Below are 72,089 nucleotides of genomic sequence, written 5' to 3'. Positions count from 1 at the left end.
TGTTGTGTGATGTCCTTAGGTTAGTTAGGTTTAAGTAGTTCTAGGGGACTGATGACCATAGATGTTAAGTCCCATAGTGCTCAGAGCCATTTGAACCATTTAACTGTTGTTGTTGTTGTTGTTGTGGTCTTCAGTCCTGAGACTGGTTTGATGCAGCTCTCCATGCTACTCTATCCTGTGCAAGCTTTTTCATCTCCCAGTACCTACTGCAACCTACATCCTTCTGAATCTGCTTGGTGTATTCATCTCTTGGTCTCCCTCTACGATTTTTACCCTCCACGCTGCCCTCCAATACTAAATTGGTGATCCCTTGATGCCTCAGAACATGTCCTACCAACCGATCCCTTCTTCTGGTCAAGTTGTGCCACAAACTTCTCTTCTCCCCAATCCTATTCAATACTTCCTCATTAGTTATGTGATCTACCCATCTAATCTTCAGCATTCTTCTATAGCACCACATTTCGAAAGCTTCTATTCTCTTCTTGTCCAAACTATTTATCGTCCATGTTTCACTTCCATACATGGCTACACTCCATACGAATACTTTCAGAAATGACTTCCTGACACTTAAATCAATACTGGATGTTAACAAATTTCTCTTCTTCAGGAACGCTTTCCTTGCCATTGCCAGCCTACATTTTATATCCTCTCTACTTCGACCATCATCAGTTATTTTGCTCCCCAAATAGCAAAACTCCTTAACTACTTTAAGTGCCTCATTTCCTAATCTAATTCCCTCAGCATCACCCGACTTAATTACACTACATTCCATTATCCTTGTTTTGCTTTTGTTGACGTTCATCTTATATCCTCCTTTCAAGACACTGTCCATTCCATTCAACTGCTCTTCCAAGTCCTTTGCTGTCTCTGACAGAATTACAAGGTCATCGGCGAACCTCAAAGTTTTTATTTCTTCTCCATGAATTTTAATACCTACTCCGAATTTTTCTTTTGTTTCCTTTACTGCTTGCTCAATATACAGATTGAACAACATCGGGGAGTGGCTACAACCCTGTCTTACTCCCTTCCCAACCACTGCTTCCCTTTCATGTCCCTCGACTCTTATAACTGCCATCTGGTTTCTGTACAAATTGTAAATAGCCTTTCGCTCCCTGTATTTTACCCCTGCCACCTTTAGAATTTGAAAGAGAGTATTCCAGTCAACATTGTCAAAAGCTTTCTCTAAGTCTACAAATGCTAGAAACGTAGGTTTGCCTTTCCTTAATCTTTCTTCTAAGATAAGTCGTAAGGTCAGTATTGCCTCACGTGTTCCAGTGTTTCTACGGAATCCAAACTGATCTTCCCCGAGGTTGGCTTCTACTAGTTTTTCCATTCGTCTGTAGAGAATTCGTGTTAGTATTTTGCAGCTGTGACTTATTAAGCTGATAGTTCGGTAATTTTCACATCTGTCAACACCTGCTTTCTTTGGGATTGGAATTATTATATTCTTCTTGAAGTCTGAGGGTATTTCGCCTGTTTCATACATCTTGCTCACCAGCTGGTAGAGTTTTGTCAGGACTGGCTCTCCCACGGCCGTCAGTAGTTCCAATGGAATATTGTCTACTCCGGGGGCCTTGTTTCGACTCAGGTCTTTCAGTGCTCTGTCAAACTCTTCACGCAGTATCGTATCTCCCATTTCATCTTCATCTACATCCTCTTCCATTTCCATAATATTGTCCTCAAGTACATCGCCCTTGTATAGACCCTCTATATACTCCTTCCACCTTTCTGCTTTCCCTTCTTTGCTTAGAACTGGGTTTCCATCCGAGCTCTTGATATTCATACAAGTCGTTCTCTTATCTCCAAAGGTCTCTTTAATTTTCCTGTAGGCAGTATCTATCTTACCCCTAGTGAAACAAGCCTCTACATCCTTACATTTGTCCTCTAGCCATCCCTGCTTAGCCATTTTGCACTTCCTGTCGATCTCATTTTTGAGACGTTTGTATTCCTTTTTGCCTGTTTCACTTACTGCATTTTTATATTTTCTCCTTTCATCAATTAAATTCAATATTTCTTCTGTTACCCAAGGATTTCTACTAGCCCTCGTCTTTTTACCTACTTGATCCTCTGCTGCCTTCACTACTTCATCCCTCAAAGCTACCCATTCTTCTTCTACTGTATTTATTTCCCCCATTCCTGTCAATTGCTCCCTTATGCTCTCCCTGAATCTCTGTACAACCTCTGGTTCTTTTAGTTTATCCAGGTCCCATCTCCTTAAATTCCCACCTTTTTGCAGTTTCTTCAGTTTTAATCTACAGGTCATAACCAATAGATTGTGGTCAGAGTCCACATCTGCCCCTGGAAATGTCTTACAATTTAAAACCTGGTTCCTAAATCTCTGTCTTACCATTATATAATCTATCTGATACCTTTTAGTATCTCCAGGGTTCTTCCATGTATACAACCTTCTTTCATGATTCTTAAACCAAGTGTTAGTTATGATTATGTTGTGCTCTGTGCAAAATTCTACCAGCCGGCTTCCTCTTTCATTTCTGTCCCCCAATCCATATTCACCTACTATGTTTCCTTCTCTCCCTTTTCCTACACTCGAATTCCAGTCACCCATGACTATTAAATTTTCGTCTCCCTTCACAATCTGAATAATTTCTTTTATTTCATCATACATTTCTTCAATTTCTTCGTCATCTGCAGAGCTAGTTGGCATATAAACTTGTACTACTGTAGTAGGTGTGGGCTTCGTATCTATCTTGGCCACAATAATGCGTTCACTATGCTGTTTGTAGTAGCTTACCCGCATTCCTATTTTCCTATTCATTATTAAACCTACTCCTGCATTACCCCTATTTGATTTTGTGTTTATAACCCTGTAGTCACCTGACCAGAGGTCTTGTTCCTCCTGCCACCGAACTTCACTAATTCCCACTATATCTAACTTCAACCTATCCATTTCCCTTTTTAAATTTTCTAACCTACCTGCCCGATTAAGGGATCTGACATTCCACGCTCCGATCCGTAGAACGCCAGTTTTCTTTCTCCTGATAACGACATCCTCTTGAGTAGTCCCCGCCCGGAGATCCGAATGGGGGACTATTTTACCTCCGGAATATTTTACCCAAGAGGACACCATCATCATGTAATCATACAGTAAAGCTGCATGCCCTCGGGAAAAATTACGGCTGTAGTTTCCCCTTGCTTTCAGCCGTTCGCAGTACCAGCACAGCAAGGCCGTTTTGGTTATTGTTACAAGGCCAGATCAGTCAATCATCCAGACTGTTGCCCTTGCAACTACTGAAAAGGCTGCTGCCCCTCTTCAGGAACCACACGTTTGTCTGGCCTCTCAACAGATACCCCTCCGTTGTGGTTGCACCTACGGTACGGCTATCTGTATTGCTGAGGCACGCAAGCCTCCCCACCAACGGCAAGGTCCATGGTTCATGGGGGGGGACCATTTAACTAGACAAGCAAAATGGAGCTTAATAGCGTCGCACAACAATAGCTAAATCTCTCCAACATAAAACACGTCCGATCTCTGTAATCGCTTCACACCGTGTCCTCAAATATACATCTTTGGTTACTTATTCCAGAGAGATGCGTCCGTAGCACGGAACGCCCAATTCTCGCAGGCAGTTTATACTACTGTCGGCATCAATCATTCGCCGCACCTACAATTCGTGGAATGAAGAACTGATAATTACTTTTCATTCAAAAATTTGTGAATAATGTAACCTATAGGTGGTATGGTATTTCGGCTGCGTACACTATTAATGAAGTTTACTGGCGACGGAAACGTATTATTACCACATGCCTCGTATTCTATAACGAACGTGTAGTTGGGCAGCACGATTGTTTTTCCCGATTCGACTCCTGCCATTCGATCTCACATTGCGAGTCGATTCCTACGATTCATTCTAGTCTGCGATGGCACGTTTCTTATGGAATGCGGTATGGTATCGCGGCTGCTTCCACTATTAATGAAGTTTACTTGCGACGGTAACGTATTATTACCACATGACTCGTATTCTATAACGAACGTATAGTTGAGCAACACGATTGTTTTTCCCGATTCGATTCCTACGATTCGATCTCACATTGCGAGTCGATTCCTACGATTCATTCTAGTCTGCGATGGCACGATTCTTATGGAATGCAAAAAGTTCTACATCTTATTCACAGATGGCAGAACATGCCTGAAATTGTCAACGGGGTTAGAATCGAACTGTGTCATGATAAGATATGCCAAAAATAGTTTATTTTTGAGTAAACATGCATATGGCGTTACAAGTGTGATTCTCGATTTATACGTGTAATGCCTTAATTGATGAAGGCTGACGTCAGCGCGGTGGCTGATGGTAGCGATAGTAAATGGGAAATGCCTTCACGCTCGTTCCCGTCAGCCACTGCCAAGTGTCAGCTTGGTTTTCACGAGTAATATTACGACCCACGAACTTCGTTTGTTCGTTCCGAGCTTCCACTTGACTGCCATCTGGCGGTCGTAATCATTTGGCATGATTCGGATGTTGTCTTCGAAGCATAGCGAACTAAGAATCGTTGGAACTTGGAATCGTCACGACTCGGAAACATGCAATCGTTCTTGCGATTCTTTTGAACGACGATTCGTCCGTATCACGATTCGATTCTTACGATTCTTTATTTAGAGTCGTTCAAATGAACAACTCATTCACGAATCGCCACAACTCGAGTATGAAAACTGCCAAGACTACAGAAAGAAAACAAACATTTCAATAGCCGGACGGACAGTTCATAATGATGGGAAAAATAATAATGGCATAACTGAATTTTGAAAATGGCTCGCCCGCATGGCAATTCAACACCATGACCACTAATCCACGACGTTGTTAATGCCTCCTTCGACTCTTTATCGGACTTCGTGTTCTTGAACCGTTCACTGTTTCTATTTTGCTTCTTTTTTTTCACAGTTCAGTACACCTTCTTCCTGTTTTCATGCTTGATCTGTGTTCAGTTTCTTACGAGCTTACTACTAAATCTGAGGGTGGTGCTATGCGTAGTTTCCCTTTTGAGTGTTGCGCGGAAGACGCAATGCCTCGTAGCCGAAGCGAGGCGTGGAGGATGGCTGGCAGGTGCTGCGTCATTGGCTCACGATGTGTGGCGTGGCGTGGCGCGGCGCCCCCATTCGGCCAAGAGCAGTCGGCCAAGGCCGTGGCACGCCCTGCTGCGCAGTCTTCCTGTTCTCAGCCACCTCTCTCCTGCCCATCGAAGACTATAGCCCGTAAACTGTCGTCTTTGACACTCTAACTGCTAAACTCACAAGTCAAAATTTTAATTCGTGTGCTCGACGTTGGTTCCCCAGAATCTTATATCCTGCCAACAGTATGTAGCCAGCCGGTGTGGCCGAGCGGTTCTAGGCGCTTCAGTCTGGAACCGCGCGACTGCTACGGTCGGAGGTTCGAATCCTGCCTCGGGCATGGATGTGTGTGATGTCCTTGGGTTAGTTAGGTTTAAGTAATTCTAAGTTCTAGGGGACTGATGACCTCAGCTGTTAAGTCTCATACTGCTCAGAGTCATTTGAACCATTTTGTGAACAGTATGTAATGATCAAAACATAAAGGTCACAACGGAGGGACGTAGTTTCCAAGTATCAGTATTGGGTCCATTAGTTTTCTCATTATATGTTAATGCTGTCTCGACTATTCTTTCCCCGTTCAGGTGTCACTTTCCAAGGTGCTACTCCAGGCGGGCGTAAAATGAATGTGCTCAACAGAGAATAATAAACGCCAGAATGAAGATTTGGTCCTGTCTGACTACCCCCTACAGAGTCTTCCGAACGCCGAGCAACCATATTTTAGTCTTTTGTCGTCCAGCGCGGAAAGTTTGAGAGGAAAAACATACAGTCGTGCTATGGTACACTTCTGAGAAAAAATCCTTGGAAATAACCCAGCCTGTGTGGTTTCCGAGGCGACGCTTCCTCGTTACTCTCAGCTGCGTCCAAGATTTTCGTAGTTTCCGAAGTATAATCCTTCCCGTCCGGCTACAACATCAGCCGGTCGCGACTCTATTGTATCCCAGCGCTCAGCTGTCCCAACGTCCGTCTTGCTACTTCCTGTGTCTAAGCAGGACCAACACACCTGTGGGGGCCGTCCACCCAGGGCCTGAGTTCCGCTTGCCGTTTCATTTCCACTGTCGTTCCAACCTCTACTAGTATGATAATAAAGACACACCGTCACCTTTCACGCAATAAGCGATACAATTATTTACAAGGCGTACGTGACAATATCAGTCTCCTTTATACAGGGTGTAAACGGTATAAGGCGCCAAAATTATACAGATGGTACATCTCGATGTGCTTGACAAAAAAGTCTAATGACATTTTCTTATATCACGTACTTTATTTTTGTATTATTAAAACCTAATGTTCGTAGGATAGATAGTATACGCATTTCTGTTTACGTAGTCAACCGACAGTACACGGCGTACCGAGCTTATTGCCTACAATGACGGGCGGCCAGAGAAAGGCAACGAGCCGACCAGAGGTTTGAAATCATTAGACGTGTACAACGACGTGGTGTAATAATCAGGTGGTATCGAAAAAAGGAATGTAAACGGTTTTTGGGTTGTCAAGAATGTGTAATTCGTTTTACGTGAATTGAATACAACCAGTCTGTTTCTCAACAAGTCGATAACGAATGTCGTAGTAGTAATGACAAGCTAATATCAAACACAATGTATTTCCATTAGTACAAATTCAGTCAATCACCAAGTAGATAGTTGTGCATTAATTACAATCAACTATTTCACCCTTTTACGGCAATGCCATAACGAATACTGAATTCACATTATTTTCCTTCTGTACAACATCGTAACGAATAGAAAACCCATTACTTCGTTTCCTCCTACACCAATACTACAATAAATGTTCGAAATGACCACCATTCGCGTCTACACATGCATCATTACGGCGAACCCAGTTTCGTCGCACTCGTTCATACGCGTGCACATTGGCCTTTATGGTATTGGCAGCATCTAAAATGTTCTGCGTCAATTCGTCCACATTATTTACTGGCTCTGCATAAACAAGTTCCTTCATATGGCCCCAAAAGTAAAAATCCAGTGGATTTAAATCAGGGCTGCGTGCTGGCCATCGACGTGGACCCGAACGCCCGATCCATCGTCCTGGAAATCGACTATCCAAAAATCTGCGTACTCTGTGACCAATGAGGGGTGGAGCACCATCGTGGAGGAACCACATGTTATGACGTATGCCTAACGGAATGTCTTCAAAAATGGTTCAAATGGCTCTGAGCACTATGGGACTCAACTGCTGAGGTCATTAGTCCCCTAGAACTTAGAACTAATTAAACATAACTAACCTAAGGACATCACAAACATCCATGCCTGAGGCAGGATTCGAACCTGCGACCGTAGCGGTCTTGCGGTTCCAGACTGCAGCGCCTTTAACCGCACGGCCATTTCGGCCGGCTGGAATGTCTTCTAACAACGTTGGTAACAATGTTTCCTCTAGAAACGTTCGGTAATAGTTACCAGACAAACGTGCAGGTAAAACATAGGGCCCAATAATGTAATTATCTAACATGCGCGCCCACACATTTACGGAAAATCGTCGCTGAAAATGTGTTGCCACTACGTGATGAGGATTGTGTACACTCCACGTGTGCATGTTGTGGAAATTAGTTATTCCGTCGCGAGTGAAACACGCTTCATCTGTGACGAGTATTTTGTTGACAAAATCATGCTGCGCACTGTGTAACAAAAACCACTCTGAGAATTCACGTCGTGGAGGGAAATCTTGTTCTTCCAATGCTTGTACGCGTTGAATGTGGTAAGGCCGCAGACGCTCCTCTTGCAAAGTGCGATGAACGACAGTGTGCGATATAGCCACGTGGCGGGCGATGCTTCTAGTACTCTGAGAAGGATCCTCCTGGATGCGGTCCAGAATTCTTTCCTCAGCTTCCAATGTACGATCGGCGCGTTGTGGGCCTCTGCCTTCTGCGCGGGGCAGTAAAGAGCCAGTATCTCTCAATCTAAGGAAATTAAATACGTACTCGTCAGTTGTATTCCATCATGATGTAACAAAAACGGAAAGCATATCAGAACACAAGATACGTTTCGCATACGGACGAAAATTTACAAAGGTGCAGATAACTACTGTACTTTATTAAGATGTAAATGCATAATAATCGCATACAAGTAGAGAATTACAATGACACAAACAGCAGCAAACGTCTTTCGTGCAGGAAGTCGTCGTTGTGGGAAGTGTTCTCGATAAATTCGTACAGCTGCCCTCGCAACACCTTTTGCCTCGCCATAAATGAAATGTATATCGCATAGTTCAGCTATAGTAAATCTCCTTTCCATCCTAACAGTTAACAGAGTTGCAGTAACATCTGCACAGATTACTCGCCTACTGTCGTCGCTCGGTGTACTAACAATGACGCAGCCGCTCAGGCCGCAGTTGCCTGTGTGTTTACGATTTACGCTCGCGATGTCAATACGCGCAGCGGGCAGTAACAGGAACTGATTGCTTACGTACGTGCACGGCCAAGTATCTACTTTTCCAAAACCATTATCTAGAGACGAACTGTTTTTTTTTCTGGGACAACCGTAGGAAATACGCAAACATGTTACTAGACTTTTTCGTCAAGCATTGCGAGATGTGCCATCTGTATAATTTTGGTGCCTTATACCGTTTACACCCTGTATATTCGTATCCGATGTACAATCTATCACATGATACCTAATTGTGTTTGTAGGTCACGGCAAAGTATGTGGATGGGTGCTTGTAAGGTGCGAAATTATAGCCGCCATACAACTTATTTTCTGATGAGCTTCGGTTATCCCTAAACGCAAATCCAACAAATCTGTGCACAGCCATCTAGCATGTAAATGCTGACTTCCATGTCTTATCAGTTGGGTGCAGAACATAAGTCTTAAATTTAACCCATCTAAAACGTAACCGGTACTAGTCGCTCACAAAAGACTTATCATCTTATTATCTCTCACCACTGTACGTTATAACGTCGCTGTACACAGTCGTGTGACCACGTTAGTTCACTCTACGGCCGGTTCTACGATGCGCTTTGTCGAGTAAGTTTTGTTGTCATTTTCAGTCCAAAGTATGGTCTAATACAGTTCTCCACGCTAATCTAGCCTGTGCAGGCTTCTTCATCTCCCAATAACTACTGCAGTCCACATCCATTTGAGACTCCTTACTGTATTTTGGTCTCGCTCTGCAGTTTTTACCATCCACTCTTCCCTCCAGTATTAAATTAACGATTCCTTTATGTGTCAGAATATGTCCTATCAACGAATCCCTTCCTTTAGTCAAGTTGTGCCATAAACTTATTTCAGCCACAATTCTGTTCACTAACCTCCCGTTAGTTACATTATCTAGCCATCTAAGTTTCACCATTTTTCTGTAGCTCCACATTCGAAATCTTCTTGTCCCAACCGTTTGTTGTCCACGTGTCACTTCCATACAAGGTTACACTTCAGACAAATACCTTCAGAAGAGACTTCATAAAACTTAAATCTGTATTCGATATCAACAAATTTCTCTTCCTCACGAATGCTTTTCTTGCCACTGCCAGTCTACAGTTTATATCCTGTCTAATTCTGCCGCCATCGGTTATTTTTCTGCCCAAATACGAAAATTCATCTGCTATTTTTAGTGTATCATTTCCTAATCTAACTCCTTCACCATCACCTGATTTAAATCGACTACGTTACATTACCCTTCTTTTACTTTTTTCATGTTAATCTTACAATATTTTACTAAAGACACTATTCATTCCATCCTCACGAAGACTGCAGTGCCAATGATGAATCATCGGGAATGTATGAAATTTGATCCGTACGTTATCTGCAGCAATGCTGACATCCGATGAAATGTACAGGAAATTGCACTATCAAAAATCGGTATTTGATTAAGGATTGGTCTGACTGCAAGTTCAATTCAGAAGATTGCTTGGTGAGTGTAACGAGGACATTGCCACACGAATGACCTGGTGGACAGGTTCTGCAGCTCAACGAGGTTGTTCACAGTCGGCGCAGTAGTGTGCATGTTGAATACTTGACATCGCTAGAAACGTGTTACGTAAGAAAAAGAGATTGGCCGATAATCAGCTCCTTACCCAAAGATTCTAAGCTAACTCCAAACATAAACAAAAGTTAACTGAATTCTTCGTCGATGCCTCACAGAATGTGACAACAATCCATATCCATACTTCCATACCAGTATTATAAATGTGAAAGTAGCTCTGACTGTTAGGCTTTCACGACTAAACCGCTGAACCGATTTTGATAAGGTGTGTTATACGAGGTGCATTCAAGTTCTAAGGCCTCCGATTTTTTTTCTAATTAACTACTCACGCGAAATCGATGAAACTGGCGTTACTTCTCGACGTAATCGCCCTGCAGACGTACACATTTTTCACAACGCTGATGCCATGATTCCATGGCAGCGGCGAAGGCTTCTTTAGGAGTCTGTTTTGACCACTGGAAAATCGCTGAGGCAATAGCAGCACGGCTGGTGAATGTGCGGCCACGGAGAGTGTCTTTCATTGTTGGAAAAAGCCAAAAGTCACTAGGAGTCAGGTCAGGTGAGTAGGGAGCATGAGGAATCACTTCAAAGTTGTTATCACGAAGGAACTGTTGCGTAACGTTAGCTCGATGTGCGGGTGCGTTGTCTTGGTGAAACAGCACACGTGCAGCCCATCCTGGACGTTTTTGTTGCAGTGCAGGAAGGAATTTGTTCTTTAAAACATTTTCGTAGGATGCACCTGTTACCGTAGTGCCCTTTGGAATGCAATGGGTAAGGATTACGACCTCGCTGTCCCAGAACATGGACACCATCATTTTTTCAGCACTGGCGGTTACCCGAAATTTTTTTGGTGGCGGTGAATCTGTGAGCTTCCATTGAGCTGACTGGCACTTTGTTTCAGGATTGAAAAATGGCATCCACGTCTCATCCATTGTCACAACCGACGAAAAGAAAGTCCCATTCATGCTGTCGTTGCGCGTCAACATTGCTAGGCAACATGCCACACGGGCAGCCATGTGGTCATCAGTCAGCATTCGTGGCACCCACCTGGATGACACTTTTCGCATTTTCAGGTCATCATGCAGGATTGTGTGCACAGAACCCACAGAAATGCCAACTCTGGAGGCGATCTGTTCAACAGTCATTCGGCGATCCCCCATAACAATTCTCTCCACTTTCTCGATCATGTCATCAGACCGGCTTGTGCGAGCCCGAGGTTGTTTCGGTTTGTTGTCACACAATGTTCTGCCTTCATTAAACTGCTGCACCCACGAACGCACTTTCGACACATCCATAACTCCATCACGACGTGTCTCCTTCAACTGTCGATGAATTTCAATTGGTTTCACACCACGCAAATTCAGAAAACAAATGATTGCACGCTGTTCAAGTAAGGAAAACGTCGCCATTTTAAGTATTTAAAACAGTTCTCATTCTCGTCGCTGGCGGTAAAAGTCCATCTGCCGTACGGTACTGCCATCTCTGGGACGTATTGACAAAGAATACGGCCTCATTTTAAAACAATGTGCATGTTTCTATTTCCAGTCAGGAGAACAAAAATCGGAGGCCTTAGAACTTGAATGCACCTCGTAAGGAGAGCTTGAACACTGAGGAATAACATAGGCCACTTTGGAAAGCATGTAGTACAGCACATTTATTGATTCGAAGGATATAACGCGAAATATGGAACGATACTCTCTCTTTGAAAATGCTGTTTACTCTTTGAATTTCCAATTTTATCATATTAATGCTTTCATTGTCTGGTATGTTCTACATAATATGATTCAACGTAATAAATACAACGTTTATATAATCGTCTACGAGTTTAATCTATATTTCCGTACTTATATCAGCTACAAACCCGTTATATTTTAGCCACTGAGCGTCATACCTCCCTTATAATTTCTCTGATTCCTTCAAAAGTGCGTTAACTGCACGTGGGCATGCAGTTAGCTCTGATGTTACGCGATCATGGGTTCTCGGGTTCAACTCCTGGCCGGCCGCTGGTGGCCGAGCGGTTCTGACGCTACAGTTTGGAACCGCGGGACCGCACCGGTCGCAGGTTCGAATCCTGCCTCGGGCATGGATGTGTGTGTTGTCCTTAGGTTAGTTAGGTTTAAGTAGTTCTAAGTTCTAGGGGACTTATGACCTCAGCAGTTGAGTCCCATAGTGCTCAGAGCCATTTGAACCATTTGCTCAACTCCTGCCCGAGTTCGTTTTTTTTCTGCTTTGCAAGTTACCGACGTGGTGTCAAACAAAAAGACTTGCTCCGAGCTTCCGAACATCCCAACCGAGGTCTCCCGGCCAATAAAGTCATTTGTACACTTCATTTAATTTTACTGCTACGCGAGCGCAGCCGTTGGTAATAGCTAGAAAACAATGCTTATAGAACCCTCAATGTATTTAATCTACGCCATACTTCTATACTAATATTACAAATGCGAAAGTAACTCTGGCGGCCGGAGTGGCCGAGCGGTTCTAGGCGCTACAGTCTGGAACTGCGCGACCGTTACGGTCGCAGGTTCGAATCTTGCCTCGGGCATGGATGTGTGTGATGTCCTTAGGTTGGTTAGGTTTAAGTAGTTCTAAGTTCTAGGGGACTGATGACCTCAGAAGTTAAGTCCCATAGTGCTCAGAGCCATTCGAAAGTAACTCTGTTACGTTTCCACGACTAATATTCTCAACCGATCGATACCCATGTAATTTGACGTGTTGTAGTTTGGACCCTGGTGAAGAAGATAGGCTACTTTGCAGAGTGTGTAATACAAGATATTTACTGAAATGAAGAATATTACGCACAACAAGGAAAAATATTTAATCTTTGGAAAACCTCTTTACTCTTTCACTATTGAACTTATACCCTATTTGTTAAATGCTTTTATTTGCCTGTTCTGCTCAATATGATCAACATAATCAGTATAATGCTTATTCAGTCCTCAATCTGTTTAATCCATCATAATAATATCATTATTTTTAATTGCGAAAGTAACTCACACTGTTAAGTTTTCACGACTCTACCGCTGAGCTGATTCATATGGTATTTGGTATGGATCTAGCTGGAACACCGAGGAAGAGCATAGGCTACTTTAGAAAGTAGTATGATTTTGAGTATTATTAACATTTTTAAATATAGTGAGGGGCGTGCAGACGGCACTGGCGCTATAGTCGGCGACTCTTAGTGTCGTAGATTATTCAGTGACAGTGCAAATCCAAAGTTAATGCGCGCGTGCTTTATGATACTGAGTTTCCACACCACCTGGGGTAGTTGGAGAGAAAAAATGGTTCTGAGCACTATGGTTCAAATGGCTCTGAGCACTATGCGATTCAACTTCTGAGGTCATCAGTCCCCTAGAACTTACAACTACTCAAACCTAACTAACCTAAGGACATCACACACAACCATGCCCGAGGCAGCATTCGAACCTGCGACCGTAGCGGTCGCGCTGTTCCGGACTGTATCGCCTAGAACCGCTCGGTCACCCCGACCGGCGTAGCTGGAGTGTTTCGGTGGAGATACAACAATAAAATCGGTCGCTAAGCTCGAGAACCATATTTAAAACTATTACTACAAGTCTTGCAAACGCAAGTCTGATTTCACGCGTATTTCTAAGGGAACTCAAGCTGCGAGAGTTACTCGAATCTAACAAAGTTCAAAGCAATCTCCTGTCCGCCGGCTATTGGATGCAGAACGTCTTGCGGCGTTAAGAGCTACGGAGACACTAGAACAGTTACAAGCCCGTCGCATTTTAGACGCTGAACGTCATGCGTCTCTTACAGCTTCCAAGACGTTTGAAGACTCACAGTGACGGCGTCCTTTAAAGGCTGTACAACAAACAGAGAATCGTACCTCTACTTGTGAAATGTTGGAGCCTTTTGGTGAGGCTGCATTTGATTATGATGTATTAACTGACTGTGTTCATCATAAATTAGTCATCGTAGGGGAATGAATCAAAAATGTAGGCACCATAAGGTATTAAAATTGAAGGGAGAAACGTTTGGCATGTCTTGCTCTGGTGTCAGAGCCTTACATGCAGAACTAGGTGAGCCAGAGAAACCTCTAAAAACTCTACTTCAGCACGAATGTAATGATCGTAGTATTTTTGAAATATTGTTATAAAATATAATGCATGCTTTCAGATTCGACATACCGCAAAATAATAGAAACAATTTACCACATACCTACGCACCGGCACTACGTAAATTTTTATACATACGTTTCTGCAGCACTATATAACATGTATCTCGTAAAATTAGTAGCTTACTTATGAACCATCACTCATCATATCAAAACAATTGATATGCATGTGGATAACATCTAGTACTAAACAGAAAACACTTTCATGATGCTCTGCGAGAGTTATTTATTTTATCACGAACCGTCTTTCGATTTCTTAGGAAATCGTCAGATGACAGCTGAAAGCTGAAACCAGAGATAAAACGATGTGTCATTCACACAGATGTCTCAACGAAGGAAAGAAGTACTTTCTCGTGTTGTATAGAAACTGTAGTGTAAGGTTTAACAAAAAAAAAAATAAAAAAATTATACTGTCAAGAAATTCATAACATTTAAAACAAGACAAAAAATTAAATTGAATTAACTGTTGGTTCTGAGCACTATGTGACTTAACATCTGAGGTCATCAGTCCCCTAGACTTAGAACTACTTAGACCTAACTAACCTAAGGACATCACATACATCCATGCCCGAGGCAGGATTCGAGCCTGCGACCGTAGCGGTGGCGCGGTTGCGGACTGAAGATCCTAGAACCGCTCGGCCACAACGTAATTAACTGTTGTACACTAACATTTGTAAGAGTGAAACAATTTAAGAGAGGGGAATAAAAAGACTGTGTTTGGTCATTTGAAACTGTGTCATATATTTATGTTAAATGCGTGTACTGGACATACTTGTCACTGGAGGTTAACGGAGATCCTTGTTGGTAAATAATAGACTTAGTCTCCGTCTTTCGATCGCCGTTTTTAATATTTTATTACTTTAGACTGACCGGTTTAGAGCTGTGTCGCCCACGTTCAGATCATTTCCCGTTGTTAAGGCAAACCAGTTTTAACTAAATTAACAGTAAATAGCAGCAAATTGATAGCTACATTAAGACTGGTTTCTCTGTAACTGCGAAAAATGATGTGAATTTGGGCGACTCTTCCCGAAGCCGATGAGTTTGAAATAACAAAAACGGCTATCGAGAGAATGAATCTGTTTTATATGTGATATGTTTATTCATTTCAAGTAATTCCAGTAGTGACAAAAAGAAATGGTTCAAAGGGCTCTGAGCACTATGGGCTTTAACTTCTGAGGTCATCAGTCCCCTAGAACTTAGAACTACTTAAACCTAACGAACCTAAGGACATCACACACACATCCATGACCGAGGCAGGATTCGAACTTGTGACCGTAGCAGTCGCGCAGCTCCAGACTGTAGCGCCTAGAACCGCTCGGCCACCACGGCTGGCCTAGTAGTGACATCTTTCGTCTTTTTTCTAGAATATGTAAAACGTCACAACCTGCATCATGTGGGTGGCTTTTTATTAAAAGATGTTCTACAAACGTTGAATCTGCCTTAGGCAGTGTGTTTGCAGGTGACTTTTATACACATCAGTCTATGTCATTACGTTATACACTTAAGGGAAAAATCGCAGCGCCAAGGAAGGGTTGTGCGACATAAACGAAGGTTGGCAGGCGTGTTTCTGCATCTGAAGTTTGTTTTAAATACAGCTGTAACAGTCGTGAGCGTTAGTTACCTTCGAGATTGGACGTGGTGAGTGGATGTTAGCTGAGAATGCCTTTAAGACGAGAAAGACGCTATTATCTACACCTCTGCCTGATTATCAACGAGATCGTGTATTAGGGCTACGAGAAGCTGGATGTTCCTTCTGTGATATTGCAGAAATGCTTGCCAGGTTGGCAGCGGTGGTCACGAGAGGGTACGGGCGCAAAAAGACCGGGCTCCAGACGATCTCGTGGCACTACCGAGAGAGAAGACCATCGTGTTTGGCGTACGTCTCTGGCGCATCGTACTGCATCTGCAGCAGCAGTTCGAGCAGTAGTTGGCACCACAGTGACATAACTAACTCTCACAAATCGGTTACTTAAAGGACAGCTCCAAGCTAGACGCCCCGTAATGTGCATTCCACCGACCCTAAACCATTTGTGACTTCAGTGGTGACAAGCGAGAGCTCATTGGAGGGCAGGGTGGAAGTCTGTTGTGTCTTCTGATGAAAGCAGGTTCTGCTTCCGTGTAGTGATGGCCGTGTGTCGGTTCGAAGAAAGCCAGTTGAGTGCCTGCAACGACCCTGTCTACGTGATAAGACACACCGGACCTTTGCCTGGAGTTATGGCCTGGGCTGCGATTTAGTATGATAGCAGAAACACGGACCCTGACTGCAGAATTGTACGTCAACAAGGTGATTCGATCTGCTGTGCTGCCATTCATGAACATCATTCCAGTGGGTCTTTTCCAAAAGGATAACGCTCCCCCAAATAGCGCTGTTGTAACGCAACAGGCTCTGCAGAGTGTCGTCATGTTACGTTGGCCTGCTCGATCACCACTCTGTCTCCATCTGAGCACATACGGGACATCATCGGACAACTCCAGAGCCACCCATAAACAGCCCTGTATCGAAAATTTTGGAAATTTGTGGTAAGATTTTATGGGACCAAACATCTGAGGTCATCGGTCCCTAAGTTTACGCACTACTTAATCTAACTTACGCTAAGGACAACACACACACACACACACACACACACACACACACACACACACACACACACACACACCCATGCCCGAGGGAGAACTCGAATCTCCGACTGAGGGAGTCGCGCGGACCGTGACAAGGCGCCTAAAACCGCGCGGCCCCTGTACTTACCGACAAAGTGCAACAGGCATTGTACTCCATCCAACAAACTGATATCCGACACCAGTTAAACACAATACATGCACGTTTGCACTGAACATTCTCACAGTTACACCGGTTTTTAATGTATAAGCTTTTCACATTTGCAATGGCGTATCTCGCGTTTACGTAATCTTGCCAGGTTATTAACTTGGATGTATTCCCTAGTCAAATATTAGGTCTACAACTTTGCTTCTGCCGTTTTGAAATAGACGGCAGTAGCGGCAAGTGAGGTCCAGGTGGTTGGTCGTAGGTGTAATACAATAAGCTTAGGCATCTGTAAACACAATGTCATAAAATTTTACTCGATTTGTGATTGCATCATAAGGCTATTCTCGATTAAGTACGTCAACTTGCGTACCCATTTCTTGCCATTTGCGGGAAGTTTTAATTTTCTGCTTTAACATGAAGAAATTTGCGGCTGTTGTCCAGCTTTTTAGCTGGGTAACACCAATGGTGAGGGAATTATTAGTGGAAGAACGTGCAGAGAATGTTTTCAAAGCCTTAAGAACGGTGATTTTGATGTCGAAGACCGGCATGGCGGGGGAAGACAGAACGCTTTCGTAGCTACTGAAACAGACGAAGACAGTCACAGGACATCATTATCGAAAGCAATTAATGCGTTCGAGCCCAGCACTGAAACACAAGCGGCCACAATACAGCGATAGACACGTAAAGGTATTTTTGCAGCAGGTCAGTGCTCGACCACATGTCGCAAAACCCGCCAAAATTTACACAGTAACGTTGAAATGAGAAGTCCTATCCCTCCCGCCGTATTCTCCATTCGTTGCTCTCTCTGACTACCACCTTTTTCGATCAGTCGCAGACAGTCTGGCTGACCAGCACTTCCGATCATATGAACAAGTGCAAAACTGAATCGATTCATGGATCCCTACAAAAGACGCCAAGTTCTTCCGCCACGGGATTCGTATGCTATCCAAAAGGTGGGAGAATGTAGTGGCCAGCGATGAGCAGTACTATGAATCATAATTTTTTTGTAAGTTTTTCACAATAAAGCCCCGAACTTGGAGAAAAAAACGGTGGAAGCAAAGTTGTAGACCTAGTATATTCCAAAAATTTCATTACTCCAAAGTAATTATTTTTTGGTGTTGCGATTTCATAGAATCAGTTACAACCATCGAGTATCTAACTATTTTTGCTCAAAGCGGTTTACGCCGAAGTATCAGACCGATTTAGTAATGGGGAAGGCTGATGCCAGAATTATATTTATTTTAGGAAGAATCCTGTTCTTGTTGTAGGCTCAAAATATCAAACGTCAGATCAGGGACGGTGATGAAGCTTTGAGATTTGGTGTATGAAAAAAGTATTATTGAGGGTTATTGTTGTTTTGCTTCTTCAGTCCGAAGGCTGGTTTGATACAGTCCCCTACGCTAGTCTCTCCTTTAAAGGTGTCTTTTGAAACAACATCCGCTTGAACCTGCTTACTGAAGTCAAGTCTTGGTCTGCAGATACAGATATCTCTCAGTTTTGCTAGGTCTGGATACAATTTAAACACTCGAATAACAACTGTCGCTTACAGAAATGTACGAGTAAATGTATCTAAAAATTACATTAAATTTTAACATTGTGATATCACGAATTAATGTACAGATTAGTCGTTCGTGATTGTCTTCATTGAAAAATGTTGTTCCTGTAAATAGGTCGATGCCATTTTAGTTTTTTGGATTTATTATTTTTCATTGCTTCACGAACTGCCACACAAGCTGTTCATGAAATAAATCCTTACTCATTGATGTGTGCTACGTCACGTCCTGTTACCTAGATAGCAAAGCTGACCCGATTTTCAGACACTGGTGACTGTCATAGTTTTTCATATTTTGCTTCAAAGCATATTGTTACATTGCTTTGCTTCATATCAGTGCAGTGTTTCTTCCTTGAAACTTGTATAGTTTCTAGCCACTGCGAATGCGGTTAAGTGTGTGTACCGAGAGAAGCGTTTCTTTGCTTGCGCACGGGACGGACATGCCTATGAGACCTTCAGGGTTACGACGAAGCAGCCCTGATCGGCATATCTGAGGAATGAGACGTTAGCACAGTTTCGGCCTTCTGTTACGTCGTCATTGATTTTGTATGTATGAGAGTCTCGTGAATTTAATACAAGCACACCAAGTACACCTGTTGAGTAAGAGGCGGTTCAGGGAAGTGATCACTGCTGCCAACGCCCGAGTTTCTTTCCTGGGCGTCAACCATGGCTATTAGCTGTCAGCTTCACTAAATCCCAGAACCAATGTGTCAACCAAAACGCCGCCATTAAAACAGAGTAAGCAGATGAAATGAAAATGAAGTGGTGGAAACAGGTTTCTAGGGACAAGGTCCACATCAATACATCAAACTCAGTAGGCACAAACAGAACAGTCATCGAATGAATTTAGCTCCGCGTTGCAGAAACTGGTGTGTTCTGTTCTTTAAACTCACTTCGACAACATGCTTCTCATCAAAGTAAAAGTTAAATTAGACAGGAAAATATTTTGCGTAATTGACGGTGGGAATGTATAAATTTGCGGAGATGTTACCGAGATGGACGAACTTTCTTCTGTCTGAATTAATGAATCGTTCAGGCAGCTAACGCTGTGTAGCACCACCAGTCTATCCCACTACGTCTGCTCGTATAAACGTAAGGCGAAGCATCCTCCCACCAACCTGAACTAACACGTACCAATTCGTGTTCGAAACATCAATCGACCCGAACAATACACCCCACTTCCACCATCGGAGATACCATAATACATTTTGTCTTCCAAATATCAATAACTTTGAGATGCCCGATATCCCTCATCAAATGACACTTGCTGGCAATTCTGCATCGCATCTTAATATCATATTCTACCAGAAACACACTTGTATCGCTTTCTTTCGTCTGTAGTCGATACAGCGCAGGAAGATTCCTGACAGCTCGTAGCGCTCTTGCCAGCTTTCAACTGCGGTTCTAGGCGCTACAGTCTGGAACCGAGCGACCGCTACGGTCACAGGTTCGAATCCTGCCTCGGGCACGGATGTACGTGATGTCCTTAGGTTAGTTAGGTTTAAGTAGTTCTAAGTTCTAGGGGACTGATGACCTGAGAAGTTAAGTCCCATAGTGCTCAGAGCCATTTGAACCTTTCAACTGCGTAGCGCTAACGGTTGCAGGCAAATACAGTACCCGTCTACAGAGCTGTGACAACACAAAGGCGTTGCCCTTAGAGCCGTTTAGAAAATCGCGGCACGTTACAGATTGCAGTAGGGTCGCGAAGCTGCGGCGCCCGCTGCAACTGTCAGGGATCAACTTACGCCTGCTCAACTACAGCTACTCTTGCCTAATCTGAGCTACATTCTGCTCTGCGAAACATCTGTCTTCCTTGATACCTTTGCCATATCCCAATCCCAATCAGTCCTGCATTGACTCTCCACCATAAACACAACCAAATTTTAGACGTAAAGCCGAGCCGCGTAAAAATATCTTAAAATTTCGCTTCTACAACCAACAATTTCACACGAGTTCCCATAAACCTATCTCACGTCCTTTTTTTCCTTTCCACAGTCCCAATCCATCCACATTTTACCCAGAGCTGGTCGTCAAGTATACGTGACATATCAGGTAGATGCACAATTCCGTGGGCCGGCCGGTGTGGGCGGTTCAAGGCGCTTCAGCCTGGAACCGCGCAACCGCTATGATCTCAGGTTCGAATCCTGCCACGGGCATGAATGTGAGTGACGTCCTTAGGTTAGTTAGGTTTGATTAGTTCTAAGTTCTAGGGGACTGATTACCTCAGATGTTGAGTGCCATAGTGCTCAGAGCCATTTGAGCCATAATTTCGTAGCGTTATTGTTTTGGATGCTCATATTCCAGTTACTACGGGTTTATACACTACTGGCCATTAAAATTGCTACAGAATGAAGATGACGTGCTACAGACGCGAAATTTAACCGACAGGAAGAAGCTGCTGTGATATGCAAATGATTAGCTTTTCAAAGAATTCACACAAGGTTGGCGCCGGTGGCGACACCTACAACGTGCTGACATGAGGAAATTTTCCAACCGATTTCTCATACACAAACAGCAGTCGACCGGCGTTGCCTGGTGAAACGGTGTTGTGATGCCTCGTGCAAGGAGGAGAAATTGGTACCATCACGTTTCCGACTTTGATAAAGGTCGGATTGTAGCCCATCGTGAAGGCGGTTTATCGTACCGCGACATTGCTGTACGCGTTGGTCGCGATCCAATGACTGTTACCAGAATATGGAATCGGTGGGTCCAGGAGGGTAATACGGAACTCCGTGCTGGATCCCACCGGCAGTCGAGAAGACAGGCATCTTATCCGCATGGCTGTAACGGATCGTGCAGCCACGTCTCGATCCCTGAGTCAACGAATGGAAACGTTTGCAAGACAACAACCATCTGCACGAACAGTTGGACGACGTTTGCAGCAGCATGGGCTATCAGCTCGGACACCATGGCTGCGGTTACCCTTGACGCTGCATCACAGACAGGACCGCCTGCGATGGTATACCCAACGACGAACCTGAGTGCACGAATGGCAAAATATCATTTTTTCGGATGAATACAGGTTCTGTTTACAGCATCATGATGGTCGCATCCGTGTTTGGCGACATCGCGGTGAACGCAAATTGGAAGCGTGTATTCGTCATCGCCATACTGGCGTATCACCCGGCGTGATGGTATGGGGTGCCATTGGTTACACGTCTCGGTCACCTCTTGTTCGCACTGACGGCACTTTGAACAGTGGACGTTACAGTTCAGATGTGTTACGACCCGTGGCTCTATCCTTCATCCGATCCCTGCGAAAACTTTCGTTTCAGCAGGACAGTACACGACCACATGTTGCAATTCCTGTACGGGCCTTTCTGGATACAGAAAATGTTCGACTGCTGCCCTGGCCGGCCCATGCTCCTGATCTCTCACCAATTGAAAACGTCTGGTCAGTGGTGGCCGAGGAAATGGCTCCTCACAATACGCCAGTCACTACTCTTAATGAACTGTGGTATCGTGTAGAAGCTGCATGGGCAGCTGTACCTGTACACGCCATCCGAGCTCTGTATGACTCAATGTCCAGGCGTATCAAGGCCGTTATTACGGCCAGAGGTGGTTGTTCTGGGTACTGATTTCTGATGATCTATGCACCCAAATTGCGTGAAAATGTAATCACATGTCAGTTCAAGTATAATATATTTGTCCAATGAATACCCGCTTATCATCTGCATTTCTTCTTGGTGGAGCAATTTTAATGGGCAGTAGTGTATATCGATTGTCATTTTTTATTTGAAGTTCACTATTGCTGTTTTTACATAATGTCATCTTATCGTTTTGAGGTAGTGATTGGAGCTGTGAACGCTAGAAAATGGAGTACCAAGTGGAGAAATCGGAACCAACGACTTCTTTTATTTGAGTGCAGTAGAGGGGCGACAGCAGCGTCATGTACTGCAAAAACAGGGTTAATCTTCTTCGTCCTCCTACTGAGGAGCAGCAGTAACATTACAGTGTCATCCTTCCCCTCTTCCCTGCATCCCGTTGCCGATGCCCTCTGTGGCTGTAGCTGTGGCCGCGCTTTGGGAAACGGAGGCGGCTGCGGCCAGTCTCCCGTCCGCCCATTCATATCTAGATTTTGTTTAGTTTCCCTAAATCTCTCCTGGAAAATAGTGAGAGAGTTCCTTCGAAAAGAGCACGGCCGATTTCCTTCCCCGTCCTTCATAATCTGACTTTCTGCTCCATCTCTAATAACCCCGTTCTAGACGGGACGTTCAACTCTTAGTCTTCCACCGTTTGTAGTCGAGGCAGTGTCCAGCTCAGTGACTATGGCTGCCGCAGTAAAGATTCTGCCGTCGGCACGGTTCGTCGCTCGTGCGTTCGACAAGCAACAGAAAAACAAAGACATTTACGAATTATGTGTTTCACGTAATATTGTAATACATAGGTAAAATCATTTGGGTTCATATAAGATCACTTTAACGTGTATTTCATTATCATCATGTCTCCTCACCTGTAATCTGTTAGACGAGGTGTACAGAAATGCAAAGTTACAATATCTTGTCACATTACAACAGGGACAAAATATTCATCGGACAGAAACATGCTCTAAGGGTAACACCTGGTGTCTATCCTCGAACTTCACGTAGGTAACTGTTTAGAAAATCAGGCGTATCAACAATAGCTTCACAGTTCATTTGTTCTCTTATGAAGTCTGTTGTGAAGATTAAGGTACAATTTATAATACTAGGAACCAAAATATCCCCACTGTCTACAACTTAACCGTACTCTTAAGTCGAAACATGTTATGTGGTCTTAAAAATATTTGACCTCCTCCTTTGTAGATTAATGAAAGTTGTGAAAGCAGAGTGAAGTCTTTCCTATTTGACAACCCTTCTACCCGACATATGATTTAACTTGTTTTAGACTAAGATTTTAAAACATCTATTTGTAAGCCTACTAACAAGCGTCACGTGATGGTGAGTTACTACCAATGTGATCCTTAAAACATGAAAAAATTAAACTATGAGTATGAGAAGGCCAAAGAAAGTTGTTTATAGTAGATGTGGTAGACAGAGAAGATAGAACACAACGCCAAAAGTAAATAAAAACGTTGTTGCAACAGAACACAAAGCCAAAAGTAAATAAAAACGTTGTTGCAACTGTAGAAAGAGAGAAAACACGGTTGAATTGACTAAATATTTCTTCACGCCTCGCTCTTTCTCTCTCTCTCTCTCTCTCTCCGTTCTATGTGTTTTGAATTAAAGTTAGAGGAGTTAGAATTCTTCAACATCTCACAAACAGCTGTTGCATTTTGATTTGGACACACTACCTACTGAAGCATTGAATTTTGTTTATTTCATTCGTCACCCATTCTCGTTTATAAGCGTAACAACTTAGTCAATAGCGCTACGTCCACTGGCAGCTTCTGAACTGATAATGTAAAAACTTAAATGCAGCACTCCATACTGCACACGTACAGAGGACACTTGCAAAATTCTTATGATATACCGCCAAGAACTTTTTTTTTTTAAGAAGCCTTGCGTCATAAGGCTGTGGCTTATGCGAAGACGAATAAGGACGACCTCGTTCCGTCGACGTGGCTGGAAGGAGGTACGCCACGGCCATGTCCTGGGCTTTACTGAACGGAGCTTGCTGTCGGCCACTTCCAGCGACTCATCCTCCCACCGACGCAAGACTCTGTATCTCAACAGTGAGGCTGCAGCATGGAGGTAGATGATATACTGAAATAGCTGAGGATCACGACACGCCTTCTTCGCTGGTAGATCCGGCCCTCCGTTCTCTGCAATACCCGTGTGCCCTGGTACCCAGCAGAAAAACACATCCTTTCCCAGTCACTGTAGTAGGAGGAGGGCGTCCTGGATATTCTGGACTACTTTACCTGCTGGATACAAACGTTGTAGAAAGTGAAGGGCACTCTGAGAATCGGAACAGACAAGAAATTTAGCACTAGAAGAACATCTCATCCGCTCCATTGCCCATAAGATGGCATATAATTCTACGTCGAAGACAGTAAAGTATTCAGGCAGTCGGCTCTTGAGGACACGATACAGGAAAACAACAGAGCAACCGACTGCGGCCCACCTGTTTACATACATTTGTAATGATAGCTACATAGTTGAGGTGCTCATATAAAATGTCAAAATATCGCATTAAAAACAGAAACAGGAGTACAATCTCTCCTGTACTGCACCAGATCCAGAATTACTCTGGGCCTCTGCAGATGGTTAAAACCTTTGATTTGAGGTTGTACTTGTACCACAATGAGTAATTCTAGCACACTCTGCATGCGGATCCCAAATGGCATTGTGGATCATGAACGATTGGAGAATAGGCGTTCCAGAGGCAGACGAGCAACAGTGCGGTACGTGGGTGAAGTCGGAGGTGCGAGGGTCTTACATACATGATGCACCACAAGGAGCTGCCGCCGGATGATGAGTGTGGTTCCCTGGCCTCAGCACAGAGACTGGGTGTGGACCTGGTCCTATAAACACCGGTGGCTAGCCGAATCCGCTCCTGGTGGGCAGCGTTAATGATCTTCAAATAACAATGCCTACTTATCCATACGCTGTGCAATCATTGTCTAGCCGCAAACACACGGAAGTCGGGTAAAATTGGAGCAGATGCACCACGTCTGCTCCCCAAAACCCGTGTCAAAGGCTCTTTATGAGGTTCAGTGTCCTGAGGTTGTGGCTTTCAGGGCTCTCAGGCGTGGCAAACATGACAATTTGAAGTCAGAAATGTGGCCCAGAAATCTCAATGAGTCTCTAAAACGTAGAATGGTGTCCCGTCTATGCAAGTCAGGTAAATTAGAAATTCGACGAAAACGATTAAACTGAACGCAAACACACTTATCTGCCGAAAACTGAAAACCCAAATTTGCAGCCCACTCCTCTAACCGCCGCAAAAGTTGCAGCTGATGGCTCACTGTTGCTACACTGGAAGAGGAACAGAAAACAGCAAAATCGTCCACAAATTTGGAGTACTGCACAGGTCTCCTTCCAGTAGACATGATACTGTTAATAGCTATGGCAAAGAGGGTAACACATAAAACACTGGCCTGAGGGACACCGTTCTCCTGCTGAAAATGATCAGACAGCGTGTCACCAACTCGGGTTCCGAAAAACCGCTGTAACAGGAAACACTGTAAGAAGTTGGGTAGGTCGCCACGATAGCCCCACTGATGCAGTTGTGTGAGAATACTGTGTCTACAAGTAATATCGCACATCTTACTAATACTGAAGAATATGCCAAGACAGTGATGTTTATGCAGGAAAGCCTGCTGAATAGCCGTCTCTAGTAGGGTCAGGTTGTCTACAGTGGACCGAAATCTCCGGAGTCCACACTGAGAGCAACTAAGGAGATGCCCAGTCTCTAACAGCAACCCAGACGTCTGTTAACCATTCACTCCAGAGTCATCCTACACGGCTCGTTAAGGTAGTACTCCTGTAACTACTGGTACACATGCAGTCCTTTCCTGGTTTGAGGAATCAGAATTGCCTGCCTTCCCGAGTTGAGGAAGTTGTCTGTCTACCATGTAAGATTAAAACATTTGAGGAGGATTTCCTCTGACGCCGTTGGCAAATGTCGAAGCATGCAGTATCGGATTTGGTCGTGACTGGTACAGTGTCATGAGACTCAGACAGTGCGATTCCAGCTCCCATATGGAGTAGGGAGAGTTGTAGGCGTCAGAAATGTTGGATCTGAAGCCGAACTTGCCCCCTCTACAGACTCACGGTAGCGATGAAACGCCGGATCCTGGCTTGCATTGGAAGTAGTTTTTGCAAAATGCTAACCGGCATTTAATCAATGTCTCCAGGAGTTATTATGGGACACCACTGTTTCAGCATTGCTGCTATTGCTAAACTGGAAATCCTCTGGATGGCTTCCCATCCTTTAGTAGAGCGACTGGAACAGTTGATAGATCCCAGGAACGCTTGTCGTGACCGTTTCTTATTCTCCTTAATGAAGCGTTGAGCCTTGGCCCTCGTGACTCGAAAGGCTCTGAGGTTGTCTGCTGGCGATTGGCATTTGAACTGTCGAAGTGCAGCACGCTTGTCCTGGGTTGCCTAGAATGAAGGTTATCAGTTGCTTCCCACTGTGCTTAGTCCGCAAGGGCTGGAGAGCAGAAAGTGAAGTCGATAGCTGAGGATGATCCATCTGAGAAATGCATGCTATTGCCTGTGCTGAGGATGCACATGTCATGAGGTTCTCCAAGGCTCAACTCTTGGGCCAAGTATAGTTTGAGCCCCATAATACATTACAAGCACTGAAATCACCAAGTAGGAGAATGGATGGGGGAGTTGTTCAATAAGGTCTGTGAGAGCTGCAGAGTCTATTACATCCTGCGGAGGTAAGTACAGGGGGCACATAGTGATATTCTGATCCACATGGGCCGACCGAAGTGGCCGTGCGGTTAAAGGCGCTGCAGTCTGGAACCGCAAGACCGCTACGGTCGCAGGTTCGAACCCTGCCTCGGGAATGGATGTTTGTGATGTCCTTACGTTAGTTAGGTTTAACTAGTTCTAAGTTCTAGGGGACTAATGACCTCAGCAGTTGAGTCCCATAGTGCTCAGAGCCATTTGAATTTTGATCCACATGGAATGCAATGGCTACGGCTTGTAGGTCAGTAAACAAGGAGAGAGCAGAGGAGCGATGTGTGTTACTGGCAGACGCAGCAACACCCCCTTGTCTCTGTGTCCACATACAAGTAATCCTTTCCATGGAGGGCATGTCCCACTAGCACAGGTGCATCAGTGGATTTGAGATGTGTTCCCTGTAAACAGAAGCACAGGGGCCATACCTGTGCCAGGAGTTTCAGTAGCTCCACATGAGTCCTGAACCCATTCATGTTCCCCTCTAGTATGTCCTACTGGTTGCACTTTCATCTACATCTACATCATACTCCGCAAGCCACCTACTGGTGTGTCGCGGAGGTTACTTTAGGTACCACTATCTGATCCCTCCAACCCTGTTCCACTCGCGAATAGTGCGTGGGAAGAATGATTGTCGGTAATCCTCTGTATTGGCTCTAATTTCTCGAATTTTCTTCTCGTGGTTAACACGCGAGATATATGTGTGGGAAAATAATATGTTGTCTGACTCCTCCTGAAAAGTGCTGTCCCGAAATTTCAATAATAAATCTCTCCGTGATGCACAACGTCTCTCTTGTAACGTCTACTAGTGGAGTTTGTTTGGCATCTCCTCAACCCTCTCTCGCCAGTTAAACGATCCCGTGACGAAACGCGCCGCTCTTCGTTGGATCTTCTCTATCTCCTCTATCAGTCCTACTTAGCAGGGATCCCAGATAGACGAGCAATACTCAAAAATCGGGCGAACAAGCGTCTTATAAGTCACTTCTTTCATGGATAAGTTACATTTCCTTAGGATTCTTCTGTTGAATCTGAGTTTGGTGTCTGCTTTTCCCACTATCTGTTTTATACAGTCATTCCACTTAAGGTCGCTCTGGATAGTTACGCCTAGATATTTTACGGCAGACGCTGTCTCCAGGTGTTTGCCATCAACAGTGTAGCTGTACAGTAGTGGATTTCTTTCTTCCAGGGTAGGGAGCCCACGATGGGAGGGGTTTCAGCCTTGGGGCAAGATGATCGCCCCACGCAGACTTCACAGTTCACTAGCTCTGAAGCAGAAACAGCAGAGCCATCAAATCGAACGACATCGACATTATCTGATGATTCACGACATGTTTTTGCTTTTGGTGAAAGCTTCCCATTTTTTGACTGGAAGGGCTTTGGAGGAGCTACCGCGGCAGCAGCGGTGGAGGCAGTGCCTGATTTTTTCACCTAGCTCAGCCTGTGGACATACTGGAAGGTCTGCAGTGGTGGCAACTTTATCTGACGTTCCTGGGAGGACTATGGGCTCTGAAACAACTGCAGCTTGACATGTGCACTGACAAACACCGGTACTAGTGCGGACACTAGCAGCTTCCTTTTGTGAAGAAGTGTTGGCTGTCGAAATAAGCTTTTCAAAGGCCAAAGAAAAATATGTAGTGAATTTGGGAGGCTGCATGGCCTTATAGAGTTTCTTGCCCTCTCCATATGGGGCGTGTTTTGATGTCTTAATCTCCTGTACCTTTCCGTTCTTCAAGGAAGACACTGCAATTCCTGCGCCAGACAGTGATCCTCAGGGCAATTTACAAAGTTTGGAGGAGAGGAGCACCCGAATCCATTATGGGCAGCCGTGCCATTTTTGCACAAGTGGCTTCACCGTTACATCCTAATCTCTTAATGTCCATCTTTTTAGAGATGGTTGCGGGACTCGGCTGTTCGATAGAGGATGTCAAATTAAACACTAGGGACTTACCACCAGAAAGAGGTTCTTACTCAGTGGTCTGAAGATGACCACAGTAGTGGTCGAAACCGGTCAACGTAATAAATAAATTGTGATCACTACTAGATCACTTTCACACCAGTGAAAGATGAAAACTCACTTAAGGTGGTGTGCCCGAAGCGTTGGCATTGAAGACGGTGCACTGGGTTGGGGACGTATGGCCACATGGTGAGACGAAAGAAACATGCCTTGATATGCTCTCGGAGTTTCATGTAATTGAAGGTAAGGATGAAGGAATCAGATGTTATGAGATCCCCAGCCACTCTTTGCAATATATTTTGCACTTCAACGATCCCATCCTGAGCCCACTCATGCTTCAATTCCTCCTTGGGAATATCAACCAGATCTCTACAGGTGACAACACCTTTTCTCTAGTTCAGGGTTTCTTCTTCTTCTTCCGTGTCGGATGCACCAATTATATCTTCTAGTTCAGGGTGTGGTGGAGCTATGTTTCTTTGGTATATTCCCTAAGGCAATTAGTTTTCCAGAGGCTGGTGTTTTGTTGCGAACTAGCCGTATCAGCCAACAGCATTTCGTTACACAATTGCTTGGCTGATTTCAGAGTACCTGCGATGCCCAATAAAGCTTTCTGAATACACCAAAAGCACATTCTGGTCAGAAGTACGCTTTCTATTAGTATATACGAAGATCTATATAATCCATGACTCAGGAGGACTAGCTACACGGGCCCTCTTTTCAGACTGAGTTTTAGTGCCTACCAGCGGCCCACCCTTCCTGCTGGGAGGAGAAGAAGAAAATTTCCAGGGTTCCATCTCGTTCGAGCAGCTATGAAAATAAAAGTCCACCTAGACAGAGCCACATGTGCCTAGGTAAGCCTTCTACAACTGAGGTTCTGCAGTTTCCCCAGAGGTTGCCCGCTAACGACTGTTCCACCTCAAGAGCCATGCATCTCATCGGCGTGCAGCACACGTTGAGGTTGAGGTTCTTTTTATAGAGGTTTTCACCATCATTGGGATCCGGGTGGTCAAGCCAAGATCCCCCTTTCCTGTGATACACAACGTTCCACTGCTGTACCGTACAGTGATCGCTGAAGCACGCCCAGAGCTTATCGTAATAGGGGACTGTCGCCGTTTACCTGACCCCAGCTCAGGAGGGGCTTTCCCAAACCACTTTAGATGAATTCCAGTTACCTGATTTCTTCAGAAATAATTTACAGGTTGAACAAAGCAAAAAAAAAAAAGAAGTTTCACGTTAGGTATTGTGCAATGCTGAAGTAAAATTTGAGGTTCATTAAAAACATAGTAATTAATCTGAAAATAACTTGAATCTGATAGCATTGTTCGAGAAATGTAAGATGAAGGTTTAAATTTTGTGTAGCACGCCGTTGTTTTTTGTGTGGCAAAAGTATATTCATCTGCGTGTAGTGTTAATATAGCGTTTTGGAAAGAAAGTTAGTATGGATGTTGACTTGCACGACAACTACAGATGTTGGATTATTCATAACCATCCAGATTGTTTTCGTAATCATTAGTGTGAGGAAGTGATTTTCTTCTTAATTAGTGTATTACAGTAAAGAAGAAAATTAATACTGCAGTGAAGATTTGGTTTAGTTCCACGAAATTCTTCTCTCATGAAACTGTTAGTTTAGAAATTTAAGGCACTTATTGAAATTTTCAATTTAAAGATTGCAGATACCTTGTATACTAAGATATATGTTCGATTTGGGCACATTTTTAGTGGTGCCTTCGATCACTACCATAGGGTCCATGGAAGCCCACGTGACTGTTCCCTATATCATAACGCTGCCACCATGTCCACGGCGAGGTGTATGTTTACAGCAGCCATCGCCTGAAAGACGGCGTATTCGCACAATACCATCGACCGGGTGAAATAAGGAATGTGGTTTACCTGACCAGGCGAAACATTTTCGTTTATTCATAGTCCAGTCTCGATGATACTGTGCCCACTATAGTCGTAATTGAGGTTGTCGTTCGATCGAAATGGGATTATGCAGGGGTCGTCCTCTGTGGAGCGTCATGTTTGACAATATGCGAGGAACGGTGCGCTCCAAAACGTGACTGCACCAGCACTGTACTCTTTCGTCACATCTGCCACAGATCGTGACGAATCCTGCTATACAGGGCAGTCAAAAAATTTAAACCCTTATCTTACATTTCTCCAACAGTGCTGTCACATTCAAGTTTTTTTTCAGGTTAATTACTCTGTTTTTAATGAACCTCAAATTTTATTCGATTTTGTGATGAGGCGTAGGCAATCAACACCTTGTCACCTAGTTGTGGTTTCGTCGTCCTGCAACAACTTTCCATACATAGATGCTCAAGACAGAAGCGCGTGAACAGACGATTCGCTTCCCCGTTTCGAAAATACTTGTTCCCAGGTGTCAGACCATAACAATCTGGTCTTTGTCAAAGTTGCTGATGAAACCTTGCACATTCACGCACGAAATGTCGCGTCTTGTTGGAATGAAGTCTTCCCCTGCCTTAGTGGGTCTGTACGAGTACTCTGATGGACTCTCCCTATCTACTAAGCTAGTGGCGCCACGCCTCTCGTCGCTGAAACGAAACTTATCATTGTTGGCCACTAACCAATCTACATCCAAAAAAGTTCGTGGAATATCAACAAAGAGTACTCGCTGTAGATCCTCAGGACACACTCCCTCCACTTAAAGTACATTAAGATAAAACTCGGTAACTGCTATTCTCCTCAGTACATCAGATTAAACTCTCTCCACGCCCCTGAACACAGTAAAAAATATGAAAAAAACAACGCACCAAGACGGAATTATCCGTATGATTTTTCGCAAATTGATGACGAAATCTACTGGATAAACTACTTTCTAATAACGTTTGCAGGAGCACCTGCAGTGAAGTTCCTTTCGCAATAGCGTCAGCAATTATTCTACAAAATTCGCCCTGAGTCAATGGATATATAACCTCAAAACTGACGTTATCAGGAGGTTTTAACGCCATTGCTATTCTGCTAGCTGATCGTTAACCATAACAAGTCAACAATTGGCTCGTTCGTGTCCATACGCAGAATAGAAATGCCCTGAAGTACACTCAGAACAACACTTGCAATTTAATAAATAAATCCCATGTATGCAAACTATTCCCTCTTTAGAAACCATGACTTTCCTTGGGGTCAGAAGCCTCTTTCTTGGCTGCATTGACTTGCCTCATCAAGAAACTCCCTTATTGGATGATACACACCGAGTGAGGTGGCGCAGTGGTTAGACACTGGACTCGCATTCGGGAGGACGACAGTTCAATCCCGAGTCCGGCCATCCTTATTTAGGTTTTCCGTGATTTCCCTAAATCGCTCCAGGCAAATGCCTGGATGGTTCCTTTGAAAGGGCACGGCCGACTTCCTTCCCCATCCTTCCCTAATCCGATGAGACCGATGACCTCGCTGTCTGGTCTACTTCCCCAAACAACCCAACCCACCCCAACCCATGATACACAACAGGCTCTAGATACCGGATCCCAGGTTGATGCCATATTTCTCTACTTTCGAAAGGCGTTCGGCTCAGTTCCGCACTGTCGCTTGCTCCAAAAAGTGCGCGCTTACTGTCTATCCGATGGCATATGCCGTTGGATAGAAAGTTTTCTAACAGACAGGGAGCAGTATGTCGTCCTGAACGGGGTGACTTCAACAGAAACAAGCGTAACTTCAGGTGTTCCCCAGGGCAGCGTAATAGCTCCTCTGCTTTTTACGATTTACATAAACGATCTGGTTGATGGTACTGACAGCGGCATTAGACTGTTTGCCGATGATGCTGTAGTCTACAGGGAAGTAGTATCACACGTAAGTTGTGAACAAATCAGTGAGGATTTGCAAAAAATAAATGCGTGGTGTAACGACTGGCAGTTATTTCTCAATATTAGTAAGTGTAACCTACTGCGTATATCAAGGCGAAAATCCCCATTACTGTGCGAGTACGAAATAAATGCCCAGTCTTTGGAAGCGGTAAGATCCGTCAAGTTTCTGGGTGTGACTGTTCGAAATGATCTCAAATGGAATGATCAGATTACACAAGTAACGGGTAAGGCGAACTCTAGATTTTATTGGTAGAATCCTGAAGCTATGCAGTCCTTCAACAAAGGAAATAGCTTACAATACGTTATTTCGTCAAGTCTTAGAGTATTGTTCGTCTGTATGGAACCCTTACCAGTTGGGTCTGATTCAAGAGATTGAGAAGGTCCAAAGAAGAGCGGCAAGATTGGTGACTGGTACATTTAGCCATTGCGAGAGCGTTACAAATCTCATTGAAAGTTTGAAGTGGGACACACTTGCAGATAGACGACGCGCTAAACAGAAGGGGCTGCTCACTAAATGCCGAAATCCAATGTTCACCGAGGATGTAGAGCATATATTATTACCAACAACTTTCAAATCGCGCAATGATCACCATTCAAAGATAAAGGAAATTACAGCTCGTACTGAGGCGTTCAGAAAGTCATTTTTTCCCCGCGCGATCCGCGAGTGGAACAAAGGAGGGGAAAGTATGACTTTAGCGCGAATTGTGCCCTCCGCCACATACCGCTTGGTGGCTAGCGGAGTATATACAGCATGTAGATGTACCTTATTCTTTAACATTTTAACAACTGGTTTCTGTGTAGGGCACGACTTAATGATACTGAGGTCTCCAAAAACGTTTACCAACATGACTAATCTGCGCTTGAATACGAAATACATGCGCCCGCGTGGGCACACTGCCCTGCAATAATTAGAGGTTGACCTGCAAACTGTTCAGGAGGCCGTCGCAAACAGAGCAACCGCCACATACCTCGCCTACTGCGTCCGCGTTAACAACAAGCGTACGATCCAGGGCACCGCGCAGACGTTGCGGCAGCTAAGCCACATTGCTTCCCTGCTTTTGTCCAGGGATGGCCAGCTCATATTAATTCTAAAAAATGGCTCTGAGCATTATGGGACTTAACATCTGAGGTCATCAGTCCCCTAGAACTTAGAACTACTTAAACCTAACTAACCTAAGGACATCACACACATCCATGCCCGAGGCAGGATTCGAACCTGCGACCGTAGCGGTCGCGCGGTTCCAGACTGAAGCGCCTAGAACCTGATTTCAAAACAAACAACAAATGTTAATTATAGGTGCGGCTAAACTTAGTCAAACAGCTCGAACACCATTAATTTAGTCACACAAATTCACAGACGCCTAATTTAAGTGAGATCATTTAAAGTATTCGTGAATGGATATGTTTACATGTCACGATGGATAGCCAGGATGGCAAGTTAGAAAAGCCACAGCACGATACGACATAATCATGCACACGGTAATCGGATGCACACCATAATTTCTTGCAGATCCAAGCGGAAGTTGAGAACCGCTCAATTCAAATGCCGAGAATAAGTCGCGTCCAGTGCGTCGTGCAGAGATAGCGTTTTCAATGAGCAGTCTTCACGGCCCCAGCTGACACTCAATCCTCGCAGTGATCAAAAGCGCAACTTTTAGCAGCGGGCGAGGACACTGTCGGCCACGACATCTCAGCGATTTACTCCGGCCTATCACTTCGAGAGCGCGTCCTGGCCACGGCAGGTCTACAAACCTGTCATATAAATGCGAGAAACCGTTCGAGAAGCTACTGAGGCCGCGGAGGCTAATGACGAGAGGAAACTGTGAAACACGTATGTATTAACAGCGATGGCGAGGCATGACAGAATCTCTGACCAGAGAGTTGTTTATCGTTGCTAGTCTGCGCTTGACCGCGCGAGAGTTCAGTTGCGAGTTGTACTCAGTCGGAAGTAGTGTGTGAGGAGTCGGCGGACGTCGACATGGGTCTCTGGTCACGATTCAGGACGAGCTATATTGTTAAATAAGGTAATGAAGCAGCATTGCGCACATCTGATAATGTAATGTATGTTAAATTTAATTAATTTGTTCAAGAAATGCCCCAATAATAATTTCGTTTTCAAAGCAATCGTTTTTAAGAAAAGAATCATTCCAATTGAAACAATATTTCCTATGCTTTTCCTCCCAGAATCAATTTAGCAGATTCATTATTGCACAGGGCCTAAGGTCAGCGCAGCTGCCCTTATAAAATTTATCAGGTTCACCATAACGTTAATTTTGTGGGAACTTAACATTTTTGCACATTTTTATTACCATTGAGTTTTATTACTGTGGGAAGCTAACATTTGGCACTATTAGCAATTCTATTCAATTCTTTTCATTTTCATATTTTCACGGGGAGGTTACACTTGGCTCTATTCATTTTAACATTTAATTATTGTCTTTTTAAAATTCTGTGGGGAGGTTACACTTGGCGACATCCGGACCAGGATCGTATTTCTTTGAGAATCTTCTGAAAAGTAGTCAGATATCTGCTCTTATTTACTTAATATAATTAGCATTTGGCGCAACGCTTTTACTAATTTTGTGACTTTCTTCCGCAGATCATCGGCAATTCGTTGCTCTCTGTTGTATTTGTGTTTGTTGCTTTTTGCATTGTGCTTATTTCATTTGTGAATAATTGTGACTATTGTAAAAATGCCGCGAAAGACTGTGAATAGTGCATCGCGAAGTATAATGAGTGAAATAACCGAATTAAAGAACTTGACCGATAGTAATTGTGACACGCAATGTAATGATGACAATCCTCCATTTAGTGACAATCAGTACGTACCGACCACTAATGATGATTTTTATCTTAATGATGTACAAACGAACTCAATTGTCTCCTCTGTTAATTTGACGACAATTGATGACGCGGGGCGTTCTGTTGCAATGAGCGCTGCCCAGCTTAACACAACCGGTTCGCAAAATTCACGTGACGAACAGACAAATCTTCCTAATGAAAATGAACAGGATACTCAAAGTAGGACAGATTTACTTGATTCCGAAATAGTGACTAACTGTGCACATCCGATTAGCAAATCACAGAATATCCTAATGGATACAGAAAACGTGACAAATGCATATACAGCATCACACGGCACAGAGAATGCAGCGGTTACTTTTGGCTTGAATCAAATTATGGCTGTATTGCTACAGTTTAAGACAGAACAAAACGAGATTACCAAACAACAGAATGAAAAACTAGACAATAATAATGAAAATTTCAAACAACTTAATGAACAGGTCAGACAACAGAATGAAAAACAAGACAAACTTAATGAAAAATTAGACAACAATTCCAGACAGTTAAATGAAAAATTAGACAACAATTCCAGACAGTTAAATGAAAAATTAGACAACAATTCCAGACAGTTAAATGAAAAATTAGACAACAATTCCAGACAGCTTAGTGAACAGATTAGAGCCGTTGCCGCTCAATGTCATGATACTAAAGAACAGTTATGCGAGGAAATTGAGGCTTGTGCTAGGAAAAGTAGCGAAGAAATTAGATCTGTTGCTCAAGAATTAAGGGAAATGCAAACAGCCACAACAGAAACACTTAGAGACGAAATTAGCGGAGTCGCTAAACAATGCTCTGAAAAAGCAACACAATTACGCGACGAGTTTAAATTAATGACAGCAGAACTTTCGCGCACAATGGATGCAAAGATAGACGCGAAATTCGACCAACAGAACACTCAAATTGACGAACGTTTTAATCAACACCTACAAAACAGTGATACGCGATTCCGCAAATTTATACAGGATCAAAATAAAGTAAAACGTCAAGTCATGGAAACGATCACTGCACAGGGACAGGAAGACAAACGTAAATTGTTTGCGAAAGCAAAAACGTACGTAGACAACAATATTGCTTCAGTGTCTGATGAAATTAATACCATCAAACAGTCGAACACAGAATTACGTGATGAAATTTCTGATCTTAAATCGAAAACAGACACATACACAACAGACCTTCAGACAGTGACAGACAGACTCGAACAATTAGAAGTAACACAAGATTCCGATGTCATTAAAGCAGACGTTAAAAAATTGAGCGAAACCACGAGTAAAATACAAAAACAAATTAAGGCTTCTGACACTAAAAATGATGATCAGGTAAAAATGCTGACTCGGAAATGTAATGAATTGGCCAGTCGTATTGATGTTATCGAAAGTAATAATGACAACAAATCAGACGATACTGCACTGATTTCGTTTAACCAAACACCTGAATTCCAAAATTTACTGCAGACTATCAATGAGATCGATTCATCTAATAATACATTACGTAGAAAGTTATCAAGTTTACAGCAAGAGGTAACTGAGATAAAAAATATTTCAGTTAATAACACGTCACAGCAGACACCACTTTGCGAACATTTGTCAGACTCACTCAGCGCGTATAATTTAGGTAATCGACAGAGAGTACGGGACTTAGATTCAGAACAGACACAGACAAATAGATTCTCTTACAATACAGAACCTGTTCCGTCATACAGAGACGATAATGTCGATTACAAACATTTTCTATCAGTGAGAAAATTTAAAGTATTTAAAAATGACAGAACACAGATTCACCCACTAGATTGGATACAACAATTTAGCTTTGCTTTTCCACCGACTTGGCCTGTAACACACAAACTTAATTTATTTGTAGTTTTTTGGAAGGCGAACCGGCAACTCGTATGAGACCGATTGCGAGACAATGTTACTCGGTAGAAGAATTTCAGAATGCTTTTCTGTCAGCGTATTGGTCGAAGACGACACAGTGTGGAATTAAAGATCAGTTAATTAGTTTACCAAATTACGAGAACTCAAATTTTCCCAGTGTGACGCAATTTTTTGAGCACATGGTGCAACAAAACCAGTACCTAAGTGAACCATACAGTGAATCTGCACTTATACAATTATGCATTTCTAAATTACCATGGTCATTAAGAGCTTCACTTTTAACGGGTCAGCAGAAGGAAAATATGTCAGCATTCAGAGATCTGTTGCAGCTTTTAGAAGTGCAGCAATCAGATTATTCCTTCGTAAACAAAAACTTTTCATGTAATAACCAAGGTCAACAAACATACAGCAATTATGATCAGGCACGTAATTTCAATAGGAAAGGTAACAGACGCTTTAGGAACGACAACCACCAGAACTTTAATAGCAGACAAAATTTTAATTATCAGTATCGTCAAAATTATCAGCAGCAGGAACCACATTTTAGTAACAATAGAGGTTTTTCACAACAGCATGAAAGTCAGCCGGTTAACATACCTAACCAACAATGTAATGCACTAGGTCAACCAAACTTTAATGTTTCGCCGTGTGCACGTATAGTCTCAGCTACAACAAATAGTAACGCACAGCAGCAAAGAAATAACTACGTACAGTAAACACACTATTTCAATTCCTATCGCAAATGCGCAGTATAGAAGTGACTATCATGACAAACGTAAAAATAATGAGCACAATTTTCAGCGTACATTTAATAACAGTCGATCTTTTCAGCAGCAAGAACATCAGCAACAACATATTATCATGAATGAACCAGACAATAGGTGTCATCTATAGCGTAATACGTCAGGAAGAAATAGCAGAGCAGTTCAAATAGTGGATATGCCACAGCATCCTCCCGTAAATAACAGCACGTACGATAGAATTTGACCAGATACAGTACAGTTGCATATTCCAGTAACGTAATATAATTTTGACACGCAGAATCTTGTTCACGAAAATATTATTAATTTTGACGCCATCCGACACACGTTTGCATGAAAGATATTATCACAACGTACGTAGACGACATTCTTATCGCAGAAGCTAACTGGTCTGAACACAATGTGATTTTAGAACGACTGTTGGAAACTTTTCATGCACAAGGACTCACAGTTAATCTCAGTAAATCGCACTTTGGCAAAACTTCTATAAAATTTCGTGGACACGTAATTTCAGCAGAAGGCATTGCGCCTGACCCGGAAAAACTGCAAGCTTTACGTGACATTACTGTTCCTACGACAAAAAAAAAAAAAAACAACTACGCAGCTTTTTGGGTTTAATTAACTTTTTTCGTAAATTTATTCATCACACTGCTTTAGACACACCTAGATTATGCCAATTGACAGGTAAAAACACTATTTGGTCCTGGGATAAGCAAGCACATTCTGAATTTATGAACCTGAAACATGCTCTGTTGTATTCACCACTTTTATCGCACCCAGATCTTACCAGAAATTTTTCCATTGCCACCGATAGTTCTAACACCGCTTTAGGCGTACATATTTTCCAGGAAATTGAAGAAGATGGCTCTACAATAATTAAAAACATCGCATTTGCAAGCCGCATTCTGTCACCTGCTGAACGAAATTGCCGGCCGAAGTGGCCGTGCGGTTAAAGGCGCTGCAGTCTGGAACCGCAAGACCGCTACGGTCGCAGGTTCGAATCCTGCCTCGGGCGTGGATGTTTGTGATGTCCTTAGGTTAGTTAGGTTTAACTAGTTCTAAGTTCTAGGGGACTAATGACCTCAGAAGTTGAGTCCCATAGTGCTCAGAGCCATTTTTTTTGAACGAAATTATTCCGTTACAGAACTGGAAACGTTATGTGTAGTATGGGCTTTTACGAGATTTAGGCGCTTTCTTTATGGAAGACATACCACCGTCTACACAGACCACAGAGCGATACAGTTCTTAATTTCGGCTAAATTCACTCACGACAGATTAAGTAGATGGAAGCTTTATTTACAGGAATTTAATTTTACAATAGTTCACATTCCCGGCACACAAAATATTGTAGCAAACGCACTATCCCGTTCTCTCAGCAACAATCAGTAAGACATCGCAACCAACTTCTGTAAAGCAAATTTCAGCGTCATGTACATTCAGCAAGTTGCATTTGAAAATTTTATTTCATCGTCATTACAGGACATAGCACAAGAGCAGAATAAAGACAATGTGTGGAAAGAGATTAAACACCTCTGGCAAGATAGGAATAATGTTACGATTAGAAACCATTACACTGTACGCAATGACATTCTGTTTCGCCGCTCTCATCCTGACAGCAACAGTTGGTTATTATGCATTCCTGACGAGCTTGTTAACCAATTAATCTGGTATACTCATTTAAGTTATGCACATTACGGAGCTAGAAAAAGTTTTCTTATACTGAGACAGAACTGTTATTTTGCCAACATGGAGAAACGTATACGACGAGTTTTAGCGTCATGTAAAATCTGCCAGAAAGCTAAGTCAGACACAACTTCACATATTCCTCCATTATATCCCATTGTACATGTTAAATTAAGACATATGGCCGCTGTAGACATTTTTGGTCCGATTCCCAGAACTAATAGAGGTTTTTGCTACATCTTTGTCGCTGTTGAACTCACTTCAAAATTTGTTACCTTCACTCCGTTACGCAAAGCTACTGCTAAAACTGTTTCGAAAGCATTTGTAAAACATTTTCTATTTCATGTAGGGCATGTGTTGAAAGTAATTTCCGATAATGGATCACAATTTCGTTCTGCTACATGGACACGCATGTTACGAGCTAGAAACTTTTCTCCGATCTATATATCCAAGTACCATGCTTCTTCGAACCCTTGTGAACGATTAATGAAAGAAATTGGTAAACTGTGTAGAATATACTGCCACAAGAGACACATTGATTGGGACACACACATATTCTCATTCCAAGATGTAATTAATTCCATTCCAAATGAATCCACTATGCTATCTCCGTCTGTTATACTGAAAAATGTTGAACCACCTAACAAAATTACAGAATTAGTAAACTTTTCTACATCTCGTCGATTACGACACCACGAAATAATCGACATTGCGTTGAACAACATCAAACGTGCCGCAGAGCGCCGGAGAAGACAGCAAAAACAGGTTTGCACACGCCTTGACTTTCACATTGGACAGAAAATATTAGTACGTACACACTACTTATCCAACAAAGGAAAAGGTAGTTGCAGTAAATTTGAACTTCTATACGCAGGTCCATATCGGATTCGCAGCATTCCTCACCCCAATGTGGTACACGTCGAAACTCTGAGAACCAGAAAAAGTAAAGGCAATCACCATGTCTCCAATGTTAAACCCTTTATTGAATGAACATACTTTATGATTTATCACACTGTAATACATTTTCCAGATATTTATATGAACACTTACTGATGATTATCGTATTTTTTCTTGGCAAGTGCCCGGCAAGGTAAGGTTAGCAGATCGCTCTTCTTGTCGTTATACATCAGACCGTGCATATTTTTCCAGATGAATTTACACATTTTATGACTATTTATGCAATTATATTCACATGACTACTTATTGATGATTATCGTATTTTTTCTTGTCAAGTGCCCAGGAAGGTAAGGTTAGCAGGTCGCTCTTCTTTTCGTTATACATCAGACCGTGCATATTTTTCCAGATGAATTTACACATTTTATGACCATTTATGCAATTATATTTATGTGATTACTTACTGATGACTGTCGTATTTTTTCTTGGCAAGTGCCCGGCAAGGTAAGGTTAGCAGGTCGCTCTTCTTGTCGTTACACATCAGACTGTGCACATTTTTTCCAGAGAAACTTACGTATCTTATGAATAATTATACAATGTTATCTAGTGACATATTAATTTTATTAAATTTTCTCTCCATTAAAGTCTTTAATTCTCGCCTCTATTAACTACACAACATACAAGCTGAACACAACGAACGTCACATTTTTTGTCTTTCTTAGGTATATACGATTGTTTCATCTTTTGTTTGTATGCACTATGAAATAGTTAAGATATAGCAACCACCAGTTGACTTTGACATTTTGCCTTATGATATCTCAACATCGTGACTACTTTACTGTTACATTGTGATACACTGAGTACATTTTTTTGCCTGTGAACACTATCTATGTTTTTTCACATATTACGTTTTTTGTCATGTTATGCTGTATGCTTAATTATGTTATCATAAACCAGTCATTATTTAGTGAGTATATGATGTAAATGCAAGATATTAATCTTTGTTCATCAATTTCAGAAAGAAATGATGCGTGAAAGAAATAAATTAAACAAAAAGGGAATTTCACCTTCGGAATGATCGAAAGAAGATGCAAACCTCGTGAGGAAGAGTAAATGGATCAGGATTAACAAGCATTAACAAGAATATACTATACACATCGTAGAATAGCAGTCTTAACTAATTTTTTCTTTCAGAATACAAGGCGATTGATGCAGGCTGTCATACAGAACTACACATCTTAGTTTTGGTGATGGAATATGCTAGAGATAAGGAATAGTTATGTAATGAGTAATGAAGTGATTTTTTTTGCAGATGATAATGAATGCTGATGAGTAATGATGAAGAATGTGCTACTATGGATAATGGAGTTTTTCTTTACAGGTGATGATAATAATGAATTCATGATAATATAGATAATGAAGTGATGGATAATGAAGTTTTTTCTTTACGGATGAGGATAATGTGGAAGTTATGTATTCATGCTATGTAGTTATTTAAGTATTTGTTGCAGTTCGCTTTTTGCAGCAGGTGTTATATTGCATAGTATAATGACTGAAGGTTTTGGAAAGGACAGCTATGGAACACATTTTTATACACATTTCACTACCTGTTAGTTCGAAGTTCACTACTTTTCAGTATTAAATGCGTTTCTTCTTTCAGTTTAATAATCCATTTTTGTAAATTTTTGCAGGAGAAATTATTTATGAAATTAATGTGCTATAAGCAGTTGTTCATTAAATCTATGTCATTTATGAATGTGATTACATATACTGTACTTGTTTCATAACCTTGCTACAGCTGACTCATGACGAATGACGTTACACATTTTCATTTACAGCATCAACCCAAAAGCAATTTTTTTTCTCTTCTTGCTTTCCCCTATAATTACCCAAAGCAATGCATTGCTAACAAAAAAATGTATTAACAGTCCCAAATAATGATACCAGTTTAAGAGAGTTCTGAGTAATACTGATTAGCTCTGAATAGTATGTCACTTGAATAATGAATGCTACTGATTACTGTATTGAGATGACTAATGATTAATTAATAATGCTTTGTAACTGACAAATGAATGCTAATGCTACTAATTACTGTATTGGGATGACCAATGATTAATTAATAATGCTTTGTAACTGGGAAATGAATGCTACTAATTACTGTATTGGGATGACCAATGATTAATTAATAATGCTTTGTAACTGGGAAATGAATGCTACTGATTAATTAATAATGCTTTGTAACTGGGAAATGAATGCTACTGATTACTGTATTGAGATGACCAATGATTAATTAATAATGCTTTGTAACTGACAAATGAATGCTAATGCTACTAATTACTGTATTGGGATGACCAATGATTAATTAATAATGCTTTATAACTGGGAAATGAATGCTACTGATTGATTAATAATGCTTTGTAACTGGGAAATGAATGCTACTGATTACTGTATTGGGATGACCAATGATTAATTATCAACATTATTCTGTAATACTATGTTATTGACTACCTCCTGTTTTAAGTAATGACTTCTTATGATTTGTAATTAGAGAATGAGTGCCAATGTTCTCTGTAAAACAATTAATGAACATTTTTCTGTAATACTACATACATGGTACAGAAATGTTCAATGACTGGGCTATGAATGCCGCAAACTACTAATGTAATTCCCAATTAAGACTAGTATGTGACTTAATGTCCTTCACCTTCTGTCCTAACTACCCTGAATTACTGCAATATCCATTTGTCCTGTATATCCTCTTGATCATGGAGCACTATATTTGGTTTTTGCACTAATTCTACGTTGGTGTGCCTTGTAAGAGGGTGGTGTTGACACGACATGCTGTCCACCACCGTGGGCGATGGAGACGTTTGGTGTACCTGATGTACTGCCAAAATGATAACATGGAATATTACTACGACATTTCAGTGTCTTGGGTACGCTGATAAATACTTCTGGGAAAAGAACTTCAGATTGTCTCACTTGGTGTTGTACTTCTGTGGAAAGATATGGACTTTCAGTGCAGCTGCATGCAACCTAAAGTGCTACAACCATGATGCAATCCTTCCCTTTTCTATCCTAATTCTTGTAACATAGTGAAAATCATTTTTTGCTAATATCATTTGTATTCATGGGCTATACATTTTTTTCGATATATTCTGAACTACAGTGCGTGTGCACTTTTATCATTTTTCTAACATGATTTCTACTTATTGTATATACATTTTGTGATTTTCTGATATATTCTGAACTACAGTGCATGTGCACTTATGTCACTTCTCAACATGATTTTTTGCCATTACGTTTATTTGTTGTGAAAATGCTAAAGAGTTTTTCAGTGTGTGTGCACTTATGTCATTTGTTAATATGTTTTGTATATACATTTTGTTATTGCCTAATATGTTTTGTACTCGGTGCATGTGCACCATATTTACTTCATGTTCTACATCTGTATATTCTCTGTTTGTAAAGTCAATTAGTTAAGAAAAAATTTGTTGCTTATGGCAAGTCCAAATGACTCACCATCGCTGCCAAATTTTTGCGCCTCCCCCCCCCCCCCAGTGGAGGGTTATGAAACACGTACGTATTAACAGCGATGGCGAGGCATGACAGAATCTCTGACCAGAGAGTTGTTTATCGTTGCTAGTCTGCGCTTGACCGCGCGAGAGTTCAGTTGCGAGTTGTACTCAGTTGGAAGTAGTGTGTGAGGAGTCGGCGGACGTCGACATAGGTCTCTGGTCACGATTCAGGACGAGCTATATTGTTAAATAAGGTAATGAAGCAGCATTGCGCACATCTGATAATGTAATGTATGTTAATTGTAATTAATTTGTTCAAGAAATGCCCCAATAATAATTTCGTTTTCAAAGCAATCGTTTTTAAGAAAAGAATCATTCCAATTGAAACAATATTTCCTATGCTTTTCCTCCCAGAATCAATTTAGCAGATTCATTATTGCACAGGGCCTAAGGTCAGCGCAGCTGCCCTTATAAAATTTATCAGGTTCACCATAACGTTAATTTTGTGGGGACTTAACGTTTTTGCACATTTTTATTATCATTGAGTTTTATTACTGTGGGAAGCTAACATTTGGCGCTATTAGCAATTCTATTCAATTCTTTTCATTTTCATATTTTCACGGGGAGGTTACACTTGGCTCTATTCATTTTAACATTTAATTATTGTCTTTTTAAAATTCTGTGGGGAGGTTACAACTGTTGATATCAAAACGAGTTCGCACGGTACAATAAGATGATTTATTCAAGAGAAAGAGCTTCACAAACTGAACAAGCCACTAACGCATTGGTCCGCCTCTGGTCCTTATGCAAGCTGTTACTAGGCTTGACATTCTTTGACAGATTTTGGGTGTTCTCTTGAGATATATTATGCCATATTCTGTTCACTGGCTTTTTAGATCGTCAAAATCCCAAGATGGTTGGAGGGCCTGCCCATAATTTTCTATACGTTGTCAAATGAGGAGAGATCCGGTGACCTTCATGACCAATGTAGGATTTGGCAAGCACGAAGACAAGCTGTAGAAACTCTCGCCTTTTGTGGGCGGACATTTTGTGCTGAAATGTAAGCCCAGGATACATCTCCATGAAGGATAACAAACAGGGCGTAGAATATCGTCGACCTATCGTACTGCTGTAGGGGTGCCACAGATGACAACGAATGGGCCCTGGTACGAAAAGAAATGAAACACCAGACCATCACTTCTGGCTATTGGCCCATAAAGTGGGCTACAGTCGGGATGGTACCCCACCGCTGTCTGGGGCGTCACCAGACACGTCTTCAGCCTGAAAAATAATTGATTGGAGTCGAAATGTCTTCAGTGATGAGTCCCACTTCGAATGAGCCCTGATGAAGAGAGCAGACGTGTCTAGTGACAATCCAGACAACTGTAGGATACAAGCCTGTCTCCCTCCAAATGGCCTGACAACCAGGAGTGATGGTCTGAGGTGCCATTTCTTTTCATTCCTGGACCCCTTTGGTTGTCATCTGCGGCACCCTTCCAGCACAGTGGTATGTCAAACGATAGTCTATGCCCAGTTTTCTTGCCCTTCATGGTAAGCCATCCTGAGTTTATATTTCAGCAAGATAATGCCTGTCTGTACAAGGTGAGAGTTTTACAGCTTATCTTTATGCTTACCAAACCATTCCTTGGCCAGCGAGGTCACCAGATCTCTCGCCAATTCAGATCGTTTGGAGCATTTTGGGCAGGGTCCTCCTATCATTTCGAGTTTTTAACGATCTGACACCCCAGTCGGACAGAATTAGGAAACATATCTTTCAGAAAGGCACCCAGTAACCCTATCAATCAATGCCAAGCCGAATAACTGCTTGAAAAAGGGTCAGATGTTGAGATGTTGACCAACGCTTTGTTTACTTACTCACTTTGTGGACCTCTTTCAATTCTTCTGAAATTGTAATCATTTGTTTGTCAGTACATGTACATCACATCTGCCGATTTTTTTTTTTTTTTTTTTTGAATGAGTGTACTATCCTTATTTGACTGGAATACTCTCTTTCAAATTCTAAAGGTGACAGGGGTAAAATACAGGGAGCGAAAGGCTATTTACAATTTGTACAGAAACCAGATGGCAGTTATAAGAGTCGAGGGGCACGAAAGGGAAGCAGTGGTTGGGAAGGGAGTGAGACAGGGTTGTAGCCTCTGCCCGATGTTATTCAATCTGTATATTGAGCAAGCAGTAACGGAAACAAAAGAAAAATTCGGAGTAGGTATTAAAATCCATGGAGAAGAAATAAAAACTTTGAGGTTCGCCTACGATATTGTAATTCTGTCAGAGACAGCAAAGGACTTGGAAGAGCAGTTGACGGAATGGACAGTGTCTTGAAAGTAGGATATAAGATGAACATCAACAAAAGCAAAACGAGGATAATGGAATGTAGTCGAATTAAGTCGGGTGACGCTGAGGAAATTAGATTGGGAAATGAGACACTTAAAGTAGTAAAGGAGTTTTGCTATTTGGGGAGCAAAATAAAGTAGAGAGGATATAAAATGTAGACTGGCAATGGCAAGGAAAGCGTTTCTGAAGAAGAGAAATTTGTTAACATCGAGTATAGATTTAAGTGTCAGGATGTCGTTTCTGAAAGTATTTGTATGGAGTGTAGCCATGTATGGAAGTGAAACATGAACGATAAATAGTTTGGAGAAGAAGACAATAGAAGCTTTCGAAATGTGGTGCTACAGAAGAATGCTGAAGATTAGATGGTTCAAATGGCTCTGAGCACTATGGGACTTAACTTCTGAGGTCATCAGTCCCCTAGAACTTAGAACTACTTAAACCTAACTAACCTAAGGACATCACACACATCCATGCCCGAGGCAGGATTCGAACCTGCGACCGTAGCGGTCGCGCAGTTCGACACTGTAGCGCCTAGAACCGCTCGGCAACCCCGGCCGGCTGAAGATTAGATGGACAGATCACATAACTAAGAGGAGGTATTGAATAGAATTGGGAAGAAGGGGAGTTTGTGGCACAACTTGACAAGAAGAAGGGCCCGGTTGGTAGAACATGTTCGAGGCTTCAAGGGATCACAAATTTAGCATTGGAGGGCAGCGTGGAGGGTAAAAATCGTAGAGGGAGACCAAGAGATGAATACACTAAGCAGATTCACAAGGATGTAGGTTGCAGTAAGTACTGGGAGATGAAGAAGCTTGCACAGGATAGAGTAGCATGGAGAGCTGCCTCAAACCAGTCTCAGGACCGAAGACCACAACACAACAACCCTATCCTTACTGTAACACATGCTCGCAACTCCACGAAGTGCAATCCTGTGGCATGCCGTTGTCACACGATTTAGTTCATCAGTGTGTGTGGTAAACTGGGAAGTGCCCTCTGCCACGCAGTTCACGTTGTTCACAGAATATATATGTAGATGTAGAATAGCCTATCGTTAGTGAAGAACCGTGACTTCCGAAGAATTGTCTGCCTCTGTCTACTGCGTTGTGGACCTCGAGATCCTAATATTAACAGTGTTTCGCCAGGGGGAAGGCGAAAAAACGGGTCGCGTGCGCGGGCAGGTCCCGTTACGGACATTCCTGGCGGCCTTAAATGTCGACCGCAGGAGCCTGCCTGCGCGCTGGGAAGCGGGCTCCTGGCCGCTGGTAGCTGACTGAGTTCCCGGGTGAAAGTGCGCCGCCGACGAACAATGAGCACGCAGCCTTGCGCCCTGCCCCGGCGTCGGGCGCCGTCCGCGAATTTCCGCGGCGCTATCTTTGCTCCGGAATCTGAAACGGGCGCCCAGATGGAAACCGGCAGCCCGCCGTGGGACAGTGGCCGTTCGGAATGCAGCTCACTGTCAGTGTCAGATGGTTTTGGTTCCAGTCGCCCAACTCGCCTCCGCGGTCAAGACCGATGAACTGCATTGACCTCTACATCTACGAGGCGCTACATAAAATTTCCGGGGATGTGTCCGTGAAAGCCAGAAAACTTACCTTACATATTACTTTCCACTGTCTCCGTCAAAGTAGTCTCCTCGAGCTCGTATGCAACGTCATATATGATGTCTGTAAAATGGGACCTGACTTTTCTAGGAACAGTGCACATTGAAGTTCCACTTGAAATAGCCCTTGTTAAAGATGTCGTCTTTACAAGTAAATGCCGGCCGCTGTGGCCGAGCGGTTCTAGGCGCTTCAGTCCAGAACCGCGCTGTTGTTACGGTCGCAGGTTCGAATCCTGCCTCGGGCATGGATGTGTCTGACGTCCTTAGGTTAGTTAGGTTTAAGTAGTTGCAAGTCTAGGGGACTGATGACCTCAGATATTAAGTCCCATAGTGCTTAGAGCCATTTGAACCATTTACAAGAAATAACGATCACTGGAACAATACTATCATGCGGTCTGAGTGCTCTCAGAAAATATTCGTCACAGACACACTTACGCAATGCGAACGCAAAATTCTCTTGCCTGCTAAAATGTTCTGCACTTCCCGGACATCTTAATGTGACCACATATGAAAAGCCTGAATAACTGCCTTTTCACCGCGGATCTCTGCGAGACCAGCAGGAAAACAGTGAATGAGGTTCTAGAAGGTAACGACATGGACATGGAGCTACGCCGACTCCAGCGCCGTGACCAGCTCCGCTAGGTTCCTCGGTTGGGGATACGTGTTTCCAACAACCCGATCGAGGCGGTCCCGCAGATTACCCATTCGGTTTTAAATCCGGGGAAGTTGGTGGCCAGGAGTGTTCGGTACTCACATCCTGGTGATCTTCAAACTGCAAACGTACACAGCGAGCCGTGTAACACGTTGCATTGGCCTGTTGGTAGATGCCATAGTGCCGAGGAAAAACAAACTGCATGTGGGGATGGACATGGTCCTGAAGGATAGATGCATACTTGTGCTATCCGTTGTGCATTTCAGAACGACGAGATCAACCAGGGAATGCCACAGAAACATTCCCCAACTTTCGGCCTGGACTTCTCTGGTGATTGCCACAGGGTGTTTGCTTCCACGCTGATGTAGCTAAAACGTGATGCATCAGTGCACATTCAATGCAGGCTGTTCCTACACTGCCGCATGAGACCCTGGCACCCTTGGCCAGGAAAAGGTACTGTAGGTTACCCACTAAGCTATCCATACTCCACACACTGCTGGTATGCGAGAGCCACTAAGCCCCCCCCCCCCCAACCCGTGGGCGCTTGTCTGTGCACTACGGTTGTGTGTGCTACTGTCAAGCTGACTGTCTAAATGCGAGTCAACTGGCTGCCCACAGATGGGCCTTTGAGCTGTGACAAACTGGTGTAGCGGTTTATTTAAACTGTTCTAGGACCCTTTTTTACACCTCGCAGGGGTAGCAAAATCATTTTTTCAATTACATCTCCACGGAAATGGGTACATTTCTGGGGAACTGGTGTGCACATTCAGTTGTGCTATTGGCACGCAAATTCAAGCCTTCGTCGCCAATGAACAGCAGTCTGTGTGGGTGCATGAACGAGGAGCGTGCAGCGGAGGTCCATACAAAACAACACTCGCTGAATGATCGTTCATGAGCCAGTTTTGGCAGCCCCTTTTTCATCTGGGTGGTCAGTTGCTCAATAGTTCCACGTCTATTCGTTCGTATACACATCCGCAGCCGTCATTCACCTGTCATCTATGGCCCGTCGTGCACCAGTGTTGCCTTGGCGCCGGTTGTGGATGGCGACATTTTACCATGCACAGCATTCTTTAACTATGGCGGTATGCGAACAGTTTACAAGCTTTGCCATTTTGGAAATGCACCCACCCTTGGCCGAAGAGCCATCGACTATGCCCTTTTGGACGTCTGATTAATCTCCCTATTTCCGCCTTATGTCAACAACTGCACTGTTTCTCGCGTCCCCCGGGCACTCTTTATATACCTTCGACTGCTAGTGCTGCCACCTGCCATCTGTGAGTGGTTACTGAGCGTTGGCGTCGAACATAGACGATGGTCTCATTAATGATTCCTGTTGATTACTGTGACCTAGTAATGTAACATAATAAACAGACGACAAAACAGCTGCTGCCATTAGGCAGTTGAGGCAAAATTACCATCCGTAATCTGAAATAGTTACTAAAGTAAAGAAATTCTTCGGTGAGCTTTACAGTTCGCACGACGAAAATAAGGATTATCATGGAACTAATACACTACTGGCCATTAAAATTGCTACACCAAGAAGAAATGCAGATTATAAACGGGTACTCATTGGACAAATATATTATACTAGAACTGACTAGTGATTACATTTTCACGCAATTTGGGTAAATAGATCATGAGAAATCGGTACCCAGAACAACCACCTCTGAGCGTAATAACGGCCTTGATACGCCTGGGCATTGAGTCAAACAGAGCTTGGATGGCGTGTACAGGTACAGCTGCCCATGCAGCTTCAACACGATACCACAGTTCATCATGAGTAGTGACTGGCGTATTGTGATGAGCCAGTTGCTCGGCCACCATTGACCAGACGTTTTCAGTTGGTGAGAGATCTGGAGAATGGGCTGGTCAGGGTAGCAGTCGAACATTTTCTGTATCCAGAAAGGCCCGTACAGGACCTGCAACATGCTGTCGTGCATTACCCTGCTGAAATGTAGGGTTTCCCAGGGATCGAATGAAGGGTAGAGCCACGGGTCGTAACACATCTGAAATGTAACGTCCACTGTTCAAAGTGCCGTCAACGCGAACAAGAAGTGACCGAGACGTGTAACCAATGGCACACCATACCATCACGCCGGGTGATACGCCAGTATAGCGATGACGAATACACGCTTCCAATGTGCGTTCACCGCGATGTCGCCAGACGCGGATGCGACCATCATGATGCTGCAAACAGAACCTGGATTCATCCGAAAAAATGACATTTTGCCATTTGTGCACCCAGGTTCGTCGTTGAGCACACCATCGCAGGCGCTCCTGTCTGTGATGCAGCGTCAAGGGTAACCGCAGCCATGGTCTCCGAGCTGATAGTCCATGCTGCTGGAAACGTCGTCCAACTGTTCGTGCAGAAGGTTGTTGTCTTGCACACGTCCCCATCTGTTGACTCAAAGATCGAGACGTGGCTGCACGATCCGTTGCAGCCATGCGGATAAGACGCCAGTGATACGAGGCCGTTTGGATCCAGCACGGCTTTCCGTATTACCCTCCTGAACCCACCGATTCCATATTCTGCTAACAGTCATTGGATCTCGACCAATGCGAGCAGCAATGTCGCGATATGATAAACGGCAATCGCGATAGGCTACAATCCGACCTTTATCAAAGTCGGAAACGTGATGGCACGCATTTCCCCTCCTTTCACGAGGCATCACAACAACGTTCCACCAGGAGACGCCGGCCAACTGCTATTTGTGTAAGAGAAATCGGTTGGAAACTTTCCTCATGAAAGCACGTTGTAGGTGTCACCACCGGCGCCAACCTTATGTGAATACTCTGAAAAGCTAATCATTTGCATATCACAGTATCTTCTTCCTGTAGGTTAAGTTTCGCGTCTTTAGCACGTGATCGTCGTGATGTAGCAATTTTGATGGCCAGTACTGTAAGTGGGCCGAATACATAAAATCGTTTCCCTAGTTACTCTTACACCAGGAATTAGTGGAAAGCCTTATGGTTATTCAATATTACCATCCTGAAAAGTCATAATTCATTTAATTAAGGCGATGAAAGGAACAACATTGAAATCAAAATTGGCATTGTCTATAAAGTTAGCAATTATTATATAAATTATATATTATTTATATATTATTACATAATATATAATGTTATATATAATATAGGGAGCTCCATCGCTTGAATTTGGACGTTGTGGGACTACAGGAGACGGAGACTACAGACGGGCTGTATTAGAGAAGCTAATTACACATTCTTCTAATAGGGGAAGTCATAAGATGTGCCAAGACTTCACGGTGTAGGATTCGCGGTTAAAAACACCCTTCTGAACAGTATTGTGCCACCATCTGGTGGAAAGAGAGGATTCTTACTTTACAAGTATGCTCCTCAAGTGTAACTATCAACATCTTTAATGTGTACGCTCCCACCTTATCATCCAGCGTAGAAGAGAAGCATCTGTTTTATGATTTACTCAGAGACAGAATAGCCAAAGTACCTGGCTCAGAGTCATTATATATTCTAGGCGACTTTGATACTCGAGTTGGGCCAGATAATGACATTTGTCGACTTGCCTGGGTCATCATGGAGTGGGAAAAATAAGTTATAATGGCCAGAGTGCTAGAAGTGTGCTGCTTTCGTGGTCTGTGTGCCAGAAACACATACTTCCAACTTAAAGATCGACACAAGGTGACCTGGAGACACCCCCCGCTCTCGTCACTAGCACCAATTTGATTTTCTCATAGCTAGGCGTACAGATCTAAAAAATGTCCTACTGACACGAAGTTATCATAGCGCTGACTACGACACCGACCACGCTTTGGAGTCGAGCAGACTGAGGCTCACCCCTAAGAAATATCACCCCGCTAAACAGAGAGGTCAACCGCGGATCAACACGTATTATGTTCATAGCTCACAACGAAAAGAAGAATTTACCAGTAGTTTTGCAAGTGCGTTATCAAGAAACGCACAAACAGAAATTAGTATTCATAACAAATGGGCACAACTTTCTGACGCCATCTACAACTCTGCAGTATTGGCCTATGGAATGAAAGTGAACAGAAACGAGGGCTGGTACGAGCAAACTTTGGAGGAGATGGAACCAGTCATTGAGGCAAAACGGAAAGCACTGCTTGCTTATAAAAGAAACCCAAATGGAAGAACTCGGGATGACTGGCCAGCAGCAAAGAACACGGCACAACAGACATCTAGGAGATGCGCAAATAACTACTGGCGAAATTCATGAGCAGATATAAAGAAACCTGCCGATTCAAGGGACATTAAGGCAATGCAGTATACGTTGGTATTAAGAAAGCAGTTGGTCCAACTGTCAGATAAACAGCTCCTCTGAAGACGAAGACAGGAGAAGTTATTACTGATGAAATGGCTGGTTCAAATGGCTCTGAGCACTATGCGACTTAATTTCTGAGGTCATCAGTCGCCTAGAACTTAGAACAAATTAAACCTAACTAACGTAAGGACATCACAGACATCCATGCCCGAGGCAGGATTCGAACCTGCGACCGTAGCAGTCGCTCGGTTCCAGACTGAAGCGCCTAGAACCGCACGGCCACTCCTTACTGATGAAGGTAAGCAGATGGAGCGCTGGGTTGAACACTGCCTCGAGCTGTGTGCAGCTGAAAATGAAGTAAGCAAGGGTGCACTTGATGCCATCAACCATAAAAATAATCCCGTCCACGCTGTTCGAGACCTGGAATGACGTTGCGCAAAAGACACTCATAGCGCTTACCAGTGACGGTACAGGTAAAAGGACCGGAAGCACCTTTCTCTTCGAAAAAATATTGTCCTGTGATAAATGATGCCGTAAACCCGCACCACACAGTGATCTTTTCAGTATGAAGTGGTACTAGTTGATTTGCATGTGGATTTTCCGTTGGCCATATTAGACAATTCTGTCTATTGACATAACTTGTCGGAAGTGCGCTTCGTCTCTCCACAAAATCTCGCACCGCCAATCATGCGAGCAAGAAATTCTAAAGGAAAGGTCTCTCTTGCTGGCAGGTCAACAGGAAGCAACTCGTGCACGTGGGTAATTTTGAACGGATAGCAAAGGACGTTTGTAAGATTTTCGCACCGTCCTAACGAGTATGCCCAACGTTCGGGCAATTCTCCGTGCATTACACGTTTGCACGCCACCACTCGTCTCCTCCTGCATTTCTGTGGCCACTGCTTCCACTGACGTCGAATCAAATTGTTTCCTCCCTCTACCAAGTTGCACACCAAAAGAAACCCTCTTTTCGAATTTCCGAATAATTTTCTCCGGACCCACGGCAGTCATCGGACCAACGCCTTTTTTCAAGCCCTTCAGTGTCCGGAACTTCTGCAGAGCGACGTGTGCACAGTCATCATTCTTGTAACACAGCTTTACAAGAAGAACGCGATCCTGCATTGAGACAGTCACGGCGAACGTTGGAGACGCGAAAGGAAGGAAAGCCGTGTACCCGACGTGTTTATACCAACTTCAGTGGGTCGTCCGCATGACAGATGTTTTCATTTACGCATTCTGACACATACAGCGCCATCTATTGATCAATTTTTAGACTATTTTTTTTTTCTTCTGCATACGTTTTCCCTGTTCTTCGATAATATTCCGTTGTGATTTGAAGTCATTCTGACCAGTGGTGTTATTTCTACAGCATTTTGAAAGTTTAACTTTAATTTGTGTGTGTGTGTGTGTGTGTGTGTCTGTGCGTGTGTGTGTGTGTGTGTAGATCGTAACTAATACGTAAAGTCTCTATCTTTTCCCATTTTTGTGTTCCTAATTCCAGTTAAAGGAATACGGATCGCTTCATAATGTGAAAAATAACTTGTGTTTACATCAGTCGTAAATTATACGTGTAGTAAAGATGTTTTGGCTTGTCTTTTGTTTGAAGTGTCACAGACAATCTGATTACAAAATTTCGTGATCTTGCCAGGGAAAGTCGACCTCGGCTCGGTCTGAGTTTAGAAAGCTGAGTGCTGGGAAACCTAGAACAAATAAAGCCATTCGGCTATAGATTTGCACGTGCTTAAGGTGACTGCCTAGAAGAAAGGTGTAAAAGCACGGGGGACTGCAAGAAATCACCAGTGTGTACACCAGGTCGAGGGAAAAAGGATAAAAACTCAAGGTTCTGATACAATACAGACGATAAATATCGTCGTCCTTCAAAAGTGGTGCCCAGGAGCCTACATACAAATGAACCGGGCCCGCCGATTGGAAGCCGATAATTGGCGGATATACGCTATAGTCAAGTTCATTGTGTGAAACCGGCAACCGTGGACCGGTGCATATTGTTCATTACCGCGTACACTTTCACCGGTAGCGTACGCTATTCTTGCCACAACCCGTGAAAACGTATGTCTTTTTCACTCCCCAGAATTCTGTAACTTACCGACAGTCCTGATATCTTTTACATGTAAAACATATTTCACTTCTGTCATCTAAAATCTTCGAAATATGAAGCTATCAAAAACTATACAGAAGATAAAAAGAATGTGTTATAATTATTGATTAAAAGTTGCTTTATTTCTAAAATATCGTAGGTGACCTCAAACACGCCTCGGAAGATTACACCAAAACTGGTCCCTTTCTAATATAACAAATGCTTCACGTATTGGAAGAAAAAGTCAATATGAAGGTGGATCAGAAAGTAATTACTCCTGTGTCGTAAAAATTTAATGATGAATCCTTCCTCATTTGGACGACAAACATATAACAGGGGAAGTAGTACCGATCGTAGCCTGAATTGTCATCTACACAGGACTACTGTTCAATGTAGTACACATTAACCCCATCTTTGAACCCAGGCATCAAAACCAGTTTGAAAAAACTCATAGTTTTCCTTCTTGACCCGTGATTTTAAAGCAGTTTTAACCCCTCCATGAAGAAAGCGTATGGGCCGCTGTAATGGGCGTCACAAATGTGCGGCGTTGGGTGAAGGAATTTGGTAACGGAGAAACGGACATTGCAGGCAAACGGCACAGTGGCTGGCCGACAACGTATGCCACATACGCCAGTCGAGAACGTGTTGATGAAGCGCTTCGAGGAAATAGAGTTCACAATAAACAGCTTTAAAATAACTCTGAAAAAAATTAACCAAAAAGCAAAACTGAATTTTTTCAAACTGATTTTGACGCTTAGATTCAGCAACGGAGCAATGTGTACAAACGCGTGATGAGTATGTTGAACGGTTGTGTTGTATAGAGGACAGTTCGGTTTATGATCTATTATAATTCCGCTCTTTTATATTCATTATAGAATTCGTGTGACACAGGAGGCATTGCCTTTTGATCCACCCTTGTGTTGGTTCAAATGGCTCTGGGCACTATGGGACTCAACTGCTGAGGTCATCAGTCCCCTAGAACTTATAACTACTTAAACCTAACTAACCTAAGGACATCACACACATCCATGCCCGAGGCAGGATTCGAACCTGCGACCGTAGCGATCTCGCGGCTCCAGACTGTAGCGCCTAGAACCGCACAGCCACTCCGGCCGGCTCCCTTGTGTGTCAGTTAATCTAACATGAGACATTCTTGGCTTATTTCTATGACTATATAGCTATAACGATTAATTCAACGCTTTTGTTCACTTTTCTCCGTAGACTTCACATTCTGTTCGTCTCCATAGACAAATGTGTGATCAACTTTCTACATGAGTTATCATGATTGATGGGACTTAGCCACCAGTCATGGATGTTGGATTTATATTTTGTAAAACGTAATGTGTTGTGAATCAAACGATTTATCAACCACATCGTACCACACGTGCACAAAGAAGCGATATTCAAAGTCAGTCTCCGTTCCCAGACTTCTGTCGCATCACTCATGTGAGTTATGGTGTTGTTAATACACTCACTCCTGAAATAACTTCATCAGCGTGGATCATGAACACAAATAATCGGCAGTTTGTATCCCCGTAGACAGTCAGCTAGAAACTAAAGTCACTTTTGATTGAGCTATTGGTGGTCGCGACAGCTATCCCCATGTTAAAGACACATTCGTACTCGATTTCATCGTAACTGTGCACCTCACCTTCAAGCAGGTGTATGCGCACATCCACTGAAAATTGGATTAATGTTGTTATGACCTGTTTAACTCCAAATTGCCCGTATGAAAGATTTAAGAAACAATCAGAATTTTTTCCAAACACACTGTTGCTTTATCACATGTATGTTTTATGTAAACAAACACAAAGGCGAAATGGAACTACTGTTTAATTAATAATGTAACTTTTTTTTAAAGTATCGTAAGCATACACGTCCATTGCCATGGAGTGATAAGTTCCAACGCCTCGTCCAGTCAACTAATGCTCCCGTACAGGCACAAATGGAAAATTTTGCACCATGATACGGTTACACACGCAGAAGACATTTATTCGCAATTTATTAGTTTTATTATCATACTTAATGTGAGAAACCCCCCACATGCATAACGTTACTCAGGCCCAGAAAACTAATTGTTAACCAGCCATATCTTAAAGATCTAACCTACAAGTTTTACTATGTATAGTTTTAATGGATAGCGCGACTTTAAGGCGCTAGTTGTACCTCTTCAAGTGGAGATTTGCACAAAGAATATTTTAATATGAATGGAAGGTGTATACGTATTGATACGGACATGAATCTCAAAGTTTGTTAACCATAAACGAAAACAGTGACTGTAAATACGCTGTTCAAACATTCAGTACAACAGTGGTCCACCTGAGACAGGTGATCGTCCAGAGGTTCCTTACCAAAACTCATCTACCAAGTCTCCTCTACAACCCTTATTAAGATGTAATACGAAATTCGAAACATGCTATACTGGGTGTTACAAAAGGGTATCACATATTCCAGCAGGAGATAGTACTAGCAAAAACTAGGAGAAAGGTTTCTGTATTGTGTGTCCAGAATCCAATTCCCTTTAAGATATGGGGCAATCTTCCCTCTGAATCAGGTATGTCTGCTAAGTAAAAGTAGACACTGTATGTAGTGCTGCTACATGTGGTTACTGATAATCCAGACATCGTTCAGTTCTTGTGCTTATCGAATTACTCTTTCAAACACATCTGGCTCCATTAGGATTACGTCATATATATTGGTCTACACATTGTCGATGAGTTGGTCATACTCCTGTGCATTTACGAGTGTTGTCCAGGAAGTAAGTTCCGATCTGTCGCGAAATGGACATCACAGTGAAAACCCGATGAAGCTTTGCACAGATGTGTTGGGCAGTGTCTCTAGTATGCCCGGCGATCGCATCATATGCCCGGCGATCGCATCAAGACGCTCTTTTAAGTTGTGAGCGCACTGTGAGCGAGTAAAGGTGCCCAGAACAACAATGTCTCTCGCCACGTAGGAGGGCCCGCTGAGAGGCTTCGCCTTAATGAATGCAGCCCACCTAACACAACTACCACGCACTTCCTCTTCATGGCAATTTTCAGCGGCGCTCTGCAGGGGCAGTGAAGACGCTCATGCATCCTTTTCCATGGGAAGTGTTCGATCATCCACAACACAGCCCTAACTGGCTCGTCCTGACTGTCATCTCAGTTCACATGAAACGCTGGATACGAAGACAACACTTGGGCGCACGGTACGTGCTATAGACCAGCGTAGAGAATTATCGGAAAGCACAGGCGACTGCCTTCTATGACGATGGTGTTGGAAATTTGATATAACGCTCCGACAAATGTCTAAGTCTGAAGGGCGACTGTGTAGTGAAGTATCTGGGAAGTGTAGCTAACTCTTGCAAATAAAATGTTTCTGATTTTCATTGTGGTTTCCATTTAGCGACCGATCGGAACTTACTTTCTGGACAACCCTCGTAAATATCCCCAATGGATTCAGGCCCAGTGAACATGAACGGTATGCTACCGTACCTTGTACACCAAAGGATGTAGCTGACGTGGGCCAAATATGCACAAGATGCGCACTGCCCCCCATCTCTTACGATATACTCTCCTACGCACATAACCACCGACTCTTCAAATTTTCAATGATTCCGACACACTGCTATCATTTCCCACCAAACACTGCTTGCTGCCAATAGCGAAAAATGCATACACGCTGCTCCAATAGCATGGATCCTCCCAGCACTCAGAATCCTGTCAAGGTAACTGGCCACAGTGCAACACCAATTACATGATAAAACACCTTCCCACTTCTAACAAACAGCTCCGCAGCCCCATCTCCCTGACATCACTGACTAATGTACTAATGGCGCGTTTTCGTGACCAGCACTAGCATTGCATCGCAGGTTCTCTGAATCTGGAAGGCTTTTCACAAGGCTAGTCCTTTATTTTCTGCAAACTGTGTTTATTTTGGAAAACGAGCGACGGTTATCTAAGAAAAGCTCTGAGTAAAACTTGTGGGTGTGGTACTCTCCTGCTGCTAGTGTGGCGTGCCAGTGCGTCAGTGCCAGACAGAGGTCGGCTGCTAGTTGTAAATACACTACATCCGGCAACTCTCTGGCTTGCCACTTGTGTTCTGGCTTCCACAAGAAGCATTCGCTTTCCAACCTGACTCAAATCCAACACGGTGTGCTTTCCCACGTACACAAAACCCTTCCCAGAACTATATTAAATGAAAGGAAATGAACGTAGGAGGAGCACAGTACGTCCAGTCATGTCATTCGCTATATTTTAAATAAAAACATTGCGCAAGAAATCTGCACTATTATCTCCAGTTACCTAATTAAACTCATACTAAATGACAACTGCATGTGAAACTGCTTGCCGCGTTTCAGATAATTCAAGCATTTCACGTGTCATGATATTGACATCAAGGTGTTGTACCTACTAAATTGTTGCTCAATATTCCTCTAATACAAAAAGCTTTTCATGCCATTTTGTAAACTGTACAAATGAACAACGTATTGGGATGACGAGGGATTTCTAGAAGTACTTGTCCGCGTGAAACGTTGGCAGCATCTTCAGTGAGTCAAGTGCACATGGGAATGGCAGCCTGCGCACAAAATAACCAAAGCTGGATGCAAAGAAGCGTGTCCAATAGACCACAGCTTACCAAGGTGGCACAGTGATAAGACTCGCTTTTAGGAGGCAGGGGGTACAAATTCCCATCTGCCCACCGACATTTAGGTTTTCTGTGGTTTCCTAAATCACTTAAGGTGACGGCTGAGTTTGAAAAGGGCATGGCTGATTTCCATCACCATCCTTCCCCTATCCAAGCTTGTGCTCTGCGTCTCATAATCTCGTCATCGATGGCACAAAACCTAATCCTCCACCTCCTCTTCGAACAGGCCATGGTTCAAGCATTTTCTATGCCAGACGACTTTCAGAATGATTTTCGAGAGAAGAGCACCAAGAATTTCCCCATCTTCATTTAACTTGAACTCTACACAGAATTTACAGGAGTTCAAATGTGTGTGAAATCTTATGGGACAACTGCTAAGGTCATCAGTCCCTAAGCTTACACACTACTTAACCTAAATTATCCTAATGACAAACACACACACCCACGCCCGAGGGAGGACTCGAACCTCCGCCGGGACCAGCCGCACAGTCTATGACTGCAGCGCCTCAGACCGCTCGGCGAATCCCACGCGGCAGAATTTACAGAAGAAAATATTGATCAAAACCGGAAGAAAATTTCCTACAGTCTAATTATATGTCCAGAAACCAATATCTGTTGAGACGTGGACTAAAGACTCGCAGTTTGCAGCCTGCATTTTATTTTGGTAGTGGACTATCACATGAGAGATCCAAAGAGTATAAAAGGAGATTCGACTAAGGTGTTTTGCAGTTTCCACCCTTCAGAATGCGCTGTTGTCTTGCCCGTGGAGCAACGGCGATTGCTTTCAAAAACAGTAGAGTGCACTGCTGCGCATTCGGGCACAAACAATAGGTCGATCTCGACTAAAGTATTTGTCACACTGGTCTGTTTTGTTTGCTTTGCTGCCTATAGTCGAGATGGCGTAAAAAGGTCCCTGGTGCACTGCGAAGCGTTGCTATAGAGGCGTTTACAAAATCGCGTTACGTTTTTGTTTGAAGTAGCCGCGCGGAAGTTGCTGCACCAAGCCCACTGCAACTGTCAGGGATCAACTTACCGCTGACTCAGCTACAGGTCTGGGCTGCTCGACACCTAACAGTTCAAGTCGGTAGTCCTCATGATTACGACGTCATCATGTTTTCCACTGATGTCTAAAGCGGCGTTCAAACGGTAGCTACTTCGTGAACAGGTGTACAGTATTAATTAATAAAGCAGTCAGCGATGAAGCTATTCCTGGCCCAACGGGGTCCTGTTCTTTACTAGTATTTTGCACTATATTTTCCTAACTTAATTTACGCTCCTATGAAAACTAAATAGAAAGGATTATTTTTTCGCCCCACCCAAACTTCAATATTGTTTACTTGGCAGATGTCAACCTCACGCTTTGGTGTAGAAAGTACGGTAGCATGGCCTTCCTATTCACTGGACCTGAATCCAATGGATTTCTAGCTATGGGGATATTTAAAGGCACTGGAATATACCAACTCATCGACAATGTGCAGACGTTACAGGAGTTTGTGACCAATACAAACGCAATCCGAATGGAGCCCGGTTTATATGAAAGAGTGCGTTATCACCTTGAACAAGGGGTGAAGATTGTGTCTGGATTAGTAGTAACCACATGTGACACTGCCTTTAGTGTCAACTTTTACCTTGCAGGCAGATGCGATTGGCACAACAGATTGCCCGATACGTCAACAGGTATTGGTTTCTGGACACATAATACAGGAACTTTTCTCCTAGTTTTGGCCTTTACTACCAACTGTTTGTATATGTGACACTCTTTTGCATTCCTATTGTAGGTTTGTAGGGATTATAGAGGAGACTTGGGAGATGAATTTTGATAAGGAACCTACGTCTGCAAATAAATCGATTGGATACAAAATAAGTGTGAATGTCGAATCACTTTCATATCTCCTGCTTCACGTTACTCACACAGCGGAGACAATGAGACAATGAGCTGTGTCTGACCTGTGTGCTGTAGGAGCCCACGGCATGGGTCGTGTTTCGAGTACTCATCGTCGGGGTCTCTTCTACGTTGACGAAGGATATCCTCTCCAAAGTTGGGAGAGGTTGGCGCGTGCGTGGAGCACCACGGCCAAGCGTCGTAGTTGTCACTTACCAGTTTCTCGCAGTCGTTTTCATAACTGGACGAGGATGGTAAAAGAGAAATAGTGAAACACCTTGTACATTTAATTGGTTTTGGCCAACTGTGGACAACATGGAACTTAGGCTTTCCTTGCCAGTATGTATTTCTCTTCACTGCCCATTATCATTCTTTCGCTTGTTTTCTGCATCTTTTTCAGATAACAATGCTTTTGAGTACATTCAGGCAATATACCACTAAATTTCGTGGTATTACGCATTCTGTTTCTGGATCATCCATGGGAAGTTTTCACCCTATACCAATGGATCTATCCGGAGCCTGTAACACCCTAACACAGTCTCACTCATTCATAAATATCACTGTGTTCAAAATGGTTCAAATGGCTCTGAGCACTATGGGACTTAACTTCTGAGGTCATCAGTCCCCTACAACTTAGAACTACTTAAACCTAACTGACCTAATGACATCACACACACTCATGCCCGAGGCAGGATTCGAACCTGCGACCGTAGCGGTCGCGCGGTTCCAGACTGTAGCGCCTAGAACCGCTCGGCGACCCCGGCCGACTGTCACTGTGTTACTCAAATATAAAGTAACATACATATATCGTTCGCCGTGCCTTTTTGGACGAAGCGGATGTTAATCAAAAAGTTGAATGCTTGTAATATTCATATGTAACTACTGTAACCACTGGGCTACGATAAGGAAAAGATAATTGTAAAGTTTAGGACTAGTACGAGGGCTTCCTAACATGACTCTGAAACTTAGCGTGCACAAGGACACATGCTTGAAGAGAGAATTTTGGCCACTCGGCGCGTCGTTAACAGCAGGCTTGAACCGCGACGCGAGCATGTAAATAGCGGACTGAACTCGCGTACATTTGCCAGGGCATGGTTTAACAACATGTGAGTTCACCGCAAGACACAAGAGCTGTTAACCGTTTTTGCCACTGCTTAATATTAATGAGTTGTAAATTGGAGACTTGTCTGGCACACACACACCATCAAGCACGCTGAGAAATCCCAACGAACAAATCGTTAAGCCTTACAAAGAAGGAGATATGAAATATTTAATTAAGTTAAAATACAAGCAGAGATTCGATCTTTAAAAGAGATTAAGCACTAAACGCCTACAATTGTGGATTGACTGTGTGGTGTCGTCTGCAGAACGAGGTCTCACGCAAAAGCAGGAACCTCAGGACGGCACCAGAAGTAAAGACACTAGCTGCCAAAGGCAGCAGCGATTCGGAAAAAAATAGAGATGGGGCCCCTCCACGCCCGCACCAACGTGGTGAGCAAACCAAAAGTTCTACTGTCACCTCCGTCAACATGTTAGTTATCTAGTAAGTGGATCACAGGATGCTGGGCTGTTATGTTATCCGTGCGTCTGCGTAAGACTACGCATTAACACGGTCCATCAGGTGATAGATAGTGGATGAAACGCGAGTGAGGGTAGCGATTTGAAGAGCAGAGGGAAAAAATTGCCAAGGCTTGTGCCGTGGGGGAAAAACCTCTGCGACAGTGGGATGGGTAGTAAGAGCAGTAGTGGCTTACTAGCTGCGATAGTTCATGCAAGGTTGGATTTGTTAGTTGGGTATCATGCATCATTACCGTGGCAAACGATGGCGATGTATCCCAGTTGCTGCAGCCGCTACATTCCTGGAACAATCAAGATCGTTACACAGTAGTGGGAGATCGGCCATAGATCATCTCACTGTGTGGGGGATTGTGGAGCATATTTTGTATCTGAGATTAGGTATGGTATAATTTTTTGAGGGTCAGAGAAAACAAACTTACAGAGATTCTTTAGGATACAGAAAAAAAAATCATTAGAGCCATGGCAGATGCAGCAAAAAACAATCATGCAGACCTCTGTTCAAGGACTTTGATCTAATGACTGTTTCTGGCCTCTATATCTCTGAGACAATTAAGTTTTCTAAACAAAACCCACAACTTTTTGAGGATAACCTGTTTAAGCATGATTATGAAAGAAGAAACAAATACCAGTACGTTACAAACTCATAGGATAAAAGTGCTGAAGAAGACGTCTTACTATTTGGGTATGAGGCTGGAAAATAAAGTCTGTGAAAAATTTAAAAATTATGAACCAGAAGAATTTAGACATAATTAAAAAAATACCTAGCAAGTAAATATTATGACAGTGTAGAAGAATCTAGACTGACTGTCACGAATAACTGTACCTGATGTTACATTTTACTCTCTGTCATGCTAAAAAAGTATGTTAAGTAAATACTTATTCTTAATGTTACTTTATTTTCAACATGATTATTTTAAATCATTTTGTGGTACTTAAAATTACAAAATGCCTGAAATTATTCTGTATACTTACAGTTAAATGTAGCTTTAAAGTGACAAGTCACCTACGCCCCAATCATCTGATTGTATATGACATTTTATCTGACAATAAACGTTTCTGTTCTATTTCTATTCTATTCTATTCTGTTCTATTCTAGAGTCAGGAAGCAGGAAAACAAAATTGTGGCACCATGCTTTTAAAGAGTATAGGCCAATAAATTATTCTGTGATATTACTTTCTGATAAAATGATCTGGGTAAAAATATTTTGAGAAACGAGTGTAGTAATAAAGGAGTGGTTAAATAGCTTTAGTACACTGAACAGTCCTTGATTAACAGACTAATTGTAACACACACTCACAGATCATTATGCAGAAATCTCTAACATCTCTTTGCTGTGTGATTATTGTACCTAATAATTACATTGCAGTTTAATTTTTCTGTATCTATTTTATCATATGCTCTGTTACATCCTGATGTATGCTGGTTTCTGGCAGCCTGTAAGTTTTTCTAATACTGGGCTGAACTATTAGTTTCCATAATTGAATGTTGCATGCCTTTCCACAATGATTACAATAATTCTGAAATATCAGAAGAACAATTTAAACAACAGAAAACCCAGGATAGAGTAGTAACACTATGAAATAGTTAGATTTCTACTGATAAAATGGAGGGGACATTGAGCTGTAGACAAGCACACTGCAAGAAAACCTTAGCACCCAAAGAAAGCAGTGTATGTGAGCTATGTGAATATGATTGTGTATGTTGACCCTGTCCAGTAGCTTGTAATATATAACAACCTTTTTCAGTGTGCACATCTGCCACTCAGTTCCTCCTCTATGTGGTGAGTAACAAACTACCCATTTCATACAGAAGAAAATTTTAGTTCCACATTCAGTAATCACAAAAATTAGAAGTGGGCAAGCCTCTCTCCAGGAAAATACCCAGATTGGCCTTAGAGTAATTTAAATCCTGACAAAAGAAAGCAGTACAGAAATCAGTGCACGATAATGAAGGTGTTAAAGAATTGGGAAAACACAGTGTTTACTGTATGGTGTTTTAGAGGCTGATAATCTGAGTAATGAGAGAATGCATGTTATTTGAGAGTATGTGTACTGTCTGCATGTATGTGCAAAAAACAGTTGTTTTGAATTCGTGTTCAGGCAATTGGTACTATCAAATTCCTGCTAATGTATAATTTGTAATATGGAAAATTGTAATTTATTATTTTATCTTTTTATACCTCTGTTTCACCATAGAAAATGCTTAAGGCTGTAACTATTAACATACTTTGTTTCTTATACATCAATTGCAATTTACATTTATTACCATATACAAGTAGGCTACTGTGTTAATTTATATTGTGACTCGTTCCATATCCATGCAATTCTTTTGTATACCGGATCTACAGAACACGAATAAATAAATAAATAAAATCTGCTTGCAGTGTACGGTACGGCTTCCCTGCGTGGTGCCAGTTATCCGGCACTGTATTCCAGCTGGATATCCAGTAACGGCGTCTGATTAACAGGGGCTCACCTGTACCGTTGTGTTTGCGTGTGCTTGGCCATAGATGTTAGGACCTTACAAGTAAGTCTTTTGGTCTTTATGGTTGTGGTCGTAGATTCAGAATAAACGGGTTCTGCGAATGTCTGGAGTTTCTGTATAGTCTTGTGGTGAGTTTGTGGATTACCTCCGTGAGAGTCTCAAGTCGATATTCCCGGTGAAGGTCCGCGATGCGTGTGTATCGTGGAGCATTGCTTATGATTTTGAGTACTTTGTTTTGTATGAGCTGCAGACGGCGCAGGCGTGTAGGCGCAGCGTATCCCCAGACAGGAGCTGCGTACGTCATCAGGGGTCGGATAAGTGTCATGTACATGGACCTCGACACCCTTCTGTTCAGTGTGTTACGCCTGTTGAGCATAGGGTAGAGCTGTTTGAGCCTCGCGCTAGCTCGGTTGGTCATGTGTTGTATGTGGTCCCCCCAGAGTAATTTCCGGTCCTGCCAGACACCGAGGTATTTGACTTTCTCACGGAAGCGTATTGGGCGTGCATGTAGAGTTCTCGGTCTGCACGGAGACATCTGCATAGACACGCCCGAAAGTGTTTCTTTACGCCGCCTCAGCCGAAAAGTTATTTATGTCCGAATTCAGTAGTGCTCTGCCCCGTTCTACGTAATCAGCGACAACTTGTAATACTCGCTAACTGCGACAGTTTCCATAGCAGCATGTCTGCGGTCTAGTATTCTCTTATTTGAAAGTAATTATTTTATTTTATTTCAATGCTAGCACTAAAAATGTTAAATATAGAAATAAATTTACTTACGCTTCTATATCATTGTTTGATGATCAATTAGTGTGCAGTATTTCATCGTTATTTCAACAGCTTATATTTCGTAATGTGTTGCAATCGTTTGAAAGCTGTATTTTCACTCTGTTCATCCACTAAAAAATTAAAAAAGTATGTGTTAGTGAGCCAGGACGTCTATGTTGGAGGGCTGCTCAAATAGTATCCGACTTTTATTTATAAAATCAATAATAATTCAGATACAATTGTTCGACAATAGTCACCTTCAAAGTAGTCCTCTTCAGCTTCTGCACATCTCTCCCAACTCAGCTGCCACTCCAAGAAGCATCGCTGGAAAATGTCTTTTGGTATGGTGCGCAGCTGGTCCGTCGAAGTCTGCATAATGTCTTCCCTGTTCTGAAACCTGATCCCTTTCAGAGTCTTTTTCGGTTTAGATAAAACCCAGAAGTCACTCCGTGCTAGGTCATGGGAATATGGAGGTTGACAAACCACAGCCCTGTTGTGCTTAGCCAAAAAACTCCGAATTAATTCTGCTATCGCTGGCTACAAGTCCGGCCGTTTGCGCCTCACTGTCCCACGAAGGCGACGCAGAACTACTTGACAGTAGCCGTTATTGACATTGATGTTGTATCGTGCTTATGTTACAATCACAGAAACAGATTTTACTTGTCGCCATCCTCAACTATTTATAGTGCACTGAGGGAAACACTATGAAAGGAGTACGAGAACACTGAAACAGTGATAATGTTTACTGATAAGAACACACATTTACTGACGGATATTCAAATTTGAACAAATCAGCGCAGGCAGCAGATCCTGAAGTTCAACTACAATTCCAGAAGCTAAGGCTGGATAGTAAACAGTTCTTGTCCCACTAGATTGTTTACGAAGGACGGGCTGGCGCAGGATCACTAGAAGCAGACGATATGGTGCGAAGTACACGAGTAGAAGGCCGTCTTCTCGGTAGTCGAACTGACTTGGAACTGCTCCTCTAGCTGTGACACCGGTGCGTATCACTTCTCTGGCGGCGTCATCACTACGATTTTTTGGTGCGGCAATCACTAGGCTATACGCCGCCTCTGGAGCACCCTGTCGACCTATCGACATCTGTAGTGCTGCCTTGTGATGCATGTTGTGCCTACGACGTGACAATTAGCACCATGGGGGCGTACTCGTGATGGACCACGCCAGTGGAAAAAAAAAAAAAAAAAAAGCTGGTCGGCATGGCTCAAATTTATCGGACATTTGTGGGAAGTTCCTACGGGACCAAACTGCTGAGGACATCGGTACCTAGGCTTACGCACTGCTTAGCCTAACTTAAACTAACTTACGCTAAGGACAACGCACACACCCATGCATGCTTGAGGGAGGACTCGAACCTCCGACGTGGGGGAGGGGGGGGGGGAGGGGGGGGAGCCGCGCGAACGGAAAGGCGCTTAAGACCCCGCGGTTGAGCATGGCTCACATTGCCGCGGACCTGCCTCGCTTTTCTGGGTCGCGGCGATGATGGACGCTTCCATTGCAATGACTGGAACTTTTTTTCTGTGTCGCATCCATAAGCCAGGCAGTAATCACCAGCGTTTTTCGTTGCGACAAGAGCTTCTTATGAAATTTCAATCATCAGTTTTCTCCTCCGATTGCGAAAACATTCTGTTGGCACCCATCTACTTAGGAAGAAATGATCAGCACGATAAAACAACAGAAATCAGGGCTCGCACATCAAAATTTAAGAGCGTGCCGTTCGAGAGTGGAACGGCAGAGAGCTTGAAGGTGGTTCGTTGAACCCTCTGCCAGGCACATTAATGTGAATAGCAGAGCAATCACGTACATGTAGATGTAGACCACTGTGTCAAGAAAGCTGGGATTATTGTTCACAGCATCCGGCAAGACCTGTGCAATCTCCGAACGAAGTTGCTTCTGATCAGTTGTTAGCAACTTTGGCACAATTTTTCTGAGACCTTCATGGGGTACAAACGTTCCGTCAGAATTAAATGAATGACTCCAATAATAATTTTAACCTCTTCTGAAAGTTTTCTTATCGTGATTCGTCGATCCTACATCACCAGCGTCCTTAAATGATCAATAACAACCTCATTTGCTGATGTTGAGGGATTACCAGAACGTGCTTCACTCTTCACTGATGAGCGGTTGTACATTTCCTTTATCTGCATGGTACCTACCAATTGGTTTGCCTCCAAACTTGTCGAACTTTGCGTATTGTTTCAACTTGAGAATCGCCAAGCTCACAAAAGATGATGATGTTTTGTGGGGCGCTCAACTGCGCGGTTATCGGCGCCCGTACAAATTCCCAACCTTTGCTCAGTCCAAACTCGCCACTTTCAGGAATGATGATGAAATGATGAGGACAACACAAACACCCAGTCATCTCGAGTTACGTGAAAAATCCCTGACCCCGCCGGGAATCGAACCCGGGACCCCTTGCTGGGGAATCAAGAACGCAACCGCGGGGTCACGAGCGGCGTACCTCACAGAAGAGTCTGATAGAATGGCGTTGTTCTTCTTTTTCTGTCGTATTGTCCACAGCACAAAATCCGACGACCACCACTTACTCGAGTTCCCTTGGCAAGGGCTAGCCAGCGACTGGCTATTTCTCTAGTCGTGAAAAAAAAAATCAGGCATGCACACTACGTACGGCTGCAATCATAAAGAGCACGCACGCCCCGGTACCGATGTTGGTTTCAACAACAAAAAATAAGGTCGGGAACTTTTTAAGTAGCCCTCGTATTGTTGTGCTCCAGGTCACTTCAGTGGAGTGGACAGGATGCAGTTCAGGTCTCATGCTAGCAGACTATTATCGATGGGAAGTTCGGACTAGGACCAAGCGCAGTGTAGGAGGAGATGCAGCAGGAAGCGGAAGGGACTACTGTTGCAGCACAGGAGGCCCTGTAGGAGAGCGCTGCAGCTCCACCGCTCCGATGGGAGACTCACAGCGTATCTCGCAGCTTTGTGCCTGCCGTGTGCTCAGTGAGCTGCGTAAGCGCCGCATTGTTCACTGGGAGCCAATTAGCGGACCCCAGCCACCCGCCGTTTCCGTCCCTCCGTATCGCGCGGTGCTGGCCGCCACAGTGGGACGTTTCGAAACATAGCTGACTGCTGGCGTTCTCGCTCATGCGGGAAACTGGTTGTTCTGACGAAAGTGCGTAGGTGTCTGGAGCCAGCGTAGGGACAGCACGTCCGTATTACACTGGAGCGCCAAAGAAACTGGTATATGCATCCGTATTCAAGTACACATTTACGTAAACAGGCACAATATGGCGCTGCGATCGGCAAATCCTACATGATACAAGTGTCTGGCGCAGTTGTTAGATCGGTTACCGATGCCACAATGGCAGGTTGTCAAGATTTAACTGAGTTTGAACGTGGTGTTATAGTCGCCGCACGAGCGCTGGAACACAGCATCTCCGAGGTTGCGATGAAGTGCAGATTTTCCCGTGCGACATTTTCACGAGAGTACTGTGAATCTCAGGAATCCGATAAAACATCAAATCTCTGACATCGCTGCAGCCGGAAGAAGATCCAGCAAAAACGGGACCAACGACGACTGAAGAGAATCGTTCAACGTGATAGAAGTGCAACCCTTCCGCAAATTGCTGCAGATTTCAATGCTGGGCCATCAACGAGTGTCAGCGCGCGAACCATTCAACGAAACAGTATCGTTACGGGCTTTCGGAGCCGAAGGCCCACTCGTGTATGTTTCATGACTGCACGACACAAAGCTTTACGCCTCACCTGGTCCCGTCAACACCGACATTGGACTGTTGACGATTGGAAACATGTTGCCTGGTCGGAGGAATCTCGTTTCAAATTGTATCGAGCGGGTGGACGTATAGGGGTATGGAGACACCTTAATGAATCCATGAAACATGCTGGTGGAGGCTCTGTAGTGGTGTGGGGCATGTGCAGTTGGAGTGATATGGGACCCCTGATGTCTAGATACGACTCAGACAGGTGACACGTACGTAAGCATCCTGTGTGATCACCTGCAGCCATTCATGTCCATTGCGCATTCCGACGAACTTGGGCAGTTCCTGCAGGACAATGCGACACCCCACACGTCTAGAATTGCTACAGATTGCCTCCAGGAACACTCTTCTGAGTTTAAACACTTCCGCTGGTCACCACACTTCTCAGACATGAACATTATTGAGCATATCTGGGATGCCTTGCAACATACTGTTCATAAAAGATCTCCACCTTCTCGTACTCTTACGGATTTATGGACAACCCTGCAGGATTCATGGTGTCAGCTCCCTCCAGCACTATTTCGGACATTCGTCGAGACCATGCCACGTCGTGTTGCGGTCCATCAGTTTTTTTGGCTCTTCGTTGTATAAATGTGGAACCTCTGGTGGTCCATGATCTATCTGTGACCATCCTATATCAGTTGACATAGGTCACACGATTGCCATTCATTTCATCCATTGATTTGTTCTTTCATTCATCATACCTCGTAGATTCCATCAAGAACGGTTACCGTCAGGGATATGAAGCGTGTCAGGGATGTCATAGAACATAATACAGCATACGGGTTGAGTTTCCATGATATCCTTGTCTTAACGATAAAGTATCACTATATTTAGCAGCAGTGAGTCTTCCGAGTTCTACAACCGTTGTATATCAAACATATCGGTTCCTGTCGTTTAATCCAGGGCCGCACAGGACATCACCGAAGGTGCTCCTGTCTTGCTGACTGATGAATCGGACGTCAGAGAGCGACATAAATACTGTGTCAAAATGAGCGTTGTCGAGTTTACACGTGATCAGTAGAGCTAATCCTTGTCAGACATGAAACTCAATTATCGACTGTTGCGTGTCGGCGATAAAAGGTTATTTGTCGACTCCGAAGAGCCACTGTTTATATATCACTACGTTGCGTGGCATCTTCTTTTCTGTTAACATTATCCTAATGTTTGTATATTTCGATGACTTCTCTAGATTAGGTTTTTGATAAAGGGGAGAGAAAACGTGTTCTTCCATCGCTATATTTTATCGTTGTCCCTTTGCTTATCGCTGTTCGGTTCCAGAACCCCATTTTATTGATTGCCTGAACAGCCATTTTTCTCGAAATCCTGTTTTCAATGTTTTAATTCGGCGTCGATGTGTTCCGGATTGCACATTCTTTTAACTCGGTCGACAAGACCGATGTTGTGCATAATGTTTGGGGTTCTTATCCAGCTATCTGTCTGTATACGTGACTTTCCGAAAGACCTTATGTCATAAGATAAGTTTTGTGTGTGACAAGGATTATCTCTACTAATTATGTGTAAACTCGATTATGTCTGAAATAAACAGTATTTTTGTTACTCTCCGACGTCCGATTGTCAGTCAGCATGACTCAGGGTCGCCAGGTGCGCTTCCGGAGAGTCCAGCGTAGCTCTGGACGAAACGTGAGGAACCGAAAAGTTTCTCGGACGTAGCCATACAAGCCAGGAGACTCAAGACATCCGGTCGTGAAAGCCTTCGTTATATATCACTACACTGTTTTGGGCTCTTCAAGTTTACGCCATCTAAATTTAATCGAGTAAATTAGTAATGAGTCGAAACAAGGCCCCGGGAGTAGACAACATTCCATTAGAGCTACTGACGGCATTGGGAGAGCCAGTCCTGACAAAACTCTACCATCTGGTAAGCAAGATGTATGAGACAGGCGA

This window comes from Schistocerca piceifrons, chromosome 2, assembly GCF_021461385.2.
Source record: "Schistocerca piceifrons isolate TAMUIC-IGC-003096 chromosome 2, iqSchPice1.1, whole genome shotgun sequence".
Lineage (NCBI taxonomy): Eukaryota > Metazoa > Arthropoda > Insecta > Orthoptera > Acrididae > Schistocerca > Schistocerca piceifrons.
Note: the sequence above shows the minus strand (reverse complement) of the source record.